The sequence below is a fragment of the Carex rostrata genome, chromosome 8 (genome assembly GCF_964058835.1).
Source record: "Carex rostrata chromosome 8, lpCarRost1.2, whole genome shotgun sequence".
Taxonomy (NCBI): Eukaryota; Viridiplantae; Streptophyta; class Magnoliopsida; order Poales; family Cyperaceae; genus Carex; species Carex rostrata.
In genome coordinates this window covers 4,406,686-4,478,774 of record NC_135925.1, presented here as the reverse complement: position 1 = coordinate 4,478,774, position 72,089 = coordinate 4,406,686, and the positions used below count along the sequence as shown (strand labels likewise).

At 32.3% G+C, this 72,089-nt stretch overlaps 5 protein-coding genes across 7 annotated transcripts; 1 reads left to right on the top strand and 4 right to left on the bottom strand.

Annotated features, from left to right (window-relative positions):
* The first annotated feature begins 6,197 nt into the window (after window positions 1-6,197).
* On the top strand, window positions 6,198-9,255 carry LOC144558378 (putative xyloglucan endotransglucosylase/hydrolase protein 30). Its single transcript, XM_078307217.1, has 4 exons — window positions 6,198-6,685; window positions 6,789-6,889; window positions 7,684-7,892; window positions 8,358-9,255. Exons 1-4 carry the CDS (start codon window positions 6,511-6,513, stop codon window positions 8,893-8,895), a joined length of 1,023 nt encoding a protein of 340 aa, XP_078163343.1. The 5' UTR covers window positions 6,198-6,510; the 3' UTR covers window positions 8,896-9,255.
* A 2,161-nt stretch (window positions 9,256-11,416) lies between these two features.
* LOC144557824 (oligopeptide transporter 4-like) lies at window positions 11,417-16,061 on the bottom strand. The gene is made up of 8 exons (XM_078306436.1): window positions 15,753-16,061; window positions 15,321-15,587; window positions 14,973-15,070; window positions 14,134-14,700; window positions 13,484-13,736; window positions 13,094-13,276; window positions 12,272-12,678; window positions 11,417-11,816 (listed from the first exon to the last, which is right to left on the bottom strand). Exons 1-8 carry the CDS (start codon window positions 15,993-15,995, stop codon window positions 11,609-11,611), a joined length of 2,226 nt encoding a protein of 741 aa, XP_078162562.1. The 5' UTR covers window positions 15,996-16,061; the 3' UTR covers window positions 11,417-11,608.
* Window positions 16,062-21,331: 5,270 nt separating this feature from the next.
* Window positions 21,332-29,334, bottom strand: LOC144557825 (oligopeptide transporter 4-like). Its single transcript, XM_078306437.1, has 8 exons — window positions 28,968-29,334; window positions 28,208-28,474; window positions 27,719-27,816; window positions 23,820-24,383; window positions 23,132-23,384; window positions 22,855-23,037; window positions 22,152-22,558; window positions 21,332-21,719 (listed from the first exon to the last, which is right to left on the bottom strand). Exons 1-8 carry the CDS (start codon window positions 29,208-29,210, stop codon window positions 21,512-21,514), a joined length of 2,223 nt encoding a protein of 740 aa, XP_078162563.1. The 5' UTR covers window positions 29,211-29,334; the 3' UTR covers window positions 21,332-21,511.
* Window positions 29,335-49,529: 20,195 nt separating this feature from the next.
* LOC144558783 (COMPLEX 1 LYR-like protein) lies at window positions 49,530-51,365 on the bottom strand. 3 transcript variants are annotated; one of them, XM_078307665.1, is made up of 2 exons: window positions 51,251-51,365; window positions 49,530-49,893 (listed from the first exon to the last, which is right to left on the bottom strand). In XM_078307665.1, exon 2 carries the CDS (start codon window positions 49,881-49,883, stop codon window positions 49,623-49,625), a length of 261 nt encoding a protein of 86 aa, XP_078163791.1. In that variant the 5' UTR covers window positions 49,884-49,893; window positions 51,251-51,365; the 3' UTR covers window positions 49,530-49,622. The 3 variants fall into 3 exon arrangements, with proteins under 3 accessions (XP_078163791.1, XP_078163792.1, XP_078163790.1); XM_078307666.1 differs by having other exon boundaries at window positions 51,210-51,326; XM_078307664.1 differs by lacking the exon at window positions 51,251-51,365 and adding an exon at window positions 50,303-50,438.
* A 4,766-nt stretch (window positions 51,366-56,131) lies between these two features.
* On the bottom strand, window positions 56,132-57,929 carry LOC144558796 (myb-related protein Zm1-like). The gene is made up of 3 exons (XM_078307678.1): window positions 57,722-57,929; window positions 57,434-57,563; window positions 56,132-57,071 (listed from the first exon to the last, which is right to left on the bottom strand). The coding sequence occupies exons 1-3, from the start codon at window positions 57,858-57,860 to the stop codon at window positions 56,402-56,404; spliced, it is 939 nt and encodes a 312-aa protein (XP_078163804.1). The 5' UTR covers window positions 57,861-57,929; the 3' UTR covers window positions 56,132-56,401.
* Between the last annotated feature and the right edge of the window lie 14,160 nt (window positions 57,930-72,089).

Here is a 72,089-nt window from a genome sequence, read left to right as displayed (position 1 = left end):
TAACTAACAAGTTGAGGTTACTTGCTCTCATAAGCTTCAATAATAGAGTAGTTGAAGAGAATGTCAAAGTTCTATCTACAATAACATATTTTACAAGGATGGATTATTTGAAAAAATTGATATTTTTTTGAACTAAAATTTCTCTTTATTTTGCTTGAGAAATCAACACAAAAAAATTGTGAAATCTCAAACAATCTTGAAAATTAATTTATATCATTAGTATAGTAAATAATATCCGTAAAATTCTTTTTAAACACTCTTGAATAACACACCATATTTCATATTATTCACAAAAGTAACATTTTTTTGTTTTGTTTTGTAAAAATGTCAGTATATTAATATGTTATTTATATTTTATAAGCAACAAACTATTTCCGAATTATACTTGTATTATCCTGAATTACAAACTTTATTATGTACTAAATAAAAACATTTAAATCATTAGTCCAAGTTAAAATTAACGTTCAATAAGACTTGTAAATGAATGCAATTATGTATTTATCATATTGGGACAAGCATTTTTGGCTGTGATATCTAATTATATATTAAGAGAAGGGTTTAAACGACACTATTCATTTTTTTTTCTCTTTTGGCTCCGATCAAGCTACTATAATTTTAAAATTTAATAAGAAGGTAACGTATAAAATTAGCATGCATTTTAAAATTATTTTTTATGCAAAACTACTTCCTGTGGGTATCCAATAGTTTGTTATTTTCTAGCATGCATTCAATTATTTTTTTCAAATTAATTTTTTAATAGTGATGAATGAAATATATATCCATTAGTTTGTTAAAGAGAAGTCTCGAAGTAGTGAGCTGTGCTTCCTGTGGATAAGAGCAGCGAACTAACAATGACAGATAAGTTAACGGTTAGCAAGACGCGCGTTTTATATAAACAGCAAAGAAGAGACTTTGCTTGTAATTTACACTTAAAAAACATAAAACTACCTTGACACATGCATAGAGAATTAATAATACACATTTGTATAACAACAGAGTAGACACTTTTCGCGAGAGAAAAAACGCATTTATAACGGTACTTCCTCGCGAAAAGTACCGTCGCGAAAAGAAAAGGCTGAACAATGACGGTACTCTGTCGTGAAAAGTCACTTTTTTATCTTCGCGAAAAGTGTCTCATTCTTGTTGTACGTAGGCCAAAATATTTTATTTATAAATTATTATGAAGAAATTGCATGGAGAGATTTTACTTTTTACAGTAACAACAATTCTATCTACGGGTGTTTATCGGTTCGGTTCTAGACAAATTAAAATTATAGCTCGGTTTCAAAAATAGAACCGAATCAAGCTGATTTAGCATTGCAACCGAACCGCATTAAAGTTTTTATTTCAATTTGTTCGGTTCAAACCGAAATATATTAATTATTTTTATTTAAAGCAATTGATTTATAATAAACCGAAGTATATTAAGAAATAAAGCGGGGTATTAAGAAATAAATTGGGATGTTAAGAAATAAATCTAAGTATTTAAAGCAATTGATTAAGCAATAAACAGGGGTGGTCCGAACCAAATTCATAATATATAAAAGTTCGGCCGGTTCGGTTATTTCGGTTTTGAAAATTTCCAAACCAAACCTAAACGAAGTTATAATTCAGTTTTTAAAAATAAACCGAACCGAACTATTAAACCGAAAACCGAACCATTCAGTACAAACTAATTCGGTTTGATTCAAAACTAACTAAACCGGACCCAATGAACACCCCTAATTCTATCTTCAATTACACGGAGAGATATTACAGAAATTGCTTTATTTTGTCATGTTCTTGATTCAGAGGTCAATTTTATATTAGTTGATGAGAGATGATAGTTTTGCTGCCTAATTATTAATTAAGTAGCTTCTCAAAGCGTGCACGCACCAAATCTGTCTAAGTCTAAGTAGCTTCCTAAATATCCTTTTCTGGTTTTAGAAAAGGATTTCTTATTCATGTACATTTCTTGTGATCTTTTTAATTTGGTCTCTATCAATTTTTCAAATATTGATATCATATTATCTGTTTATAAATATTTGATAAATATATAAATTTATTTTCTAAAAATATATATATATTCACAAGTTATAATAAACTCGTATTTTCTAATTATTAATTAAGTAGCATAATTTTTCAAGCTTTTGGAAAAAAAAAATCGTGTTAAACTTTAGATACCGTCTCAAACAAAAAATGCGGCCTTCAAAATTTACAAGGTAGTCCTTACCCGCAATAAAATTTTATCTAACCAAATATCCTTATTAATATCCAAAATTGCAAAGACTTGTTAATTTAAAAAAAAATGTTTTAGAAATTAAAATATTAATTTTCCGAAAATGAGATTAATAGGTTTATTTCGAGATAAATGAATGGAACTGAACCAATAGTTTAGTTTCATTGGAGAGAGGCCAATACGGTCCCACTAATTTTCACAATTTATCATGACAACGGCCACATAGTGTGGAAAATCAATATGACCACCAATGAGAGCTGAGGTGAAGAGAGAAAAGAAGGAGAGGAGGGGTGCGGTGAATTTGAGGAGATGACATATCCCCAATGGTTCAGTTCAGTATTTTTCAAATTTTTTTTGTAGCGAAGAGACGTTAGAACTTACAGAAACTAACGAGTAACAAGACCGAGTCATTAATTCAGTTCCAAAAATATCTCAATTGGACTGAATCTTTGATTTGGTTTCATGTCGGATGAAATTAATCCATTTTAAATTCAATAATTTGATTTTTTTTATTTCTAAAAATAAAAAATTAATCCATTGTAATTTGATTTTTTAATTTCTAAAATTAAAAAAATTGTAATTTGAAGCGGGAAGCTTTAGTCAGAAGCATCATTCGCATGTAGTTTTCTTTTTTTTCGAATCTTGTTGTTAACATGTCATTTTCTTGTGACCATTAGTGATTACATCCGAAGTAAATATATATTGCATTTGGCTTGAAAAAAAACACCTTTCTTAATTAATCAGCCCTTTCAAAGAGATTTTGATATATGAATGAAAAGGAAACAACATTTTCTTAATCTATGATTTTGATGATGTTAATTTTTTGGGTTTGTTATCTTTTAATTGCACGGTCAATGCTTAGATATGGGACACGGAAATGCTAACTACCTCCAGGCGGGGGTCACCTTCAAGTTGTTATTGTGTCATGTCTCAAGCCCTTAATTAACTTTAAAAAATTCAACTCATTGATGTCATGTGGTTATTTTGAAAAAGTAAATTAAGAAAAATTCAAGGCAAAATTGATGTAACCTACTTGAATTTTTTTAACATGAGTTAAGTGATTAATTAAGAATTTTCAAATTATATCTTATCTTATGATTTTAAATTCGCGACTTCTCACTGAAAGTAACATCTTAGTCACCAAACATTACATATTTTATATATACTGCTTGATTTTTGTTCGAAATCTTGTGTATTGCAAGTGTTTCACCGTATATTAAGTTGAAAGATAATTTGGGATTTATTGATAATGAGTTAACTCGATAACATTGATAATATTTTTTAAGTCAATTCAGACAAGAGGAGGGATCAAGTTACAACAATATTTGAGTTACAATAAGTTACCACAACCATTTTTTACATTTTTAAAGTCCAAATCGTCGATCCAAACTGTTAGATGTGATCTCTACAATAAAATGTGCTTGAAGACCAAATTTTACATTTTTTGAAATTTTTTTACTATTTATTAAGATGGGTACAAAATTCAATGGTCCAAAATTCAAAAATTGTTGTAACTTGATCCCTCCGAAGAAAATGGTTCTGTCACGTATGAATATAATCCTACCAATCTTGTGTTTTGTTGAATTTAGTTTAAAATTTAACACTAATTAAAATTTATTAACTAATAATTAAGATGATTATATGTTAATCGAGATTAAGTTGCATATCCGTGACCGTGAGACCGTGACCAGTTCAGATTGGATCCGGATCAAAAAGTTTCAGACTAGTACCGATTCAAACCCGACCCATTTTATTGACACATCTTCACCCAAGTCTTAAATAGAGCTGCAAATCTTTTATATCTTTTTTTTTTATAAAATAATTTAATAAAAAAATATAGAAACATAGAATAACAAAAGGGTGGTAATACTGTAGCCTATATCATTTTCTACAATGATGCAAAAGATAACGAACTTTCATTTTGTTTCAATGGAATTAAAAAGTTTGTAAAAAAAATAAAATGACACACCAAATGGACTTGATAATTGGCGCCTCCAAGCAGCACGCCTATATTTTCTTCTTTTAGTTTTTTTTTTTAGAGGCCTTTTTTTTCATAACACGAATCTTGACAAAACATTAATATCAAAGAAGTATTTACATGAACGGATTCATGTTTTTTTTGTGTGTGTGTGGGGGGGGGGGGGGGGGGGGGGGGGGGGGGGGGGTTAAGAAAATAACGAATCGGGTTTAAATCCATTAGCTAATCAGATTCTAATTTTCAATGTTTTAACTTCTAATTCTAATTACCAATGAGATTCAAAGAATTTATTCTAATTTTAACTCAAATTTGAAATCAGAATTTCAGAGGAAGGGAATAAAGTTTGTCCAAACCTATAAATTAAAAACTCAGAAGGGAGGCAATTACTCTGATTCTTACTGGGTTCACCCCTGAGTTTGTATCATTTATCCTGAATGATATGAATTCTAAAGAACACAAGTATTACTATGGGTCGCCCTTTTTTTTTATTGGGCGATTATTCCTTATAGAAATCTCGAAATTATAAATTATATATGTATTTCTATTTCTCAAATTTATAATATCATGTTTATTTTCTGAATTTATTATTGTTTTATCAAAAGTCAAAACTCATTTTTAAGTTTATAAAATTTTCATTTTATCATTTATTAAAAAAAATGTTCACTATTTTAATTAGTCAATTTGTGAGAAAAAAATAATTTATTTTTTACACTTGTACCATACGCACAAGAATTAAGTGTTCATACGAACTTGTATACATGAAGTTTCCCCTTTTTTTATTAGTTATTAGTTGTCTAATTGAAATTGGATGAATTGAGATTTGAATACCAACACTACTCTTCATAAATTAGTAGCAGAAACCAGCTGTGGAGAGGTAAATAATGAGGATTTAAAATATATATTTTTTCTCAATTAAAACAAAATATATAGCTTTATAAATATACATTAATTTTGAAAAAAAAACTGAAATAATTTTTTATGTCATAATTATAGTATTATATTTTTAAAACTTTAAAAATACAATTAGATTTTATAACTTTTTTATAAAAAATGAAAATGAAGCTACTTTTAAATATTTAATATACATAAAAAAAATTTATTCAGATTTTAAATTTACAACCACTTACGTAAAAAATATTATCTTTGTCACTATATCATATATGATTTTCTCTCCAGTGAAGTAACTAATTTTTGAATTTTAGATCAGGAGCATCCGATTTGAATCTGCGACAATTCATTCTGAAGTAAAGCGCACACATCCCGAGCGACAGATTTGAATTCCGAGACAATCCCTAGCGATAGATTCGAATCAGACAGTCCCGATCTAAAATCCAAAAATTGGGTTACTTTAGATCCGGACCCGTTTTGGAAAGCAAGTACGGTCACGGAAAATTAAACGACTGTACGCCGCCATAACCCGACAGCAGCTACCAGGAGGATGTCGTTTCATTTTATAATAACAAGAATGTCATCTTTTACCTGCCAGGGAGGAACAAGTCATAGTTGTCAAAAGAAAATTCTTCTACATCTTCTCAAGTCACATCAACTGGAGATGTCCATTGCAACGCAATAAAAGAAAATAAATTTTGTTTCTGGAAAAACGCTGGAAGCGAATATGTGTGTGTCATGTATACTTTACTTGAATGGTATTGTTTCCTATATACCTCCTTTTTTCTGTAGCAAATATATTCTTCGTTACTTTTTAATTGACGCGGCTAAGTTATTGGACATATTAAAGCAGGAGAAACACACACGGAAATAAAATGGAAGGATCGAAAATTCAAAATTCCAACCCAAACACGGTGTCAAGTGTACTGTGTAAGTTGCAACCACCGTGTACCAACTAACCGTTGGAACATTCACACCTAGTTCAAGACCAATTCATTATAGATTTGCACTGGATTAATCTGAATTCTAATCGGATGGTCCTGATTCAAACTCAAACCGTACGGTAATGCAGAGAATCCGAACTCCTTTATTGCACCGGAGCTAGCTAAGGTCATTCCAAGACACTTCCTTATCAAGCTAATGTCATTCTCATTCAAATTTGTACCCAAAAACACATGAATTATTACCCAAATAATTAATTCAAAGCCAGCCAAAATCCACCACCTCATACATCACCTATCCCCATCCACCATTTATATATATCTAGCTAGAAAAGTACCAACAAAGGAAGTACATATACTATCGATATATATATATATATATATATACACATCACAATCAATAAAGCACCTACTTGCACTCAGCAAAGAGATATATACACGAGAAACTAATTAAGAAGGTGTAAGGATAAGCAAACAAGTTAGCCATGGCTAGCGTTTTCTTCTTGTCTTTGATTCTACTGGCAATTTCAGTTTCAACCCAAGCCTTCCATGTAGAAACCATATCGTTCGATGAAGGCTATAAGCACCTTTTTGGTGAAGATAACATGGTGAAAACAGCCGATGGAAGGGGAGTTAACCTCGTCCTCAATCGATACACCGGTACATATGTTTTTCATGATAGAATTATATATGATCATCTAATAGTTTTGCAAGGTATTATATATAGTGCTTGTTTTTACCTTTTTATTTTTTGAATTTTTAGGTTCTGGGTTTATCTCATCAAACTACTACATGCATGGTTATTTTAGTGCATCCATAAAGCTTCCGAAAGAGAACACGGCCGGAGTTGTGGTGGCTTTCTATGTAAGTTCATTTTTCCATTTTTGCATTGAAAATATGGAACTGAATGATGGTTGAATGCAAAGGACCTGTGCTTTAATTTAATTATTATAATGCTTTATTAGGAGTTGGTTGAGTATATCAAGTGATAAGGTGCTTTTGAATTGAACGACTCTTCAAAATTCACAAGTCCAAATTGATTGGCGCTAGTTGAATAGAAAAGTAGAATTTGTAAACCTAAATCGTCTCTTCTTAATTAATAAAAAGATAATAAAATTATATAAACGCAACACTAATAATCAGTCAATTTTCTCATCTACACTTCAGCTATGTATCACTGTTAATTATATGACCAAGCTTAGTAGTTGATTCCGTCAAGAAAAGGTTCTCCTTGTTTAATTAATTAATAGTCCAATTTATTGTATACATGTTAATTTATATACTAATTGGACCCCATAATAGCATCTGGTGGCTCAAAATACTTTAAAAAAAAAAAAAAATTGGTAGAGACTGTGGCTCAAAATACTTAATTTCACTTATTGAGCATTAATTTTACTGAAAGCGCGCAGTTCCAAATTAACGACGACAAAGCTATTTATTAAGTACCAAGTTCATGCACCTAACAAATATTTATGAGCATGGAAAGTTTTATGTAATAAACATTGCTTCTAATTTGAAGTAAACAATTGGGAAACCTCACATGGTTTGCTTCAGAATTATGGCTGTATCAATTGGTAAACGAATAGAGTCAAAGCCCACGTGATTAGTTGTGAACTTGTGATGAATGTTTGTTTCCTTTTGGATTGGATTTGATACAGCTCTCCAATGGAGATGTCTTTGAGAAGGACCATGATGAGCTGGACTGGGAGTTCTTAGGGAACAAGAAAGGGAAAGAATGGAGGGTGCAGACAAACATCTACGGTAACGGCAGCACCATGCGCGGCCGCGAGGAGCGCTATTTGCTTCCTTTCGACCCGACAGAGAAGGCTCACCGCTACTCTATTCTCTGGACAGCAAATGTTATAATGTAGGTGACTCGAAATTTGTTTATCTATTTGTCTGTACTATGAATCAATATTTTAATTTTTAAAGTCCAAACCGTCGATATGAACCATTCAACATAATATGTGTACAAAAATGTACTTGTAGATAAAATTTTACATTTTTAAATTTTTTTTCACTATTTTATTAGAAATTTAGAAATTCATTTAATCTAAATATTTTAGATCAAATGATTTTCTATCTATTTAAAAATATAGTATATTTTTTTCAAAAATGTAAAATTTAGTGTGTAATTATTTTTTCATATTGAAATCACGTTCACTCAAAACAACTATTTGAACTTCAACAAAGAAAATTTTAATCTGTAGTACGGACCAATCTGCGCTATGCATAGTACCATAATTCTTTGTTTTTAAATTGCACATAATATAATGAGACAGTTAATCTTAATTGAATATTATGATAAACCTTTGTTATACTGTGAATTCAGGTTCTATGTAGACGACATTCCGATAAGGGAGGTAATTCGCAGCGAGGCAATGGGATCGGACTTCCCGTCTAAACCGATGGCAGTGTATGCAACCATCTGGGACGGCTCAGCCTGGGCAACAGATGGCGGCAAGGTGAAGATAAACTACAAGTACTCTCCGTTTGTTGCCGAATTCTCTGATTTGGTGCTCCAAGGCTGCCCCTCCAACCCAATCCAACAATCCAAGCCATCAGTAGACCTCGATCACTGCGCATCAACTGAGGTCCAGCTGATGACAGCTGATTTCGCCGTCATGACCCCGAAAATGAGGTCTGCTATGCGCCGACTCAGGGAGAAACAGATGACCTATACAGTTTGTTATGATTCAGTAAGGTATCAGAATGTGTTTCCAGACTGCGATAACACGCCGGAGGAGCAGGAGAAATTCTGGCAGTGGGGCGAATCTAAGTTTGTCAAGCCGCGAACTCGATCATCGAAGCGCCGAAGTCGGAGCCAACTTTCAGTTGGTTCTTTGTATAGTTCCCAGGCTGCAGACTAAATGATGCATGTCTTACTAAGTTGCTGCACTGTAAAAAATTTTAGGAAAAATAGGGACCTGATATTCACACTTTTACAAACGAATTTGATTGGAATTGATGAAATTATAAAACGCAATATTTGGTCCGGTCTCATAGTTAGGGGGTTTGTCTCATCATGGCCTTTTTTTTCCTTTATTTTTTCTTCAGGAAATTTTGTTTTTGTATAGCAATCATTAATTTTTTTAATTTTTTGGGAGCAATAATTTGGTTGGTGTAAAGGAAGTAGGAAGGATCCATTATATTCTGTATATTTCGTTATAAAATATATATCTTGTATCTGGTGTACCTGTTGTATAAATATAAAGAGGTTCTTTTTTTTTTCCAGCTATTTGTCTGTCATTTGTTAATTCTCTTGTTGTTTGCAAATGGTTGTTAGAAGTTGGATCATCTGCTTTTGAGTTGTTAATAATTTGTCTTAACCATGCAAATTATTTGGATTTTTCCTGCCTTTAATTTGGTCCCCATTTCTAAAGAGGGGAATCATTAAGGAGCATTAATTAATCACATGGAAGGAGAGTATGTACTGCTACTTGCGGCTTATTATTACTTAAAACCAGTGTCAGTAAATAACGGTATGCGGTTGTCGGACCGACATGGTACCATCAAGCAATTAATTGGAAATAATCGGGAATAATCAGTCATAATTGAAAATAATCAGCCGATTAATCGGAAAAATTTGTAACAGTTTGGTCACTGTCAACGACTAATTGGCCGATTAATCGGTCTAAACAGATGTTTTTTACAACACTGCTTAAAACTAAATCGTAATTAGAGCCCAAATCGTTTCTAAAATTATGTGACGAAACTATTATTAGGTGAGTGTGACTAGGGTGCCATTAGTAGCTAAAGGTACACTTAACGAAGAAATTAAAACAAAAATATGAAACAATATAAAATAATATGGAATTGTAAAAATTGAAAACGTATAATTGAGATTGAAAATTTACAGTCAATTTTTTTTTTTTTTTACAAGAATTTCCTCCTCTGTTCCCTCATAAGTCAAATTCTTTATTTTATGAATGATGGTGAAAAAGATGAATTGATGTTTTTTCAAGAGATGAAATTGACTCATTTATCAATACTTTTTACTCTTTCACAATTTCACCTTTTCACCATCAATAAAAAAAACAAGCAAAATAGTACAAAATTGAAGAGTAGATTTAGGTTTGTTGGTAAATTCATCAAGCTTCTTTATTAACTCAATTCTAAAACTTATCGGATTGGTTTTAAACGACAAATTCAAATCGTTGAAGTCCTTCAACCTCACGAGTGATGCATCTACATGTAAAAATCTTAAAGTTTCAAATTAATTTAGTATAAAGTCAAGTGGTCAAAATTAGAATGTTTATAAATTAATTTCAATGCATTCATTTTTTGAATGTCTTTTGACCACTTGATTCTATACAAAGTTGATTTAAAATTATATATATATTTTTTTACATGTAGACACATTACTCGTAAAATATAAGGATTTCAATAGTTTCAATTCATCGTTTGAAACCAATCCAATAAATTTTAAAGTTCAATTCACAAAAAAACTTGATGAACTTAGAGATACCCTTAGTTCTACTCCAAAATAGAAATCTAATTCAAATTTTACTTTTCCTATATTCTTTTGCTATTCTTTTAAGATCTTTTTTGAATATGAAAGAATGAACGGAGGAGAAAGAGGATGTAATACAATTAGTTAGAAAAAAGTCGTAGAGTTGTTATACCAAAAATCGAGAGTTCGATTCCCCCCTCACGATTCAAAAAAAGAAAGAATGAACAGAGAAGAGTGACAAAAAGGCCCAACACGGCTTGGCAAGCCCATTTTACTCAAATAACAAAATGAAGCTGGATAATTATATATCTTGTATATAAACTCATTTTCGAAATAATTTTCTTTTTAACTTTTCGTGCATCTTATAATATTCAATTAATTGTTACAGAATAATTGTCTGATTATTAAATAATACAAACTTCTTTTAATTTAGACCGACTACTAATAGTTGTCATGTCAAAATATATTTTTACAACTATTAACATTGTGTGAATTTTTTTAATTTAGATACTATTGTTAGTAATTGTCATGTAAAAATATATTCTACAACTTTCAACATTGTATGTGATTTTTTAAATTTAGATACTATTGTTAGCAATTGTCATTTTAAAATATATTTTAACAACTATCAACAATTACTTCAACCAAATATACAATTGACTATTATAAAATACACACTTAACTATTTATAAAATGAATACTTAGTCATCAACTTTCATAGAATGGAATCAAGCATGAAACAATTATGAACTAAGGTATTGTATTATTTTAGTTTTTAATATCACAAAAATTAAATCTTGTTGCCAACACTAATTGAAAATAGAGGGGTTCAATGTCTCTATTTTATGTGCCTTTCCTCTATTTTAAAATTGTAATAGCTTAAAATTTAAAATTTAATAATTAAAATAAAACTGAAAGATATGATCTAATATCAACTTCTCTATGTATGTGTAAAAGATACAACTGTTGGTAACTAAAGCATGCAAGAAACAAAATATACTGAATAACCTAAATCCATCAACCATCCTAAACCAAACAGCAGCAGAAACAAATTCCACCTTCTGACTAGATAAAATGAAATTAACTACAAAAGGAGGCCTTGAAAGTCCTAAACCCTGTTAGTTAGTAAATCAGAACACTGGACAGCCATCCACAACAATTCCTTTGGCAGTAGGGCATGAAGCAAGCGGGCAATGCTCCCCGGCAGTACCCCACCAATCGAGCTGGATGTTCTCCATGGACAAACAGAAGTATATAGCCACCCCCATAAATGCCACTCCGGCATCCAATGCGGCCGATAGAATGTAATTGTACCTCTCCCACCACCTCTTCCTGTACCTGTTTTGTTATACCAGAATCTCATGTGGTTATTCCTATGGGTAATTTGGTAATTTACCATTTTTTTTTTCTGAATATTTGTCTGGATCCATCAATTATACTGTTAGAATACAGTATTGTCTCTATAATTTTCTTTTATCAGCAATGGGGCAAATTTTGTTGCTTATCAATGATAAGATTGTCATTTAACAAAACTGTATCTCATTAAGGTCTCCTATTCAAATTTTTTGGGTAAAGATATTGACAGATCAGATTTTGTTTCATGCAACTCATGAACCATATGTATGCTATTTTGACTCTATTGTTCATGCGCTTTATGAAGTAAATTCTACTCTCAATATATTTACTCAATTTTTATGGATATTATGATATATTAATTTTTGAAGTATTTTGACTTGTCAAATTTCCCAAAATAACAGCTAAATGCTAATCATTATTTCAGGTCATAGAAGTACCTGAACACGAAGAAGTTGAACACTGTTCCTACGGCAACCCACATGTTGTAATTTAGCGATGTGGCCGGGGGCATACTGGCCGTGGCACCAATCAACACTGGTAGATTTATGAGTGGGATCCATGACTGGCTTGGAAAAGCTCTGTGGAGGAGCCATACAATGACTGGGCCAATGGCCCCACCAAGGAAGAACCAGTTAAGGGCCCCATAGTTTCCAAGTGGGCCAAAGATGCGCCGGGGACCCACCAGGCCCCAGATGACAGAGGCGTCGAAGAAGACTCGGTCACTAGGGCATGTCCAGGGGCTGTCAGCTGGTAATAAGTTGTCTTGACAGATGTTTGTCACTGATTCGAGAAGCCACCATGCAACACCTATATTGATTGTGCCCGCAACAATCGTTCCGACAAACTGGTAACAATTAAAAGTTTAGTAAATAGGAAAATGAGAAACATCTAATGGACTTTTCAAATATCAACTGTATCCTTCCTCTCTCTAATATATTAGAGTGCAATAGGAATTATGATGGGGTATATTTTGCATTATTTCAAGAAAATGGAAACATTGTCTTACTATTTTAGATTGGGGTATATTTTGCATTATTTCAAGAAAATGGGAACATTGTCTTACTATTTTAGATTATGAGTTCCCAGGTGAAGTTTTTAATTCTGCTTATTGGAAACAATCACCATCTCTTATATACATATTTTTTTGGTTTCCCTTAGATGAACTGAACTGTTGTAAAAATTTACCAATGGAATTTTGACTTGCTGCGCTATCATGTTCAGTTTGGAGAATATATACCAGTAGAGTTGGGAATAAGTACCTGTACGATGAACATGGACTTGGGAGGAATCTTCATATAATGGCCAAGCTTGAAATCAGCAAGGAAGGAGACGGCTTGTGACATGCTCATGTACCCATACACCTTGAAGCAAACATTTGCAATCGGTTTCCCCGGCATTATCAGACCCATAATATACTCTGTTATGACATTCAGTCCTGGGGTCTTTTTTTCATTTCATGAAAAAAAAAATAAAAGAGCAGCTTGTCAGAAGTTCTGTTATAAGAAATTTGCTTTTAATGTATTTTGAACCAAAAAAACACTTTGTTTTACTTTGTGCCCTTTAGACATAATTACAAGCTGAGATCAAGCAAAATCAATACATACAATCATCCTGGACATTATTCATTGTGAAATCTTGAGTAAAAATACCTGATTTGTAGTTGCGGTAATGATGCTGATAGGAAGGGTGAACACAAAGGCCATGGCACATGCAAATAGGAGGCCCCACCATGGAAGCTGAACCTGGTCTTTGAGAACAATGCAAAGAATTAGCGACACGATGATGCTCAGTACGAGCAGAATGTGAAACCACCAGGATGGTATGTCCTCGTATTTCTTCATCAGTTTGGTGTGTATATCAGGCTTCCCTTTGTATGAGGCGCGAAATCGATCATAGATCTCCCTGCCATGCCATTGCATAATATTTACATCATTATTTGATAGAAAAAACCGATTGGTAGCCACTACCAATCTCTCAAAAATAAAAATTATTTGATAGAAAAAACAGGTACAATAACTTCTCAGTTTGGTCCAAGTCCGGTAGGTACCAATCTGGTTTTGTACATTGGCTTGGTTTATGTATTGTATTAGCATTGATTTTTAAATACTTATTTGAAATTCCAAATAACAACACTCGGTTTCATTAATTTTTTGAATTTTTTCATATTTTGTCTGTGCATTCTTTCATTTTTGAACAGAGTTAAGGATGAAGTCTAGGATTAACCGAGACACACCTTAAATACGCCAATATAAGCAATCACAATTTACATATATTAAATTAGATATAACCCAAAAAGTACCTTCCGTAGAATAACGCAATGTGTGAAAGTGTAGCTGCGATTGTAGCAAAACTAAGCCCATATGTCAAAGCAAAGAATGTACTCAGATGAATCTTCCCTTGGTTCTCATAGGCTCCAATGTCAAGCTCAAACTTGTTATTCACAATTGAATTGATATCATATGCTGACCCATTCCCCCTAAACAGATGTGAGGAGAAAAGTGGGAACATCTTGGCATCGTACAAATTCATTCCCCAGTAGGACACTGGAATGATAACATACATGAAGAGTGCGAAACCGACAAAAATATTGGCGATGGCAAAGAAGGGGCTGATGAGAGGGCTGGAGAGAAACGAGGAAACTGCCGACCAGTCAAGGGTGAATGCACCAAGGCCAAGGCCTTCCATCCCGGACCCGAGCTGCTGAGCTGTCACTGAGCGGGAAAAGATCCAGCATATCCATGATATGCTGGTTAAGGTCGGGAAGAGAAAACCCGGGAAGAGGTACCATACGAAGCTGCATACTAGAACGATCAAGAAAAAATTGGCCCGTGACATATGCTGCGAGCCGTCCTTTTCGTGCAGTGCCCTGTAGAAATGTTCAAATGTGTCTTTAGATAATGGCGGATTACCAGTCTTTTTAGAGAATATTAGATGGAAATTTTGAATAAAAAAGATAATGTCTAATACAGATTTTTTTTTAATTTTATTTCATTTCATGTATAGTAAGTAGGTTACTCAGGATCTGAAAGTATGGATATCTGTATTTGCATTGAGGAATGTCTATTTTTCTGAAGCAACAAGGCAAATATTCAATCAAAAAAAAAAACAAGGCAAATACTATTAACAAAGAATGAATACCTGAAAAGAGAGACTTGGACGAGAGTACTGGGCCACCACATATGGGCCGGGTCCACAACATACTTTCTCATCAATCCAGCCCACCCATATCCAAGAACCTACAGATATTATTAAATAAATAACCTTAAAAAAAGAAAAATATAAACAAATTGTGGAATTATCCAGACATTTCATAATAGAGCATCATGCAACGTGCTTCTCTTTTTAAAGGTGGCATTTACATCTCCTGATCTTAGTACAGATACTATTTCCAAGTTTATAACTAGAACCTTATTAATCTGTGAAATTGAAAAATTACATAACCATGAATTCTCCAAATAGCAGAGCTGGAGAAAGAGCAAGGTTTACCTGAGTAGTAATTATGAGGAGCCAGCCCGCGACGAAGGAGATATTTCTCTTGTAAAATGCTTTTATGATGTTAACAATTGAAACTGCATAAGCAGATCCATTACCAAAAGCATAACCAGCATTTGCAAAGATGGATATCAGAACATGCTCCTTTATATTAAATGGACCAGGGTTGAGCGAGAAAAGCCGATCCCCAAATCCGGGTATGTGAAATTTCTTTTCAGGGAGAATTTTGGCAAGGAGATGACCAACTGGGAGGGATGCAATCTACATTAATTGAAACCTTATATCAGTAAAGAGCAAAAGAAATTTTGTTAATGCTCATTCAGTTTCAAGTTTTTGTCTTACTTTTTCTCATATTCTAATGCCTATCAAGTAAGATTTAAAAAAAAATACAATCTTTTATTTAAAAGACAAACAATCTGTTAGAACCTGAACAGTGATCTGGGTAATAATGAGGGGCTCCGTGCGGTATGCAAAGAACTGGTTGAGAAATGACATGAGAGCGCAAGAAAAAAGGCCGATGAACCACATTCGAAAGGTCCAAACCGGTAGAGACGAGTCATCGGTGGTTTGCACTGTCAGACGCACCTGCTCCACCGGAGAGTTCTCATCTTCATTGAACTCATCATCTATGCCTCGCTCATAATCGATCTCCATTGATGATCCACCCATTTCGAATTTTCGATGGTTTGTTCATGGAGTTGGCTTCTGTTTTTAAACTAATATGTTGTGCTATTTTGAAAGTACCTGCGTTCTATTTTGAGAGCATGGTTTCCTAAATAATGTTGTTGTGTATTATTTTCATCTAATGATGCCTTTCAATTATGTTTGATGGATTGAAAAAAAGCTAGATATTTTTGGCGTGTTCTCTCTATATATAGCAGCTTTTTCTCTCAAATAGCAATGTTGCAGAGAAGCTTTGTACTTATTTTTGTATATAGAAGCATTATTTAAAAAAAAAAAAGCATCACCCAAAAAAATAAAGATGCGACAAAAAATATAATGAAATAAGGAAAAGGTAAAACAGGTTCAAATAATTATGTTTACTCGTAAAAAAAAATAGAAGTAGGATCAGGCCCGGCCCTGGCCCAGGGTGATGGCCCCGGGCCTCAAAATCCAAAGGGGCCCAAAAAAAATTTAGTTGTGTATAAGGGCCCAAAATAGTATAACATCTATTGGCATATTAATTATCTGGTAGATAGTACACAGAATTGTCCTAGATCGCATCAGGCGCGTGAATCATAAATTAAATATGGCAGTTGTTGTATCCTTTTTGCCACGCGGGCTACCCTGACACAGTAGATTAATCAGTGGTGGTATTGCACCCGCCTCACCAATGGCTACTTTGTTCTTGTCCACAACCGACAAATTAAACAGAGTGGCCGCTGCATTTTCCCTTGCTTCCATGCTACCAAAATTCAGTACCTCTACAATCTTCACTATGGCACCAGAATCAACTATAATAATACCTGTATAGTTTTCAATTTCATGAATGGATAGAGAGTGAGTCTATGGTACTATGCATATTACGATTTGGCACCGTGCTACGGCTCTATATTTGAGTTTTCAAATTCTAACGGTCGATCCGAACCGTTCATCTTGCTCTCCATATTAATATGTGTTTGGAGACCAAATTTTACACTTTTTGAAATTTTTTTACTATTTTTTTAGATTTATTGAAAATCACTATTTTTGGATGGTCCAGAATTTTTAGATCAAGTGATTTTCTAAATATCTAAAAAAATAGTAAAAAAATTTCAAAAAATGTAAAATTTGGTCTCCAAACACATATTAATATGGAGAACAAGATGAACGGTTTGGATTGACCGTTAGGATTTGAAAACTCAAATATAGAGTCGTAACATGGTGCCAACCCGTGATATGCATAGTACCATAGACTCACTCATGGATAGATTCAACAAGGCTGTGACAGCGTGCTCCTGTGTACGCAAGTCAGGAATTTAAAATAAATCTAATCTATTCAAAATAAATCTAACATTTACAAAAATAAATCTGACATATTTAAAAATAAATCTAACATTTACAAAAATAAATCTAAAAAACATAAATTAAAAAACATAAATTAAAAAAACAAAATTAAAAAACAAAATTTAAAAAACAAAATTTAAAAAACAAAATTTAAAAACAGAATTTAAAAAACAGAATTTAAAAAACAGAAATTAAAAACAGAATTTAAAAAACAGAATTTAAAAAACAGAAATAAAAAACAGAAATAAAAAAACAGAATTTAAAAAACAGAATTTAAAAAACAGAAATTAAAAACAGAAATTAAAAAACAGAATTTAAAAAACATAAATTAAAAACATAAATTAAAAAACAGAATTAAAAAAAAAGAAACTAAAAAACAGAAATTAAAAAACAGAATTTAAAAAACAGAAATAAAAAAACAGAATTTAAAAAACAGAAATTAAAAACAGAAATTATCGGGAACGGGTCGGTCCGCATATCCATCTTGCGAACGGGTCCGTCCGCAGAACCATTTAGAGAACGGGTCAGTCGAGCGGGTCAGGTCGGGAACGGGCCATTACACGAACGGGTGGCGATCCGTCCGCAAATCCATTACGCGAACGTGGCGGAATCTTAAATTTAGTAATTCAGGTGGTATTCAGGCAAAAAACGGAGATCAAGGTAGCAAGGCTTATCAGGCAAAAATAAGACGACAAATTCCTCTTTCCTCTTAAAACTTTTCTCTAAACTTTTTGTCTACATGCTTTCAACCAAAAAAAAATCCGATATATTTTTATTTATTGAAAATATGACGCTCTTTCTATTTTTATACTACTGATTTTGATAATTTATATATATAAAAAAATAGTATCTGAATTATGAAAAAATATATGTTCCCACTTGCAACGTTTACTTAGTATGATGATGCAATATCATTGAAAAAGTGTTTTATTTTTCATATTCTGAATGTTAATAAAAAAATTTATTTAGAACTTGCCTAACTATTAGATTACAAATTTAATAATTTATTAGCATATTAATAAAAAAATTGTGCATTTAAGGGCTCAAATTTTTCTTTCTCTCCGGGCCTCAAAATCTTCAGGACCAGACGTGAGTAAGCTAAAACTGTCGTTTAGGATTTTTCTCATTATTTCAAATCGGCCTGATGATAAATCAGAGTCGTCTGATTTAATTACATCAAAATTTGCACTTACTACTTCAAAAATCCATATAAGTGTGCACAAATCTTAATACAGTCCACATATCTATTTTGCCGATTTCTCCAAGAAAAGATACGGGCTAATTTTACACAAGTATCCAACATTTTTTGGAATATGACAAATCTTACATAAATACCCATTAAACTTACAAAAATATCCTGAGTTTTAAATGCATTCTGTGCGCCTTTTAAAAGTCATCTAACATACAAAAAGTATAATGATTTGTGTGCTGAGAAAGGGCAAACAAGTATAATTTAAAATTTTAAAATCAGAAAAAGATTTAAGAACAAACCAACTTAATACCACAGTATATAATTAACGGTATCCTACTGTCTTAAAACGCATTACAACGTATGCACAAGTTTGACAAAATTATTAGTGTGGTGCAGCATCCGCTTAATTTATTCCAAAGAAATAATATCATTACAGAGAATTATTCCTCAATAGTAAAAACAAAAACGACAATTCATTGTTTAAAGTGAGGCTATGGCAATATGAATATTAGTGACTGATCCATACTATTAATTCATATTTTTATTTTTAAAGTTTAAATAGCCGATTCAAACTGTTTAACATATTTATATGAAAATATATTTGAAAACTAAATTTTACATTTTTTTTATATTTTTAAATTTTAGATAATTAGAATATCACTTAATTTATAAATTATCGACCATCACTTGATAATGCATGTCAAGGATTCTAAATTACTGTTTTTAGAGAAAATTTTCATTTTACCCATTCAAACTTTTAAACTTTCAAACTAATCATTTTTCTCATGAATATGTAATATTTAATATGAACGTAACTTTCTTTCTTCTATCTCCTTTAATTTATTTTGTCTTTTATTTAATTATTTTGAAAATTATATTGATTAATTTATTTTATTTATTGAAATGGAGGTTTCCATTAATTTCTAACTGTGACTGAGTAAGAGCTAAAACAGAAAACAACACTGATCTTTCTTCCTTTTGGTGATATTAGATATTTCATTTCCCTCTTTCCTTCTATTCGCTCTACCTCTCTCCTCCCCCAACAGTGATTGAGTACTTGTAATCAGTGTTGTAAAAAACATCCGTTTAAGTCAATTAATCGGCCGATTAGTCGTTGACGGTAATCAAACCGTCACAGATTTTCTCAATTATTTAGCTAATTACTTCTAATTATGATCAATTATTCTCAATTAATCACTTGATGGTACCCTGTACATCCGATAACCGCATATCATTATTTACGACACTGCTTGTAATGACATGGTATCCAGTTGTCTGGTTGGTTGTGTTTTTGGTGAAAAATAACTTTAGAATTGGATACTGGTCTGGAGAAGGACTTTTGCGCATTTTGCATATTGTGGATTGATCTAATAAACGAAGCAAAAAATAAATAAAGAAAATGAAGGTAATGTAACAAAAATAAGTTTCCATTTGAGGATCAATTAAATTATTATTAACTGAAAGAGCACCTAGTGCCATGTTTGACATTATCTCAGAGTGATTTTGAGTAGAACCAGTTGCATTGAAAGGAGGTGGAGCAAATAGAAGGAAAGAGGGCCATGAAATATTTGATGCGAATATCATCGGAAAGAAGGAAGATGAAGTGTTTCACTGTAAGAAATTTAATCGATACCTTCATTTTAATAAAAAAAAAAAGGTAAACTGTTCAACACAATTTTCAAAATAATAAATAAAGATAAAGGTTATTAAGGAAGTTTATAAAAAAAAAAAAAAAAAAGGTGATTAAGGGAGATGTACAACACCAAGGTGACAAGCAAGAATGGGATGCAATTTGGAAAGGAAATGTCCTGTTGCCAAAGCTCAGATTATTCCTATGGAGATGCTTTTGGGAAGCAACCCCAGTTCAAACAGTACTGGCAATCCAAATCATACACATGTCGATCGCCAATTTGCAAGGTGGGTGGGATGAATGATGAAACAATTATGCACGCAATTTTTAAATGTGATTTTGCCAGGGCGGCTTGGTTTGCCTCACCGATGGGAATAAGAACTGAGAATTTAACAGGTACCTTTAGGGAAACAGTGTTGGCAGTACGAAGCTCAGCAACCCAACAACAATTCTCAATTTCTGTGAGCATGGCATGGGCAATTTGGCAAGTTCGGAATATGTTGTTCATGAAAAAAGAAAGCCTAGCCTCCAGGTATATGTAGGGACTATTTTCAAAAAACAGAAGAAGCAATAGCATTACTCAGGTTATCTACATCAACCCCAGAAATGGAGTAAGCTACAGGAGGAGATCAACCCAAATTGCGCAATTAATAACATGATCGAGTTCAACTTACAATGGCTATGTAGATGGCAAGTGATCTTCTCCCCAACAAGCAGGTATTGGCATTCTATTATTAAAAGGGGGCAGGGGGGCATCCAAGCAATCAGTCCTTGTCAGGCAGAAGCAATAGCAGTACTAGAATGATTGAAAATATTGGGGAAGCACGGCCGGGAATCAGGAGTTGTTCTGACAGACTCGAAGGAAACAGTGGAAGATCACAAAAAAAAAAAAAAATTGTATGGACACACGAAAATTTTGCCTTTATAAAGCTATCATACTTTCCATGCAAATCCCTCTACACAGTATGTCCATGGAACTCCTCTCTCACTTCTCTCTTCTTTCGTTTTCAATTTTAGTGTTCGTCTTTCTCCATTTGATGTCATATTTGTTCATCACAATTCATAACTTCAATTTAGTACCCCGTTATCTTATTCATGCATTTGGGTGCAAAAGGCTTCATACCCTCAATGTCAACTGCTATGCACATACAAAAGCAAGTTACTTCACACACACACACAAACTGTACACCTCAAGCATTAGTGAAAGATGCATCTTCAAATCTTTATAAGTTAAAACAACTATTTATCACACAGCTTTTTGCTGAAACACAAACACACTTCTAAAAATTGAAAAAGAACAAATAACATACTATACTTGCAGACAACAAACTACTGAAATAGTACTCATGATTTCAAAGTGCAATTTTAGTAGGCATTTCAGAAGACAGGACAGCCGTCGACAACTATTCCTTTGGCAGTAGGACAGGTAGCAAGCGGGCAGTGCTCCCCGGCACTGCCCCACCAATTGAGATTCACGTTCTCTATGGATAAACAGAAGTATATTGCCACTGCCATAAATGCCACTCCTGCGTCAAGCGCTGCTGACAGAACGTAATTGTATCTCTTCCACCACATCTTCCTATACCTGTTGAACCAAAATGTTCAGTGCTTGTTCCAACTGCCAAGGGCCATTTTGATAATTTTATCTTGGTATACCATAAATATTAATTTGACTCCATAGATCATATGTAGCTTATAACATTTGTTCAATTTTGAGATACTTAGACTTCTTTGGTAACTTCTTAGAGCAATGGAAAATCAGTTGAGTACATCTAGTTGAATTTTAGGAAGGAAACTATAATTTTAATAAAATTACATGTTACAAGGTTAGGAATTTTTTAGAAAAACATGATTATGATACAATTCTGAAAATTGAAAAATGAATTTTTGGAGTGATTTGAGTAAATGTTTGCCCAATTTTAATCATTAAATGAGTGCCTACTCTAAAACAACTACTGACTTATAGTAAATTATCTTTTTAAATAACCAAGAATCAAATATGTTAATAAGACAGTACCTGTAAACGAAGAAATTGAACACTGTTCCCACTGCAATCCACATATTGTAATTCAATGCTGTTGCTGGGGGCATGTAGGCTGTAGCACCAATAAGAACTGGAAGATTTATCAGAGGGATCCATGACTGGCTTGGAAACGCTCTGTGGAATAGCCATACAATGACTGGGCCGATGGCTCCACCAATGAAGAACCAGTTGAGGGCTGAATAATTGCCTTGTGGGCCAAAAATGCGACGGGGACCCACAAGACCCCAGATGACAGAAGCATCAAAGAAGACTCGGTCACCAGGGCATGTCCATGGGCTGTCAGCTGGTAACAAGTTGTCTTGACAGATATTATGGATTGAGCCCAGAAGCCACCACGCCACGCTTATGTTGATTGTACCAGCAACTATGGTACCTACAAACTGATGGAAGAAGGAAATGTTCAACTAGGAAATTGTTTCATCGCATCATTCACAATATGTCATATAATAGCATAGCCTGCTCTTATGCCCTTTGAGCACATTAACACAAGGAATGCCTAAGCTACTCATATTCTTGCTCTCTCAATAATTAGAGAAGAACAGCAATCAATGAGGGGCACTCTGGGCATCTTATGAGAAAATTGGTCAGACACAACTCCGTTTACTTTGTCAGCACAGTCGGCTTCTATGTACAAGTTATTCCATTTAAAATGTCGACCAAAATAAGGCATATTTACCTGGACAAGGAACATGGATTTGGGAGGGATCTTCATGTAGTGGCCAAGCTTGAAATCAGACAAAAAGGCAACGGCTTGCGACATACTCATGTAGCCATACACCTTGAAGCATACATTTGCAATCGGCTTCCCCGGCAATATCAAACCCATCACATACTCTGTTATCACATTTAGTCCTGGTGTCTTTTTTTCATTTCGTTCAGTTTGTAGTAGTAGTCAGATTTTTGTTTAAAGGTGGAATTTTGTTTAAAAAATAAAACATAAATATACAGCGTACCTGATTTGTTGTTGCAGTAATGATGCTGATAGGAAGGGTGAACACAAAGGCAATGGCGCATGCAAAGAGGAGGCCCCACCATGGAAGCTGCACCTGGTCTTTAAGAATTGTGCAAAGAAGCAGAGACACAATAAGGCTCAATACCAGTAGAACGTGAAACCACCATGCTGGTATGTCATCATATTTCTTCATCAACTTTGTGTGTATATCAGGCTTTCCTTTGTATGAGACACGAAACCGTTCATAAATCTCCCTGCAACAGCCAGAAAACTCCATTTGTGACATCATTTGACGGAAACAAAACACTCCAGTTTCATGGCAGCCAGGTAAAACACTGCTAACTACCAGTTTGATTATTCTGATATAGATTTGAAGTGCCCTTAAATTAAATACCCTTCCATGGAATCATGATATTGAGCATTTTTTTTGTTTGTTTTCATAAAATGCACATATTTGAGTTTTGCACAGACCATAATGCGGGGTTAAGATACCATTTTGGTTGGCATGACAAAAATACAGACCAACTATGGTGATGTACACATTTGACCAGCTTTAGCCTTTCCAATTTTGTCGGTATTGTTTGCACTGCTTGGAGCTTCATTATACAATTTATAACAGACTGAGACTAAATCAATACCCAATTAGACAAAGAAGTAAGTACAAGCCACAAAAAGAGACAAGAAATAACCTTCCATAGAAGAAAGCAACATGCGTCAGCGTAGATGCAATCGTGGCAAAACTAAGCCCATATGATAAAGCAAAAAACGTGCTCAGGTTGATCTTTCCCTGCTTTTGATAAGCATCAATGTCGAGCTCAAATTTATTATTCACAATGGCTTCAATATCATACTTTGTGCCATTACTCGTAAACAGATGCGAAGAGAAAATTGGGAATGTCTTAGCGTTGTACAAATCCAAACCCCAGTAGGAGATGGGAATGACGACATACATAAACAGGGAAAAGCCAACAAAAATGTTAGCAATAGCGAAGAACGGGCAGACAAGGGGGCTGAAGAGGAAGGAGGAGACGGCTGACCAGTCAAGGGTGAAGGCACCAAGGCCAAGGCCTCTCATCCCTGAGCCGAGCTGCTGAGCCGTGACTGAGCGGGTGAAGATCCAGCATACCCAAGAGATGCTGGTTAAGGTCGGGAAAAGAAAACCTGGGAAAATGTACCATATGAAGCTGCATGAGAGTGCAATCACGAAGAATTTTGCACGCGACATACGCTTCTCCTCCTTTTCATGCAGTGCCCTGCATCAAGTGCAATGAATTAAAAGAGAAAAGGAAATATTTTTCGAAATTGGATAAAATTGGAAACTTCATCCACAATTTATTCAAAGAAAAACTGCTGCTTACGGGGTAAAGGATTATGGTCATTTTACTTTGTGAATTTGCATTGAAGTTCTTAATTCCATGGAATATATTTAACTCTTTTTTTTTCCCTAAACAATAGGATTGCAATGTATCAGATTTTGGAATTTCAGCTATCATTTTTTTTCTTAATTTTTCGCCAATTTATTCCGTTTCAAAAGTAAAGAACCTGCAGTCAATATCACTGGGAGCTCATGTATCAATTACAAGTAGGAATGAGCTTCTAGGAATTAAAGCAAATTTGTAATTAGAAGAAATAATATTGATAACTAAATACTTTAAGCTATAATTAAGTTTATAATATAAAAGAACAAAAATAAATACTAATATGATATTATCATATTTTGGCGGCAAACTATAGTATGCAGCTAATCATCCAGATACTGCAGGCAATAAATTGATATTAAATCTAGTCAACGATACTTATCACTCGTCTACATTTCAAATTCCTAGTTCAACGTCTGTACACAGGCTGGAAAAGATAGGAATATTAAAATAAAAGCAACATGTTGAGCATATGCTCTTTGCATGACCTCTAAGATACTTGCTTTAAATATATCAAGTGTGACAAAAGTAGGTAGATAGGCTTTGGCGTGACGTACTTTTGAATGAAAAAACTACGTAGAACTTAAAATAGCTGCTGAGAGTGGAAGATTATTGAAGGCAATTGATTTGTGAATTACAAGGTCAAAGTATTACTCCACTGGATGGGATCTATAATTCCTAAAGAGCCAAGAGGCTGCTATAGTAATCACTGGCCCATGAATTGATTTGAGGGCACCAAAAGTCAACAGTGACACAGAAGAGTACAAATTACATCTCAAATTGATAACGACGACTTCAGGTTTGACTAAAAAAGGATATGGTGACCAGGAAAACTTTCTACAGATTGGTTCCCAGTTCCCACCAGATAAATTGTAAATGAGGAGGGTTCAAATGCACTCAAATTTTTGTGCACCCAAATGCACTTTATTTTTCAAATCTTTTTTCTCCGTTTTCAAAGTCCGAATAGTCAATCCGAACCATTAGATGTGATCTATATATTAAGATGTGCTTAAAGACCAAATTTTACATTTTTTGAAATTTTTTTTTTACTATTTATTAAGCCACTTTGAAAATCACTGATTTTTCATTTTATGAACCATTGGATCAGCGATTTTCAAAGTGACTTAATAAATAGTAAAAAAAAAAATTTCAAAAAATGTAAAATTTGGTCCCCAAGCACCTTAATATATAGATCGCATCTAACGGTTCGGATTGACTATTCGGACTTTGAAAACGGAGAAAAAGAATTTGAAAGATAGGGTGCATTTGAAACCTCCTCACTTACAAATACCCAAGTTTTTCTCTGTTTTGATTGAAAAAACAATTGTTGTTGGAGGATGGATGGATGAACAACGGATGGCCTTATAGAAAAAATGAAACAGAACTCTCTCATTTAGGAACGGAACAGATAGGATTTTCATGCGACAGTATTATGGAAAATTTGGCCATTGAAGTTACAGGAAATGACTTCAAAGGAATTGAACCTAGAACAACCCATGTTATTCCAATTAAACATGCAAGAATTTAATTAATTACAGCGAAATCATAAGATGAGGAGCTCTTGAATATATAAATTTTAAGTGATTATTTTGTTCCAGTATAATTAGATGATTGTCATGTTCACATTTTCTAGACAAAAGGATAGTGACTAACAAACCAAATAAATGCATCTCAAAATATAATTGCTTGCCAGCTTTTAATGGGGGAAGGAATTCAGGATAAAAAAATTGAAATTTGTAGAAACAATTTTCGAGATAAAAATTTGTAACTTGTAGAAAGAAATTACAATCAAATTCGCATTTAATGATTTTTCCTTGGTTAGGGTCTGAGTGGAAGCACAAGATTAGATAGCGAATGCTTTGGAATGGCATGAATGACTGAATGAGAGTACATCAGGTTCTCCGTGGCATAGCATATGAAATGGGTTATAGTTTGCATAGTGATACCCGAATTATATCCGAATAATTCTTTTTTGAGTGATGCCGAACCGAACGCCGAATTATTCGGTGGACCAAACTTTGACCGAATTAAACCCGAATAATTCCCGAATTTTACGAACTTTTCCCGAATTTTTCCAGGAACAATTTTTTTTTTTGGTTTTTTTTTTTTTTTGCTCTCTTACAAGGCTGAGATTTCTGATCCGAATAATTCCGAATAATTCCCGAATTATACCATAATTATTTCCGAATCACGAATTTTTGATCTCGCCAAAATGAACCCAAATAATTCATTTGTCACTATGATGGTTTGTAGCTTCTTATTTAAGAAAACCACACAGATTTCCATACTTTGAATGCCACAGAAAAATAAACTATTCATTAACAAAGATAGATTGCACTTTGCACTTTACAGTGGCAGTGCTTTCTGAGGAGCGGAGCATGCGTGGTTTGACCAGTTGAATATGACTATAAATATATATTCTTTGAAAGAGATTGAGTGTGAATATACAAAACGACATTACTAATAATGACGACGATTTAGGTGCCACAGACAAATTCGCTTTGATTTTGATGAGGGTTCAATGCCTCATTTTTTTTATACCTCATACTTTATATTTTATATCTTTATTTTTTTCATATTCAAAGTCTAAATTGTCAATTCGAACCGTTCAACATAATATTCATACTAAAATATGGTTAGAAATGAAATTTTATAATTTTTGAAATTTTTTTACTATTTTTTAAAATGAGTAGAAAATCACTGTTTTTTGAACGGTTCAAAAACAGTAATTTTGTACCTATCTTAAAAAGTAGCAAAAAAATTCCAAAAAATATAAAATTTCACCTCCATGCATATTTTAATATAAATATTTTGTTGAACGGTTCGGATCGACAATTTGGATTTTGAAAACGAAAATATAAAATATGAAGTATAATGAGGTATAAAAAAAAATGAGGCATTGGAACCCTCCTCTTGATTTTATGTCAAAAACTATATATATTTTTTTTGTTTCACACTTCATAGGCCCCTAAATAAAGTACAAAAAAAATGATAACTTTAAATTATAATATTTCACTTCAAAATCCTTGATTGCTCTATGAACTTGTTTCTACTAAAAAAAATGAAAATTATTAAAAACGAAACCTTGCCAAAATATTGGTCTCCGAGCTGGTGCTAGAAAGAATAAAATATCTCAAAGATAACAGTATAAAAATAAATTGACAAAGTACCTGAAGAGGGATATTTGAACAAGTGTACCGGGCCACCACATATGGGCCGGCTCCACCACATATTTCCTCATCAATCCAGCCCATCCATATCCCAGCACCTAACACAAAAAATAACAAAATTAACAAAAGCAACCATGACGATAACAAAAATAAATAACAATAACAAAAGATTATTGTATACTTATTTGCGTTCTGTTTTATAATGAGTGTAAAGTGAGACTGATTAAAGAAAAGCCAGGTGCCCCTGGGCCCTGGCACATGTAAATATCTTTTAATTAGTACTCGTTAGAGGGCCCTACAAAAAAAAAAAAGTTTCTGGGGCCACCTTTAGGTAAGGATATTGACAGAGCTGATTTGACTTCATACATCATATTAGTTATATAATTTTTATTTTCTTTGTTAGTTTGTGCACTTCATGAAGCTAAACTAGCTCTACCAATATCTTTACACCCTCTTTTGAAAATAAAGCTGAGAGGTGAGAACAATTACTTGAGTGGTAATGATAAGAAGCCAACTAGCAAGAAAGGAGATATGCCTATGATAGAATGCTCTGATGATATCAATTATCATGACAGCATAAGCGCCTCCATTTCCGAACGCATAGCCGGCATTCGCAAAAATAGAAATAAGCACATGCTCCTTTATGGTAAATGGACCCGGGTTCAGAGAGAAAAGACGATCGCCGCACCCGGGAATGCGGAATTTCTTCTCCGGTAGAATTTTCGCAAGTAGACGCCCAATCGGAAGTGATGCAACCTGTAATATTCAAAATGTTACTTCGTTTGTACAAAATTATGACAAAAAATGCTAATTATTGCAATAATATAGGAAGATATTTGATTTATTAAAATAAATCATGTTCTGTCAGATATTCAATCATGCGAGAAAAATTCATGGTGAGCCAACGGGAGGTAAATATATGAAGACTTGTAGCAGAGCAGTGCTCACAAAGTGTTATCATGTTAATTAAAAAAAAATGTTGAAAGCTATTGTACAAGGCTGCTATGTGTCTCCGATTTAGTGGACCTTTTGTTAGAAACTTAGAATACAACAAGCACGAACACAAGCTGAAAGCTATTGTACAACAAGAGAAAGAAAAAAGAACATTCCAGCTAACTGCGATAATAGTGCCAAATAACAAATTTCTCTAAATTTCAGAAATTAACAACAAGCTTAAACACATGACCAAAACAGCGAGCAAGGAAGAGGAATCCAAAGTAACAAAAATTTGAAAAGTTTAAACAAGAACCTGAACAGTGATTTGAGTGATAATGAGAGGCTCAGTACGATACGCGAAGAACTGGTTGAGAAACGACATGAGAGCGCAAGAGAAGAGGCCAATCGACCACATTCGAAAGGTCCAAACGGGTTGAGACGGATCGTCGGTTGTCAGTACCGTCAGACGCACCTGCTCCACTGGAGAGTTCTCGTCTTCATCAAATTCATCACCTTTGGCACGCTCCGCGTCGATCTCCATTGTTGATTGTCCCATTGTGAAATTCTAAGCGCTTGAGAAGGGAATCTTGGAATGGTGAGAAGGGAGCAGGGTGATTTGATTCCTGTGAGGCGTATTTATGGAGGGGATGAAAAGGAATCTCGGCTGTCATGGAGGAATTCACATCCTCTCCAATACCTGAAAAGGGAATCTTTTACCATTACTAGATCTGGACCGTTATTTTTAACTTTGCACGAATCTCGAAGCCCAAAAATACTACCCAAACCGGTTGAGATTTAATCTCAAACCATAAAGTGAGGTGATCCTCTGCAATACCTGAGAGGTTACGGATTCGTCATGAGGCATGGAGCAGGATACAGTAGAGTAGTAGACTAAGACAGCTAGTATATGGTCATGATAAAATATTATTAATTTTTCTTTTTATTTGCATTGTTATTAAATATTTTAATATATAAACAGCTTTACTTAATCTTATAAAAAATGTTTATAAAATAATTTATAGGGTTTAAAAGTTAGGGTTATAAAATAAATTAATATTATGTTATATTCGTTGTTTGTAATTTGTCATACTTTTAAGATTTTAAAAATAATATGAAAATAATTATTTTATTATATCATGAAAATATATCAATTTATTTTATTCCGGCTACACAGTTTAATTGATTATGTACTTTAAAAAATAGATTATTTACAAATTATTAATTAAAATTTTATCCTAACTATTTTACTTAGAATAAACGAACCATAACTAAGATAAAAATAAATAAAAAATTCAAACAATACAAATGCGGCCATTTTTTTTAATACCCAAAAAAAAAAAATATATATAAAAATAACCTCTGTTTTGGGTTTTTTTCATATATGCCCTGACCGCTTGGAAACGGGGCGGGCCAAAACTTTAGCAAACCGCCCATGCATTGGGCGCTTCATGCCATTACCAAACCGCCCACATACTGGGCGGTCCACTTTTTCTTTTTCTTTTTTCTTTTTTTTTTAAGTTTTGTTTTTTTTTAAACATAAATTTTTTTTATTTTTTTTTATTTTTTGTATTGAAATATTAGAAATATTGAATATATTTCTTTAAAAATAGATGGAGTACAATATAATTTGATTTATTAGAAAGACTATAACAAATAACCCGGATCAATATTTTTCAGGCCGGATTTTTCGCGGCTGTAAGAAAAATTAATATATTTCTTTATGTGTTATTGGATAAAAATAAAAATGCTTAGATTCCGAGTTATTGATCCCGGTTCAAAAGTCACTTCTATGTAATCTAAAAAATATTATAATCCTTCTAGGACATTTAATTTATAAAAAGTTGTATCTATTTTGAGAATTCTTTTTGAATAACAATTATTAAATAACTTAAAGTTTTTATTTTTTTTCAAAAATAGATACAACTTTTTATAAATTAAATGTCCTAGAAGGATCATAATATTTTCTAGATTACATAGAAGTGACTTTTGAACCGGGATCAATAACTCCGAATCTAAGCATTTTTATTTTTGTCCAATAACACATAAAGAAATATATTAATTTTTCTTACAGCCGCGAAAAATCCGGCCTGAAAAATATTGATCCGGGTTATTTGTTGTAGTCTTTATAATAAATCAAATTATATTGTATTCCATCTATTTTTAAAGAAATATATTCAACATTTCTAATATTTCACTACAAAAAAAAAAAAAAAAAAAAAATTTCTGTTTAAAAAAAAATAAACTTTCAAAAAAAAAATAATAAAAAATGAAGCGCCCCTGGCTTGGGCGGTTTGGGGTTCCACTTTTTTTTTTTTTTTTTTTAAGTTTTGTTTTTTTTTAAATAGAAATTTTTTTTTTTTTGTATTGAAATATTAGAAATGTTGAATATATTTCTTTAAAAATAGATGGAATACAATATAATTTGATTTATTAGAAAGACTACAACAAATAACCCGGATCAATATTTTTCAGGCTGGATTTTTCGCGACTGTAAGAAAAATTAATATATTTCTTTATGTGTTATTGGACAAAAATAAAAATGCTTAGATTCCGAGTTATTGATCCCGGTTCAAAAGTCACTTCTATGTAATCTAGAAAATATTATGATCCTTCTAGGACATTTAATTTATAAAAAGTTGTATCTATTTTTGAAAAAAAAAAACTTTAAGTTATTTAATAAATGTTATTCAAAAAGAATTCTCAAAATAGATACAACTTTTTATAAATTAAATGTCCTAGAAGGATTATAATATTTTCTAGATTACATAAAAGTGACTTTTGAACCGGGATCAATAACTCAGAATCTAAGCATTTTTATTTTTATCCAATAACACATAAAGAAATATATTAATTTTTCTTACAGCCGCGAAAAATCCGGCCTGAAAAATATTGATCCGGGTTATTTGTTGTAGTCTTTCTAATAAATCAAATTATATTGTATTCCATCTATTTTTAAAGAAATATATTCAATATTTCTAATATTTCAATACAAAAAATAAAAAAAATAAAAAAATTTCTGTTTAAAAAAAACAAAACTTAAAAAAAAAAAGAAAAAAAAAAGAAAAAGTGGACCGCCCAGTATATGGGCGGTTTGGTAATGGCATGAAGCGCCCATTGCATGGGCGGTTTGCTAAAGTTTTGGCCCGCCCCGTTTCCAAGCGGTCAGGGCATATATGAAAAAAATCCAAAACAGAGGTTATTTTTATATTTTTCTTTTTTTTTTGGGGTATTAAAAAAAATGGCCGATACAAATGAGTTGAACATATTACATAGTAAAGTGTTTATTATATTATCTAATTTTTCTTTAATTGTATCACTTTTTGAATTTAGAAAAATAAAAAGAAAAATACATACCTTGATTTATGTAATCTAATTGATATATTCAAGTTAATTAAACAATATAACAATATTATTATCAATCCACTAGCGTGGGTAATAAATTTTGCTTCTCTTAGGGGGCATTGACAATTTGACATCGACTTAATTTGTTACGGTATGGATACATTTAGTACGTAAACGTGTTGCGTTGTTTAATTGGCGGTGTGAACATGAGATTACGTAAATTAAATGGGATGTATCATTCGGTGAATTAAATGAGGTATATCATTCGGTGAATTAAATATATTTGCTTGATTTCACGTTGCCCTTACCACACCAATTTTTGTTTGGGGGATGGGCGTCAAGGGAGCATTTGCATCTAGAGTGAAAAAAATGGTACGGCAGAGTCGACTCTATTACGGAACGGTCCGGAATTCATATCAGTTAAGTGTCGTGATTCACATGTTCCGTGCTATGATTATTTGTATGTTGTGATTTTTTTTTTAATTTGACACGTCACGTCACGCAAAATATTTAGTCACGACACATGATCAGGTTAGTCACGTGCAATTATGACTGTTAGATCTTGATCAAACGATGAATCTTAAATAAACTAATTTAAATTATGATAAAATGGTTCCGCAAGTTATGTTTAGTTACGACATGTTTGGACATGGCGTGACTCACATGACGTGATCATTTGCATGCCGTAACCACCCTTTGATATTTTGATCATGGTATGGCATGGTACGACACAGTATGGTACTGTACAGCTCAGCACAAAACTAAAATTTTAGCGTGTTAATCACAACACTCCATGGCACAACACGTTTTTCTACTCTATTTGCACTATGAATTATAAATACAAAGTTTACAAACATGTTGACAAGTTGAGCAAGAAGAAACAAAAAAAAAAAAAAAATAGAACTTGCATGGGGTTCATTTTTCTTTAAAAAAAAATGTGGCAAATATTTTTTTCAGATCCTTGTTGATGCCCAACATGTTTATAAACATGATATCATCTGATCATCTCTGTTAATTTTAAGAAAGTTGGTTACATCCCCTTTGATATTTTATAATCAAATTAAAAAAAAAGGCGCAAACAAAGTGGAAATGTGCAAAGAGAGAGCATCTAAATCATTAATAGATTATTTCCTTCTGTAGCTAGATCAGATTATCCTCAGCCCATTTCAAATCTCTATTTCTATATAACAAAAAATGTACACAAATCTTATAAGGATGAATATTGACCAAATCGTATCTAGATTCGTTTAAATTTTTCATATACAGATTCCGAGAGAAATAGTCTCAAAAATAAATATAATTTATATATTAAATTAAAACTATCGCATGATAAAAAATATACAAATTATATGTATGTTGACAAGATCAACGACACAATGTTTCTAAACCAAATTAGTAGTTAAAAATTATATATTAATACAGCAATAAAATCAATAATTATTATTGTATTATTTTTATTGATAATAATACTACAACTATATGTTAATATATTTAAGGTACTAAAAAAATAGAAATAAAAGTAGCAATAAGCGGCGATTTTTATTAATATCCCTAAAACAAATCAAAATTTAAAAAATGCCCCTGTCTCCAAATTTTTATCAAATCTGCCCTGACCGCCTGGGCTTCGGGCGGCCCAAAAAAGCCCGTGAGGCACCCCCCCATCTGGCGCCCCATACCACAAGTGAGGCAACCCCCCATCTGGCGCCCCACTGCCCATCTAATAAACCCTAAACCCGTGAGCCCCTCCCCCTCCTCTCTGCCTCTTCTCCCCCTCCTCTCTGCCGAAAAAAACAGAAAAAAAAGAGAAAAAAGAAGAAGAAAGAAGCCCTGCCGAGTCGACCCCTCTCTGCCTCGCACCACGCTCGTCACTGCCTCGCGCCTCGATTCGCTTCTCTCTCGATCGAACAAGTGAGTTTTCTTCTTTTTGATTCGATTAGGGTTTAGGGTTTCGGTTAAATGTGATTAAATGATGTAATGTGATTCGGTTTGGTTTGATTCGATGTTTAGGGTTAAATGTGAGTAATTAGTTGAATTGATTGAATTGGTCGAATTAGTTCGATTGGATTCTTGAATTAGATGGTTGAATTGCTTGATTGCTTAAATTAGATGCTTCAATTGCTTGAATTGGTTCAATTACTCGAATTGAGGATTATGATTTATGGTAAAATTGCTTGAATGTCATATGGTTCAATTTATGGTTTATAGTTGTCAATTGTGAATTTATGGTAAAATTTAGGGTAAAATTTAGGGTTTATAGTTAAATTTAGGGTTTATGTTTGTCAATTTAGGGTTGAAATTTATGGTTCAAATGGTTGAACGGTTTAAGAATTTATTTTTTGGGTTTATGATTTAAAAATATGCATATTTATTTTTTGAAAATTATTTTTGTGATAGTTCATGAAAAATATGTATATATCAATACAAAATAATTTGAAGTAAAAGTAATTTTGTTTAAAAATGACATATATATATTTTTTATTGTAAGTAAATTGCATGTATATCTCATTTTTTTATTTTTAAAATTTAGGTCTGCAAAAATTTTGTGCGGTTTAAAATTTCAAAGAATTGCATGTATATCAAAATTGTGGACCATGCAAAAACAGTGATTTTCAATAAATCTAAAAAAAGTAAACCCAAAATAATTGCATGTAAATAAATTGCATGTGCATGTATATGCATTTTTTTTGTTTAAAAATTAATTTTGTTTTTTGTAAATTTTTTTTTTTTACAAAAAAAATGCATATACATGCAAAATTAATTTTGTAAAAAAATTGCATATACACCCAAAAAGTAAACCCAGAGTTGTATATGCATTTTTTTTTGTAAAGTTTATTTATTTTCAACAAAATTATTTTTTTTAAATCATATACATGCAATTATTTTGGGATTATATACATTCAATTCTTATTAAAAAAAATTTATATAAATTGTATGTTTTGATTAATATTTTTTGGCAAATGTAGTATGCCTAGAGTTAGACGGTGGGGAGTACGAGCTGAGCCTGCAGAGGGTGCAGATCTTGTGGATCCGAGTGGAGCTGGCACGTCCTCGGTGGATCCGACTGGAGAGGGCCCGTCGTCGTATGATGATACGACTGGTAGGGGTTTTGAGGATCCGACTGGAGCGGATCCGTCGTCTCATGCCGATTTTCCAGATGGTGTGCATGATCCTGACACATTTAGTCCTCTTCTATGGACCCATCATGTTAAGCACCGCGTCTCATTGGCATCTCTTGAGGTATGTGATTTTCATACTTAAAAAAATGACATTCTGTTGAGTTACTAAAAAAATGCACGATTTGAGTCTGACAAATTGATAATAAATACAGGATGATGTCATGCTTACGGTGAGGCACCGCAGGTCTGAGATTCCGTACGTCCCCCATAAAGAAATGCAGCGATACATCTTGAACCTCGGCTTGTATCAGCTTGCCACCATGCCGCAGAGTAGGATCGATGTGTCTCTGATGCAGGGTCTAGCGGAGAGATGGCGACCTGAGACTCATACATTTCATCTCCCGGTCGGGGAGATGACAGTCACCCTTGGTGATGTGAGCGCCTTATGGGGTTTACGTATCGATGGCGACCCCATAGGTGGCATCTCAGACCATCCAGAGCTGCAGAGGATGATACCGGAGTTGTTAGGGTGTGATCCGAAGACTCTGCAGAAGAAATATAAGAAGAAGAAGGAGGAGGAGGAGGAGTTTCGTTATTCCGGGTACTGCATTTCTCTAAAGGCACTCCGGTCTCACTTCTTCCAGAATCAGATAGATGTTGATACTGATGACATTGAGGCGGTCAGGAGGTACTATTACACTCTTTAAATTAACTTAGTAGTTGCTCAACAGTCTCAATTATTTACATTGATTATTTTATATTGCAGGTATACTAGAGCATATGTGCTGGATTTGTGCGGTGCTGTAATGTTCGAGGATTCCAGCGGTGATGCGGTTCCGATGATGTACCTCTCCCTGCTGAGGGACCTGGAGAAAGAATCGAGATGGAACTGGGGTGGAGCTGTCCTCGCCCACTTATACAGAGGCCTCTGTCATGCTTGTCTGGTAAGTCTGTATTAATATACGTTGTTATTGAAGGATGGATAAGAAGCACCCGGATTTAATTGTAAGTTAAATTTTCAGGTCAAGAATAAACAGCTCTTTGGACCACTGCTTCTGCTTCAGCATTGGTCGTGGTCACATCTGCCCATAAACCGGCCAGTCGTACCATTGCCGCATCCCGATTGGGGAGGCCCTGAGCCAGCCAGATGCCCCGCATACGCCGCCATATGGGGCAGTCATCACGATCATGAAGAGAGGGGCAGGGGGATTTCTTATGTCCGGGGTCAGCTCCAGATGCTCCGAGATGGGAATATCGATTGGTTTCCGTATCGTGCATGGTATCAGCGCAGATGGCTGAGCCCGCTGACATTAGAGCAGACACATCTATGGTATTATCGGGGACCGGTCGTCTGTTTCTGGATAGTGGAGTACCATTACCCCGATCGGGTATCCCGACAGTTTGGCTTGGATGCTTTCATCCCGGAGCACCCGTTGATGGGCAAGGATGCTACCGACAAGTTCCACAAGTAAGTACCATCTACTTAATTAATTTTTAACTTTAATATATCCACTGTTTCTCTACTTTCTAATTAATTGCACTTGCAGAACGGCGCACACTAAGGCTAAAGTCGACTGGAGCCAGCATTTCGTCATGCAGTACAACTGGGCTCGACATCCGGAGCAGCACTTATGGAGCCCGCCAGATACTACATCGTTGGGTGCTGGTCCCGGGGATCTGAGATATGCCGTATGGTACCAGAGATGGGGCATGCCGTCAGTCTACCTGACAGGCCATTATGGCGAGACCCTACGACGTAGGCTGATGGATTCATCCAGCAATTATATGCCCTGGGGTCCGATCAATGCTCGCGCGGTAAGTAAAACCGAAACATACTTTAATTTTAAATTGCAAATCCAGATTACTTACTGTAGGCATAATCATGTTGTGTGCAGCTGTTGACCGCTATGAGAGGAGTTGGACACAGCTTGGCGTGCATGGCGAATGATGCTTGGCGATATATAGGATGCCAGATGCTCGAGCACACTGCACCAATCGTGGAGACAGGCGGTTTTGAAGGCCGCCTCGTTGGCATGCTGCGCGATGCTGGGGAGAACATCAATTGGCAGGAGATACAGTCTGCACCGTGAAATCCAGATTATCAACGAGTCCCTGTCTACGGCGATGAGATGCCGCAAGCTCCTGCAGGTAATTACAAGTTAATATTAAAAGTACGACACACACAATATTCGTATTTTCGTTGAATTGTTCGTTCTAACTCAGTTAACTTCCAATTATGCAGCTGATGACTCAGGTTGGGCGTTCCATGACTGGGTGCTGAATACCCAAGGATGGGATGCTTATAAAAATAAATACGGAGTTGCAGTAGAGCTTGGCACGGTCAGTCGCCAATTATACCATTATTTGTTGCAGAGTTCTTTGTATGTAGCAAAACTAACATTATTTTAATCTAGGATGGAGCACCTCGTTGGAATGCCGATCCCATATTTAGCATAAATGAGCTGGACCCGGCAGATACAGATGCAGAGGCGTATGGCTCCCACAGATCACGATATGGAGTGGAGATGGAGCATGACTTTGAGGCTGGTGGGAGTTCATCTCAGACTGCAGATGGCTTTGTCTCTGCATTATTTGGCGCACCACCTCCTTCCACGTATTCTGCAAGCTGGGAGCAAGATCCATGGGAGCTGCGTACACAGCCCGCCAATGCAGAGTCAGCTGCTGGATTTGATCCATGGGCAGCCAGGACAGGTACGCAGCACATGTATACGGGGGACAAGGATGAGGATATGGGGGACCATGAGGAGGATTTGGGAGAGGATTCGTTCTAATACAGATTTACATTCTGATATGAATTTTTTAGATACAATTTAATGAAGATGTAGAAATGTTTCAAACATAAATACATACGTACGAACGTACATGATTTTAATTTTTTCAAGCAAATTTGAATATATGTTTAGCAAAATATGTCTGTGTTACAACTAACAACCTTTTTATTGAAAAAAAACTATGATATGTACATTTGTTTATAGATGTTAGTTTAGAAAAGTCAGTTCATAATAAATTTCATGCATTAAACATTATACGAGTTATGTAATTTTTTGCTTATAAAAGAATTGAGTTTTGTTTGTATTCATATTTGCATTTATTTAATATTTAATTTCCACAATATATAATCCGTGTTTACATATTAAAGAGCGGCTTGTGATATGAACTCATATTTTTGTTCATAGCGTATGGATAATCAATCTGAATCGTTCAACTTGATCTTCGTATAAAAATATACTTACAAGTTACAATGCAAGTTTTATCATTTTTATAATACTTTTTCTATATTTTAATATTGATAAAAGTCACTTGATTTAAACATTCTGGACCAACGGAATGTAGTGATCTTTTACTTACCTAAAAATAATTAAAAATATTAAAAATATAAAATTCGGTTTAACAGTTTGAATCCATTATTTGAACTTTAAATTTATAAATATGCCGTAATAATATATATATATATATATTGGTCTCCAAGCACATTTCAAAAATGAACACGAGCAAAACAGTTTGAATCCACTATTTGAACTTTAAATTTATAAATATGCCGTAATAATAATATATATATATATATATATATATACTATTCACAGCAAAACAACAATTTTTAAAAATGCTTAATAAATAGTAAAAAATGTAAAATTTGGTCTCCAAGCACATTTCAATATGGATTAAACATCTAACAGTTCGGATCGGTCGTTTGAACTTTTAAAATAAAAATACGGCGTGAAGTAAAAACGCGTTTTACTTCGCAACTCACCGTAGCCCGTCTCTATATATATATAATCATACCCTCATTAATGAATCCTATGTAAAAATAAATATAATGATATTACCACTGTCCAATCCTGTGAGAAAACAAGTGCGGCTCATAAATTTCTCTGTTTTAATTAAACCCATAAATTGTGATAATTGAAATATCCTCTGGCTCTGATATAAGGAAACTAAGAAGCTGCAGACAAATTAGGGGTGATTAATGAGCGAGCATGAGAGAGTTAGAGTATGCTCATGCTCGCTCATTAAGTAAATGAGTGAGTTTAAATGAGCGGATAAATAAGCGAGTTGTAAATGAGCGAGTTATGACTTATGACTCATAACAAAATTATATAGTGTGTCCACGCATAACAAAATTTGTTAAAAGTCATCATAACAAAATCCAACAAATTGTCATAATTCATTTAAATGAGCGAGTTGTTATGACTATTACTTGTTTTGGGCTCTAGGCGGAGGTTTTGATTCTGCCGATTTACAAAAAAAAAATGAATATGAAACTATGAATATTAGTATATTACACAGGATTAAATGTTATATTGTGCTCACTATATTACACAGGATTAAATATGAAACTATGCTCACTATCTATCAATCTTAATGAGGCAAGGTTGATGTTACGCAGAATTACATAGGATTAAATGTGGCAGGGATTAGATGTGGCAAATTCTTAATGAGCGAGTTGGGTCATGCTCATGCTCGCTCATTAAGTAAATGAGTGAGTTTAAATGAGTGGATAAATAAGCGAGTTTAGACGAACTTTTAATGAGCGAGTTATGAGCGGCTCACGACAAATAGACAATCATGCATATGCTTAAAATGAGCTGTCAGACACTGTTGACTGTGCGGCCTCGTTATTTTGTTGTATTGCGTGTGAACGGAAGACTAGATAGAGTGAACCGCGCCCTTGGATTGGATTGGATTGTTCATTCTTGGAATTACGACCGTTTTGGTTGACTCAAAAGTCTACCCATTCTAGAAGCAGGGCTACATCCTTGTCGCGCGCCGTGAGCTGCGACTGTCCGTATGTCTGTGACCGTGGAACTAGAGGTGATTAATAAGCGAATATGAGTGAGCGAGCATGAGTGAGTTAAAATATATTTATGCTCATTTATTTATTAAATGAGCGAGTTATGAGCGACTCACGAGTTATTACTTATGAGTACTAAAATTTAACAAAATGTAAAAATTCACCAAAAATTAATAACTTGCTCATTCAGTAATATTACACAGAATTTAATGCCGATATACAAAAAAAAATGAATATATGAAACTATGAATATTACACAGGATTTAATGAGGCAAGGCTGATGTTACACATGATTACACAGGATTGAATGTGACAGAGATTAGATGTGGCAAATTCTTAATGAGCGAGTTGGACCATGCTCATGCTCGCTCATTAAGTAAATGAGCGAGTTTAAGCGAGTTATGAGCGGCTCACGAGTTATGAGCAATTTACTCACCCCTACGTGGAACAGTTGGCTATTGTTTAGCATAGATAGTGTCAGATAATTATTCGAGTTCGGTTCGGCTAGATTAAAAATTCGTAATTCGAAAATAATTCGTGTATAGTTCACAAATAATTCGAGTATAATTCATAAATGATTCGAAATTATTCTGATCAGATATCTCAGTTCTGCAATGAAGTAAAAAAAAATTGGAAAAATTCGCAAATAATTCGTAAAATTCGCGAATAATTCGGTCAAAGTTCGGTCAACCAAATAATTCAGCGTTAATTCACGAATCTTGTGACTATGTTGTTTAGTGTAGCTAGCACAGTGACAAACGAATAGTTCGGGTTCGGTTGCAGAGTCAACAATTCGTTATTCGGGTATAATTCGAGAATGATTCGGTACAACAAAGAAGCAAAAACAAAAAACAAAAAAAAAAATCCGCATTTTTTCCGTGTTTATTCTTGCGAATAATTCGTGATTCGCATTTTATTCATGAATAAAACGTATTATATGTTTTTTTGCGTTTTTCGGAAACGTCAAGGAAACTAATAAAATGTGAATTATTAGTGAATTTATTATGTATATTGTTAAGGACAAATAAGAGTTCAATCTACGGATTATCATAGAAAAATATTATAAAAAACCGTTTATATTTAGTGCAGTTAGTAGTGACTAGTGAGAATAATCTATGAACTACGAAAAATAATATTTGAAAAAACCGTGTCATGTCTACTTATTTAATTCAGATCATTTTGCGGCTCATATGAGTAAGCCAGCGAACCATCACGAGTGGAATTTGAGTCTCAAAGTAACTCAAATTTTGATTTTGAATTGTACCGTTCAATTAGAATGCGCACGAATTTTAAAAAAATTACGTAAAATTTAAATTGGACTGAACTGATCTAAATTCTCATTAAACGGTCCAAATTCAAACTCAAAATTTGAGTTAGAGGATCCAAAGCCTCTCAGAAGTCCCTCTTTCTCAAGTTGCATAATCAAGATTCCATATCCAATATAAAGTTTGGATGCAATTTCATGAATATTATTTAGGGATCGACTAACAGTCCCCTATCTGTCCCCCGCACTAAAAGACAAAAAAAATAGTTAAAACGTGCTAACTACCACCAAAGAGTAAGATTAATGCTATTTTATTAATAGTCAAAACGTATAGTATTCATACTTACGAATTTATAGTATTCATACTTATTATCAGAACCATTCGTCATATGTAAACACAAGCTGGAGGGGACCAGTAACGACCAGGGGGACCGCTGACGTCTTGTGACAGCCTGGATTGGGGACCGCAATCGTCTGAAAGCGACATTTGCCAAGATTGGGGACCACTACAGCGAATCTATATATTATTCATATCTAAAAAAAGAAGTATTCATATCTAAACAAATGAAGTATTCATACTAACGATTACGAAGTATTCATACATGTTTGAAATAATTTATACAATTCAAAATTCAAAGTCAGATTCATCTCTCTCACCCCACCTCTTCCAAGAAGTATTCATACATGTTCGAAATAATTTATACAATTCAAAATTCATTGTCAAATTCATCTCTCTCACCCACCTCTTCCAAGAAGTATTCATATATAACATGAAGTATGCATATCTAACAAATGAAGTATTCATATCTAACTAATGAAGTACTCAATATCTAACAAATGAAATATTATTATATATAACTATTCATATCTAACTAATGAAGTATTCATATCTAACTAATAAAGTATTCATATGTTGCACTGTGACAACCTTCGCTGGGCTAGCATGGACCCCCTCCAATGGTGCACCACGCTCTCCTCGCCAAATCTCGACGGTGCACCACTCTCTCCTCGCCGGATCTCGACCGTGAACCAGGCTCTCCTCGTCGAATCTCGACGGTGCACCACGCTCTCCTCGCCGGATCTCGACGGTGCACCACGCTCTACTCGCCGAATCTCGACGGTGCATCACGCTCCCCTCGTCGGATCTCGACTGCCATCACAACCATCGGCGTGGGTAGCTGGTGGCGAGCAGTAGAGGAGACGAACAGAGTGGGTTTTGAGTTGTGTTGAATTTTTTTTTTTTTTTTTTTTTTAAGAGAAGATTGAAGAGGGTGAATTTTGACCACGTGGGGGAACAAAAAAGAAAAGTTGTTAGGGGGACAGATAGGGGACAGATTCAAGGGGACAACATCTTTACTCTATTATTTATGTTTTTGCCAGCTAAGTACAAAGTTAGGTTCTGTTCGGCTGCCGTTGTGCCTATGGAAAATAAAATTCACTCAGAGTGAATTTTTTTTTCCACGCGCACAGTGTTTCGGCCATTCAAATTGAATCTGAACTCAAGTACATTTTCATTCTCGTATGGCAACCGAACATACCCTTAAAATATTCAGTAAGATGAGATAAATTTCTAGAATAAGATATAATTTTATAATTTGTAAATTTCAAATATATTTTATGAAAACATGAAAAATAAAATATATTTTTAAAATTATCTTGAGTCAGGAGATAACAATCTAGCTTGGTTGAAATTTTAATTCCCAAGATTCTTGATCCCGAAATATAATTGGTTATTTGAGAAACAATTTTTGGGTCAACTTGTGTAGCGAATCGTAGTTCCGGGTGTGCGGGGGGAGGGGAAGAATGGCCTTTTTTTATATGATGTTTTTTTTTTTACGTAGAGGTTGGGGTTTGCGTGGGTAGTCTGCATGACACTCAAGGCATCCCAATAAATGTATGATGTAACCTATCTCCCCTTTTATTTCAATATCAAAATCTGGCAGCCTCTGCCCGATCTTTTAAAAAAAAACTTGTGTAGCGAATCAGTTACAATTGATGAACAAATTAATACACAAATGAAATTATCGAAAATGCTTCAGAAAAAAACTTCAAAATATTTGAGCAAACCGTTCGAGCGCCGGATTCCTTAGAAACTTAGTTGCATCTAGATTTGGAAAAACGTACCATGCTCTGTGGTGAGTCAGTCGGTGACGTGATTAACACACTGTGACTAATATATTGTAATTTAGGACTCGTATCGTATGGTGATCAAATGATTTTTTTTTACCTGTCGTATCGTGCCGTGACTAAAATATCAAGAGGTGATTACAGCACACGAATAGTCACGTCATGTAAGTCACACCGTGTCTAAACATGACTCGCGTGATCATTTTATCATAATTTATGTTAGTTTATTCAAAATTCATCATTTGATCAAAATTTAACAGTCCAAATTACACTTGACTCGCGTGATCACGTGCCGTGTCGTAATTAGATCTTTCATATGACGTGCCATGTCAAATTTTCTAAAAATGATCATAGTACGCGAATGGTCACGGAACAGAACACACGAGTCACAACACATAGCCGACATACATGTTGTACCATTCTGTGTCGTAATTGTACCGTTCCGTGACAGTGACAGAGCGGGCTCCACCGTGTCATTTTTTCCACTCTAGTTGCATCTTGAAAATCAAAATAGTAGGAAAAATACCCCATTATGACCTATGGGCTATGGTAGTTTGGTACGAAAGAAACTTGACAGGAAATTAATGCGAATTTGACTAAATTGCTTGGTTGATGGAACTTTTGTACGTAACTAATTTTAGTTATTATCTATGTTTACGTAAATAATTGCAGTTATTATCTTAAGTTTTCGTAGAAATATACTCGTGAAAATAAAATTTCAACTCTGAAATTGTGAGGAACAAAGTATAAATATTTAATATTTTCGTTCTTAGTTTAAAATCCAAACAAAAATATTTAGAGCAAAGCAAAATACAATTTCAATTATGAACACTAAACGTGCAAGTATAAACACTTATTGGATTCATTCATAATTAGTACCGATAGTTTCATATTTTAACACAGAAAGTTTAGAAAAAATTAGAACTCAGATTCCCAATGCTATGCAAGTTGAAGTTTAAACATTTACATAGTAGATACAGATTTGGATGCTAGGTTTGAGTGCGGGAACCGAATCTCCTGTTTACAAGCAGGGATCGACAGTTACATTCAACTAATGGGGTCAATTGATTTTTAATTATTTTTAGAATTTTTTTTATTTATGTACGATTTTTTATATAGTTTAGAGTAAATGATACGAATACTGTAAAATAAATTCTATTCGTAACATGAAAATTTTATATGAATGATTTCTCTTTCATTCATATTTAATCCCATAACTTAAAAGTCTAATTCTGCTCCTGCCACTGAATCCATCCGTTCAACCCATTCATTTTTACTTTGATTTACAGTCATAATAGAAGTATGGATCGGGACACGAGCAAGATATATTGCTGTACTTTTTTGTTCATCTTAGAATACAAACAGACCGTTTAATAAAATACTTGTATTCTTAATTAACTTACTCAACTACCGTTAATTAATTTATCATAATAGAGATAGTCAACCCCCGGTCATGATAAAGAAGATTCCATTAATTAGAGAATTTAATTGTGAATTGTTTATTAATATTTAATACCTATCAAGTTGTTTTAACCCGTTGCTCTAACTAATTATGTTATAAATTTTTGGATTCGTTTCCTATGAAGTATGAACGGTGAAGCATGATAAAAAAAGGAAGATAATATAATCTATGCATCATCTTGAACCTTATAATCAGAGGAAAAATTAGAACACGACGAAAAGAAGGAATTTATGTAAAATATTTGTATATTACCAAGGAATCTCTTTTGTCTTTTTCTATAGTGACAAGCTAACATGTCCTCTTAAATTAAGCAAAAAAGAAATTAAATTCGCACACAGTTGAAATTTTAGAATAATTATATATTTTGCACGTCAAAATATGCTTACTGCGTTAGAATTCGGACCAATCTTAAACGCTGAAACCCTGATTATAAAAACATATATATATTTTTTTCAAATAAATTCAGTCAAAAGACATGAATAGTCATAAATTTAAATGGACCCCACGTCCCAACCGCTCCAACTAGAATAAAATCAACCTGATAATATTGCTCCATAATAGAAAACAGTACAAGTGGTGGTGGTCATAAATTAATGGTTCAACTTCATATAACTAAATTGGAATGCAATTAGTATGTACATAAAATAGAGGTACACATTTGGTTAAGTTTGGAGCCAATGGAATGTATTTTATGATATTTTGATCTTTTAAGTAACACCATGCCACACTTACGTGCAAGCTATATATCTATATTTTTGTTTGTGGGCATACACTTATTATTTTTAGAAGAGAGATTTACTTACATTCTTTTTTGTTGACACTGAATTACACCTTACATTTTCAAATTTTCAAAGTCCAAACAGTCGATCCAAACTGTTTAACATGATGAATATATTAAAATATACTTGTAGATCAAATTTTACATTTTTTTGAATTTGTTTACTATTCATTAAGTATTTTACAAAATTACAGATTTCAAACCATTGAATTTTTGTATCCATCTTAATAAATAAAAAATAAAAAATGTAAAATTTGATATGCAAACATATTTTAAAATATCTATCATGTTAAACAGTTTGGATCAACTGTTTAGACATTAAAAATATAAGATGTAATTTGGTGTTACAAAAAAAGTGTAAATAGATCCCTACTCTTATTTCTAATTTAATAGTAACTTTTTAATACTCACTAGGGCTAGTTGGTACATTGAGCCCTTGATGAGCAGCCCTATTATCATGGTTTCATTTTATCATAGCATGATCTCTAGTCAAGATTTGAACTCTATAAGCTATCAGGACGGATCTATAGCTAAATCAAAGGATGCTTAATCATCTCAAAATTATTTTTTTTAGTTATACATATTGAAATTTGAGAAAATTTCCAGTGTGCCCATCTAAAACTTTGAAATAGCCAATTTCTTCATCAAAACATCAAAACATCTAATATTTCCATCTAAATCTAGTTTTATTTCTTCTGTCCCCTTTTAACTATTTAACATTTTATTTAATTATGTTAAAAATTAAATTGACCAATATACCCTCTAATTTTAATGGACATGTCCATTATTTTTTAATGTCCTCTCCCTCTCTTCTTCCATAGAATCCATCTCTCCTCCTCACCATCTTCACGCTACGTTTCTCTTCTTGTTCCATGTTAATATCACCTCTCCCAATTCTACTGATCTACTACTAAAGGTAGATAATTTCACATGCTACCAAATATGTTAAAGAAATACCAATATTAGTTTGTTCCTCTTTGCTCATATACTAAGTCGTTACAATTTCAATACTAACAAGACACTAATTTCTATATAGTTTCAACTTTTTGGTCTCTTATTACGTATAGATGAATTCATTTTGTAAAAAAACGAATAGGAAACATAGAATTCAACTATTTTGATGAATTCATTTTGGATATCGGTAGAATTGGAAGAAAATGTGATATTAACATGAAATAAGAAGAGAAACATAGTATAGAGATGAATTCTATATGGAGGGAGGAAGACGACATTAAAAAATAATGGACATGTCCATTAAAATTAGAGAATATATTGGTCATTTTAATTTTTAAAATAATTAAATAAAATGTTAAATAGTTAAAAGGGGATAGAAGAAATAAAACTAGATTTGGATGGGGATATTAGATATTTTGGAGTTTTGATGGGGAAATTGGCTATTTCAAATTTTTAAATGGGCACACTGGAAATTTTCCCTTGAAATTTAATTAAATTTTCTATTTTTTATATTATTATATATAGTTCAGCCTTCTTTGATGCTAAATGCGTGCTTGTAACTTAGTGGTTAGAATTTCAATTTTGTAGCTGTGAAAATTTAAGTTTAAATATTAGAAGCCACACATTATGCAAATTACGTTTTCTCATTTCCAATCAAAATTTTCTAGTTAATTTCGTCAATATATACTGTGATGTAATCAGAATATATCATAGATAACTATATTAGTTTTGTATTAATATAATATTTTTCAAGTAAACATTAGTTTTGTATTAATCTAAAAAAGTTTTCATATAAAAAAGTTTTGTATTAATCTAAGAGTATTCTCTAAATATTATATTTTTCTGCATTATTTCATCAACAGCAAGAAATTTAATTTAGAATCCATACATCTAGACGGAAATTTTTAAACATTTTTTTCCATATCATGTGATTAAATATCCCATGACAGATTATAGAACAGCAAGGTATCATTTAATTAGAAGAAAATGTTCTTTGAGACCATGAAATAAGACTTCTAGATCGTGACAAAAATAAAGGCAACCGGGTGACTTTCAGTTTCTTTCACGGAACTATTTTTTTATTGACATTTAGTTGTGAATCAAACATCATACCAATGTTATTGAAGTAAATTTTCTGTTGAGAATAATTCGCGTTTATTTGTTTTTTTTTTTTTTGATATTTTTGAACCGAACTCTGAATAAAATGCAAAAAAATGTACAATACATTTTATTCGTGAATAAAACGCGAGTCACGAATTATTTACGAGAAAAATACAAAAAAAAAGCTCCAATTTTTTTTGGAAGTTATTTTTTAATTTTGCTTCTTTATTGTATCAAATCATTCTCAAATTATATCTAAATTATATCTGAATTACAAATTTTTTTACTCCAAATTGAACTCAAACTAACCGAATTCAAACTATTCATTTCTCACTGTAGTAGATATAATATAGAATTTACAAACAAAGTGGAAGTATACATCGAAGAAAGCACCGGATCCAAGATTTAAGGCGTAATGACGCCTCTACAGAATTTCGTGAAGCGGATGGATTTTAAACTGTTATCAGTAGTTGACACACATGCCGTACAGAATATGTCATAGGAAATCGCTGCCGCAAAAAGCTTCGACACTTTTTTATTGGGTTTCAGATTTCGTGGGAAACATTCCTACCACATTTTTTTAGTGCTAATACTAGTTGCTTTTAGAAAATTAAAAACATATTTGACTATTTTATATTGATCCCACAATCCAAATTGTACAAATTTTATGTTCAAAATAGGATTTAACTATTTTGATGCTTGTCGGCCCAATAGAAGTTATACAACATAGGAAGTTCATGTGGCTTCATATTTTAATAATATCTTTCTGAAGTTTTCTCCACGCTAGGTCGATTGATTCGCATGAATATTCCAAAACAACTTAGCTATAAACAAAGTTTAAAAAAAAAAAAACAATTTACAAATATGGTATGTTTGTTGCTGATAGAATAATCTTTTGATCGGTAAATCCATATAGTTGTACTTTTTTAAGCAAGTTTTACAGAATTTTAAAATGAGTGGAGAATTTTAGTTGCTTAATATTAGTTACCTTTTTAAGCAAGTTTTTTAAAGAACCGTGAACTTAGTGCACTGGCACGAACCCGCATATTCAATTTTTGAAAATAGTATCTAAAAAGATGCTGAAATGAACCGAGTAAAAAAAAAGAGTAAAATTTTATATGGTCGTCTGATACTGACCGAATAATTGAACGATTGATTAGATCTGATAACGAAACAAAAGTACAAGTTGATTTTTTTTAACCATATAACTTCCATATAATCACCAAACACAGACACAAGTATCACAAGAAAGAAAATTCTTTTGTCAGAACTACAAGTTGATTTTTTTTTTAAAAACACACAATAAATATGGTTATATTTCCAATGACAATATGTTTAAAGAAAATAATTTAGTGTTAAAATAACTAAGTATTTATGAGTACAACATATCAATTACCAAAAACTAACTACTGAACTTCCAAGAATGAATATTTAAAAGGTGGACTTAAATAGTTTCCTTCCATTATTATCATCATCATCATCTAAGAGAAGGATTATGGGCCTCAGGTCCAACTAGCTGAGATATTTAAGGCCCAATGGTGCTGTGAAAATTTGCTTATACATTAACAGATCTGAAATTAAAGCAACAAATCAACTAAACAGTTCTAGCTTTTGTAATTAAAGTGTAACTTCAACATACTATACTAACAAGAGAAGCTGCAATGAAAATTTAACAGTGAAAAAAAAGAAACATACAATAGAAAACTAAAAGAAAATATGTTAAAATCAAGTATATGGACGTCAGCTCTGAGAATTAATGGTTTCAGATACAACTGATGCCTCGATTACCATGATTGATGCCTCAATTTTCAGATGCTTAACTTGTTAATTAACATTACTAATTCATGACCATTTTGTTTGCTTTTTCTTGTGTTAAATTGCACCGGATATCATGTCCTAATCCAAAGTGAGACAGTAGTGAGCTCAGAATAAATATAATTTTTTTGTATTGACCCGGCATTTTTAAGAAAAGAATAGATAAACTTACACGCAAACAAGCTAACTTAATTTATTAAGGGAGGCGCCCCTGCTTTAATACAGACAAGGAATGTTTAGCTGCATCAATCAAATCGGCTATGTTGTGCACTGACCTCTCCTCGGACCCAAACAAGAACATAGTTCTTACTTCAGCCTTCTTCGCAAGGTGGGCAGCATATGTCAGTGGCAGTTCGGAAGAGTTGAGGGATCTGAGTATCTGACGGTATACTGACAGTACAACTGGTCGAGTTTTTGCAAGGTCTTCTGTGGTAGCCCAAATCAGCCCCTTTGCCATAATACAGTTCCTACAAGATAAACAATAACGAAAAAATTTAGTGCATGCTGTGCATAAAATATATCGAACGAGCAGCATCTAAAAAAAAAGACAAAAGGAATGGAAATAAATTAACCACTAATAATTTCTCACAAATATCAGGTTTAACCAATACATACAAAAACAATCATATATTACCCCCAAATTGAAATGTTGCCTTTAGTGCCTTTGGGTGGGAATCAAAATTTACACCATAGTTATGCTTTATTATGCCCACAAACTAAGCATGGACTTTAAATGAGAAAAACATGTGAGAAGATATAAAAGTAAAATCAAATTATTGGGATTAGATCACCAGGCATCTGGTGCAGATTGCCAGTTAACACAAACTTTATTTTCGTCTACCCTTTCAAGATATTTCAAAGTGTACTGGGCCTAACCTTAGCAAACCTAACTGGTACCTGTACTTGGTTAGATCGGTATCGACTTTTCTTGATTTTAACTATAGCTATGTAAGCCCAATTAGGCCTGATATAAACAATTAAACAGAAACAATCCCCACAAAATTAGGATAAAAAGACACAACATGCATAAATAACAGCTCGAAAAAACAGATAGCTAGGCAAACTCATTTAGGTTGTTTATTAGTGTCACTGAGAGAGAAAAAAAAGATGACACAAGTCACAGTGTTAAATTTCATTTCTTTTAATTCAATGAACATCATTTAAAACTGGAAGTTTTGATAGCATAGACAAGCCCATTCTTTTATAGTACATCAGATGAGCTGAACCAAGATTAGTATCAGAATAGCGACGGGGCGGCCAGCAGCAGCCAAGGCCCTCTTATTCTAATACTCGTTAAAAACCCGAGAACTAGCCTTTGGTCTAGTGGCAAAGGCAATGCCCTCTGTGTGGAAGGTCACAGGTTCGAACCCTGGATGGGAATCCATTGTGGATATTAAACTAGTTGGGTGGCTTGATCCCCAACTTTACTAAAAAAAAAAAAAATACTCGGTTAAAAAACAAATCTTAACCGGCATTAGTGTAAAATAGTAAATTTTATGTAGTTTATTATCAAGTGAAGTATTTCAGACCGAAGAAAAGTAACAGAGGTGGTGTTTCACCTGTACAGATCATAGTCTGGTTTTATCCTAGAAAAGTACTAACAGTAAAATGACGTTTACTGTAACCATAATTTCTGAAAGTAATGAATTTGCATCTTTAACCCTAATTGTTCATCACAAATAAATCATCAGAGAATTCCCTTAATATTGTGAATAAACTGAGCAAATTATTGTAACCAGGCCCTAATTTACAGTGCAGAGAATCATGTAAAACCCTAATTCACCTCAGTACAGAGAGATCGGGAGACGAATGGAGACGACGTACCAGTACCGTAAAGAGGTAATAAGGGCAGAGAATTCCAGCCGAGGTTGGGCAATTTCGCGTTACAAGGAAGATGCGGAGAGTCAGGGAAGCATAGAGCTTCAATTGAAGATGGAAGAGTGTTGGGTTTTATGGGCTTTCATAAAGTTTAATGGGCTTATACATTTAATTATTGTTGGGCTGTATTTAGTAATTGAGAGTTTGTTATCTCTAAAGGTTAATTCCAGGACTGATGCTGAATACATTTCACCTGAGGTAACTTAATTTTTAGTATAAATGCCTTTGGACTTTTTACAAAAAATAAAAAATAAAATGAGTAATCCGGACCGTCCGATCTGTTCTGACACGAATATTAAAGCAGTTTGTGCGTTCCACTTCATACTGAATTGACCACTTTCCTTTGTTTACATGCCTCCAAAAAGTTTGATGTTGTATGGAGTGTTGTGTTCTACAATTGAACCTCATGTACCACTCATGTCGACAAGTATATATACTTCATGATGATCACATGTAAACAAAATATAACATACCCTATATTTAATAACCGATTAATTTTAAAAAATATCACATGTAAAATAAGATCATACTAGAATTTTACTATATTTTCTAAGAATTATCTTTGGTTATTTAGTTTTGAAATTTCAAAATGTACATCCGAAGACACTAGTTTCATGTCCTATTATTTATGCATCTGCATATTGCGTTATGTAGTGGCTAATCCACACACATTGAAAACCATATTTTTAAAATATTGATTAGATATAAGAGATGGTCTTGTGATGATTTTGATGAAGAAAAAAGTTGTCATTGTTATGCTAAAAATCTATGTTTGTAGTTTTTTTTTTAAATTATTCAAAATTATATAAAATGTACCAAAAAAAAAAAATTATCACATGTCACAACACAAAAGTGGAGGAAAAGGTCAAGGAAGGCCAGGCCCCTATGAAAAAAAAAACATTTTTTTTATAGAAAATCCGAAGTGGATTCAGAATCAAATGCATTTTTTTAGATTTAATATCAATTTCGTAGGTTCTCTCTGGCAATAAAAAAGATAATGTCAAAGAACAATAATTAGTTTCTCAAGGGAAAAAACAATGAACGGTTTAGACTTGAGACAAATTTCATTCCTACTTCTTGCTTATTGGTAGTTTTATGAGGGCTGTCAAAAAAGCTCGCCGCTCGTGGCTCGCCTCTAGCTCGCTCGCTAACAGCTTGCTCGGTAGTGGACCGAGCTGTTAACGAGCCAGTTCGGCCCAGGCTCGGGCCAAAATAAACGAGCTGAGCCAGGGGTCAGCTCGGATCGGGCCAACTCGGCTCGTTAAGCTACAGTGGATTTAGGGTTTAGTCCCGTATAATTTTAAGTCCAGTCCCATTTTCAAAGGCGCAATTATGCAAAATTGATGTATTTTCGGTTTGGGAAGAAAGGATATGGGTTTTAGTTGCTTGAAGATGTGCTTGTTGGACGATTTCTTAAATTTTTTGAATGTGCTTTCTTATTTTTTATTTTTGAATTTGTATAATAGCAGCCCAATAAATCTCAGCGAGCCAGCTCGGGCTGGCTTGTCACAAGCTGGGCCAAGACTTTTGGCTCGGGACCCCTAAGTCCAGCTCGCTCAGTTCAGGCTCGGGCCAGAATTAACAAGCTGAGCCAAGGCCCAGCTCAGCCCGAACCAGCTCGTTTACAGCTCTAGTTTCATATATGTAACTGTCTAATAAATACTTGTATATTGTGGTATTAGGCGGTAGAAATCAATTTTTCTTGTATAGAACCACATGTGTAATGTTTTAAGAGAAAAGGTAATATTTAAGTCTTTTTTTCGGAAAATTTCTGAATTGATTTCTCACGCACTTTTTTTATTAACAGTGGTTCCTCACGTGGTCCTCCAATACTGATTCTCAAATATCTCCTAAACCAACTGTAACTACTTAAAAAGTGTCTGTAAATTTCTTCTCATAATTCTGTAAAATTCAATACTCAATTTTGTAAACTCATTTACTGAATTATGCAAAAACTATCAACTTTGTATTATAGTGTGGTCCCAATAAATTCCCTAATTTAATTGCTTTGATCATGATCACTTGGACCACTTGTAGTACTTTGACCAGGACCACTGAAATCGCTTGTAGAAGTTCTCTAACAACTTTTAAAACTAAAAACTAAACCAGGACCACTTTAAACTCTGAAAACTGATTCTTTGAATCTTGTGAACCGATCTTTGAATCTTGTAAACATAACAAACATTAAATTTACAGAGTTATGTGATAAGATTACAGAATTAAAAAAAATTGAAAAAAAAACATCTAGATGCATAATTAATTTTGTTTTTTTGAAAACTAAAATAAAAATTTGAAAAAAAATAAAATTTGAATCTTTTTTACTGATTTACAGTATTAAAAAAAATATCTACAGAGTTATGTGATAATATTTACATAATTGAAATTAATTGAAAAATGCAACTAGATGCAGATCTCATAAGGCTTGGGTGCTATGGATAGCATAAGGTCATCCGTGCTACGGCCTCAAAAATATATCGTATAAACTTCAAACTTCGATTTAAGTAGTTCAATAAATTAGTTATATAATAAACTTGTAGAATACTAATTTTTACTATTTTGAGAATTTTTTTACTATTTCTTATGATTTATGAAATATGGCCAATAATGGCTAATCTGAAGACCGTTAGCAAGCAGCTTCCATATTTTTAATTTAATAGGTAGCCACATTTACACAGAGTTTTAATTTCTGCAATTTAAAGTTTTTTTTTTTGAAGAAAAAGATAACAAAAAGTCGAGATTGGCTGCACATGCTTTCAACCAAAAACAGGGTCTTAATTATGTCATGCGAATAGAATAAAGGTAATAAAAGGTCTCAATTGGCATATATAAGTGCATTTATTGTTACAATAGATTGTAAATTCTGTTGAATGGTCTTTTCGAATCACAAATTTATTAGTACAAAATAGCTTCTTCATCATTTTTGTTGTTGTCCAGAAACAGTGTAAAACAGTGTCTTTTCGAATCACAAATTTACTAGAAGCGTGCATGCACAGTGAATTGGGCAAAGGTGTCATTTGTTATATAAAGAGAAATCACATAAACAGTGTCTTTTGATTAAATTCTCTGTTACAGTGTAATGCGCCTACGGACTTTGAATGACAAAAAAAAAAAAAAAAATCACATAAACAGTGAACTGAAAAATGATTCTAGAACTGTGCCAAAAAAAATAAAGGAAATCTGAACAATATTTAGTAGGCTGTGCAAAAAAATAAAAATAATATGCATTCAGTAGTATATGGGCCGATATGCATACGGTTTAAATTTGAAATTTCAAAATTCAAAAAATCGATCTGAACCGTTCATCTTGTTCTCCATATTAATATGTGCTTGGAGACCAAATTTTACATTTTTCTGAATTTTTTTACTATTTATTAAGCCACTTTGAAAATTGCTAATCCAACGGTGGCGGCTGATTTTACTGTTTTGTTAAGCCACCGTTGGATCAACAATTTTCAAAGTGGCTTAATCAATAGTAAAAAAAATTCAGAAAAATATAAAATTTGGTCTCCAAGCACATATTAATATGGAGAACAAGATGAACGGTTCAGATTGACTTTTTGAATTTTAAAATTTCAAATTTGAACCGTATGCATATTGACCCATATGCTACATTAGTTACTCTCTCTCCCTCTCTGTATGTATCTATCTATCTTCCCTTTCTAGCTTACGTGGAAAGAAAAAATTAAAATACCGGTAGGAGACCAATCAAGGGACCATATAAATGCTTATATTTGACTAGTAATCATACGCTCTTGTTTCTATATACTTTGCCGTGTTCATTCTCAGCCGTTGCTATTTATACAACGACACAACAGGTAGGGTTCAAGGACATCGTGCCCCACACTTATCAATCTTTGACATTGATGCACGACATCAGGTTACACGTTGACCATGATGTCTTTTTCATGGAGAGAAAATGGTATGTAGTATGTACCGCAAGATATTAAGTTGCAATTAATTCGGAGAATTATATAATACGTTGACATGACTATAAAAGATATTGGTACTATAGGTAGTGATCTCTATACCTAGTTTATCAAAAAAAAAAATATATATATTGAAGTTATGAGAATTAATTAAATATTTTGTGGTGACTGAGGCTATGTTCATAGCACATATATATATTAGTTTGTACTGTAAATTAATATTTTTATTTTTAAAGTTTAAACAATAAATCTAAACAATTCAACATAATCTCCATATAAAAATATACTTACAAAAAATATTATATTTTCTAAATTTTTAGATAAGTAGAAAACCACAAATTTTCTACCTAGCTATTAAAAAATATTTTAAAATAGATATATTAATCCTAGTGTGAACCAATATGCGCTAGCGGCTAGCCTCACTCAAATGTACTTTTGCATAAAGATGTGGTAGACCTTTTTTTATTTATAAAAAAGAGGGAGAAGGATCGCCTGTCCTTTATTCAAATAAACAATATATACATGCTAATTAAATAAACAATTAATTGCAGATTTAAATCGATCAATTAATTTTTACTGAGTACAGAAAATTATTATTTTTTGTTTTGTATAAAAAAGGGAAAGAAAATTGTAGATCTGTGCCCAAATCAATAAATTGTTTTTTTTTTTGTAAATTGAGAATTACGTTATGCTCAGTTGCAGAACTAATACCTTTTATGTCAGATAAACAAATTATGAACCGACAAGATAAATTTAATTGAAATTTTAAAACTGACCATGAGCTCTTTTCTTTAATTTAAGAAATTATTATTTGAAATTAGAAAAAAAAAATCTGTCTCATGATATTTGTGAGCATCAATCAACACCCTAGGTCAGATGTTAAAAAGAAAAATATCTATTAATGAAGCAATAAATTGAAATCAACATAATAGCTTGTCAGGTTGTATATATATACTTATCAAGTTATATCATAAAGTACAAGGATCACAGCCATTTCTCACTTGAGTATATATATAGTATATACTATATGTTATTCAGCCATCAGTTATTTTGAAGACCAAATTTGGTCATTTTGTCCACACTAACCTAACTTTCAAACCCTAAAACATTGTATGAAGACACCACTAGTATATAGACTATCAAATCATATTCTAAGCTTGAGAAGAAGAGGCTAATTTTCAAAATAGGTGGAAATTGGATCTCCTTCTACCCCAAGAAAGGGGCCCATTACCCCTTGGGGCTCTTCAATTGTCTCCCAAAGACCTAGTTCTCTCTCCAACTTCTCTAACCAATCACCTCTTTTGTTTAATTCTCTCTCTGTCTCTGGATTCAACACATCTTGATCTATGTTACATGACTGATCACCACCACTGCTTAGATGCTCAAGCATGTCCCAAATTTCTGGTTCCACCGTAAATTCCGGTATCTCTAATGTTTGTATCACTTCAGAAGAAGAAGAACAATTAGGAGATAATATCATAGGTATTGTATCCATGTTCATTTCCCATATGCTATTTTTCACTGCCATATTGGGTTCAATGGGAGGAGGTACACTGGTCAAGTCTGAGATAGGTTCAGAAGGATTATCGTTTTTTCCGGAGGAAGAATCACTTGTGTATTTGCTCGAGTGATCATCAGATTGCTCATCCTCATTCTTCGACATCTGGTTGTCAGAGATGTAGTCGGTTATAGTTGACGAAGATGGTTTCTGGGTTTCTCCGGGCTTATTTTTGGTTTCGTTTGCATCCATCTTTTCTAATTTCTTCTTCAAATGTGTGTTCCATACATTCTTGATCTCATTATCTGTTCTACCAGGTAGGCAGGATGCAATCTTCGACCATCTTTTATCAAATAAAACATGAATAAGAAAAAATTTCAATGACACTTAATAAAGAAAATCAAGTCGATAATGACGGTGAACAAGAGTTGCCAACTAATAGTGAAAACACTGCTAGCAATTACTATATATAACCCACATCAAATTATGGTTTTCTGGTAACAATGATGTTTAACAATATTTGATCCACAAGTGTTATATCAATGACAAAGGATTACATTTGCATGCTTCAACAAGGTGTAACAAAAAGTATAAGTTTGGAGGCATCTTTCTGATTCTTTTAGTTTCATAATTGGTTGGTCTGAAACGTCCCCTTCAAATGAAACTACCAAAAGAGAAGTGTTAATTTTGGATTTAGATTTTTACTTGTTTCCGAGTAACTTGTGTAGTCTTATAACCGTCTCCTCTTCTTCATTGGTGAAATTGCCGCGCTTTATGTCAGGATGTAGGTAGTTGATCCATCTCAGTCTACAACTCTTCCCGCATCGAAGCAAACCTTCAAAGAAATTCTCAAAATTTCTCACTATGCAATTACATTTCTCTATTGCATTGCCTACTTGTTATGAACACTTTACAACCATTACTGATTATATATTCTGTGCTAGTGGAAGTTGGAGAGGGAGAGAAAGAGAGATCAGTATTAGAGAGAGAAACCTGCTTGTTTAGGCAGAGCGCGCCAGTTAGCATGACCGTAGTTCTGGATGTAAGCTATGAGGCGCAAATCCTCCTCCGGTGTCCATGATCCCCTGTTTAAGCCGACCTTTGCGCAGCACGGCGCTCTCCCTCTCCCCATTTGTTGCAAATCTTCTTTCTTCCTTTCTGTCAAAATATGTTTGGAATAATAAGCATCATGTAGCTAATTAATAGGAAGAGTAAATAGAGGACATGCGTTTATATATAGGTGATAATAGGTGATAAGGAGAGTCTTAATTGAGGTGACATATTTGATAGTAGCTCTTTCACCAACTAATTATTAGCGTCTAACTTTTACGGTGTGTTTTGTGTTAGACTCGCTCATGCGCTGTTCCTCTCTCTTGAAAATTATGTCTTACTTGCACCAAATTACCGGCCTATTAAACAAGGACGACTGAACTACGAGACATTGCAACTCTTCTACGGTTAGATTAACAGTATTTTTAAGATTTGGTTGAAGAGATTAGAGATCCATAGACGGGGGTAAATATTTTCACAGAGCAGTTGTCAATTTTTTGACTTTATTGTATTTTGTATTATGTGGACAAATTTGTTCTTACCGAACTTTTTCTAGATGGTATATATTCTACGTGAACCGTGTATATATGATTCTGGTGAATCTAGAACTGTGTACAATTTATTGACACTTTTGCAAATTATGCGTTAGCTCTTACACGTGCGGTTGTAAGAGCTAATAGTGTATCCTTGTTACTGGAGGTAATTAATGATGGATAAAAATATTAACAATATTATTGTAACTTTATGTAGTACACGAGTCATATATATTTTTCAGAATATCAATGAAAATATATATATATTCCTTCCTTCCTGTGTACAAGAATTGAATTTACTTACAACATACATAATTTAGTAATTTTTTTCATATTAATTTCAGAGTGTTTTTGTTCCTGCTATTTCACACTGAGGTATCAAAAATAATTAATTTTTAGGATAGATAAATTTGTGATTGCTAACAATATTTATTCCTGAAATTAATGTACTTGTAAAGTCTGATGTGAGACTTTTTAGACAAAGTACTAATATATTAGCAATTATTTCAAATTTTACAATTGAAATTGCAATTTTGCAAGGTTCTAAATAGTGATTATCGCGTCATTGCGGAAAGACTAAAATGCTATAGCGTCGAAAATGACTGTTATAACTTTTAAGGTCTGAAAAATCTACATGTATAGTCTATTTAGAACCCTGCAATTTTTGTATATTTTTTTTTGCAAGTGGGATGTAAATGCTCTTATATTATGACACAAAGGCATGATAACATAATTTGTGAATTGGTTATAAAAACTTAAACTAACAATACATTTAAAATATTTGAAAGTCCATTTTAATCTAGCAAATGGAATACTAGTAGTAGTTCCTGATATAAACACAGAATGACATAATCAGAGCACATTAATTATGTCATTCTGTATTTTTCTATATATATACTAATAAATTTAATATTTACATTCATATCTTTAAAATTGTGATATAGACTTGACACTTCAGTTTATATTTAGCAATATAAGATTTGCTAATAATTAATATGCTCGCTCTAGATAATGAATAATAATAAGAAAACGAAATTATTCAAGATGATCAGCAAAATTGTCCTTTCCATGCATGTAGCAATTCAACAAATTTTCAGCAGAAATAACTCTTTTGTTTCTCTAAATCGAAATATATCTACAATCAGAAATGAGAAGCGTTCTTGAGTTTCTACAAAAAAAGTGAAAAACTTAAAAAAAAGAAGTTTGAACAGAACACATTTCATGTCCCTTTAGAAAACAATTACCTGCAAAATAAGAAATTAATTATATATGCGTTTCTTGTCTGTGATTAGGAAGTATATATAACTAAAACCGTATCCGCGAGGATAAAAAAAAAATTATTTCTGAAGTTACATTAACAAAAACATATTATTTCTGAGTGTATCAGTATTATCGACATAACTATCTGTAACAATACTGTCGGCAAAAATCACTTTTACCTTTGCAGATACTGTCCTATAATATATATATATATATATATATATATATATATATATATATATAGAGAGAGAGAGAGAGAGAGAGAGAGAGAGAGAGATGGGCTACGGTGAGTTGCGAAGTAAAGCGACTATTTTACTTCACGCTCATATTTTGCGATTTTTAAGTTCAAAACGTCGATCCGAACCGTTCATCTTGTTCTCCATATTGAAATGTGCTTGGAGACCAAATTTTACATTTTTTGGAATTTTTTTACTATTTATTAAGCAATTTTGAAAGTCGCTGATCTGATGGTCCAGAAAATTTTATTGTTTTTTACTGTTCACAGCAAAACAGCAATTTTAAAAAATGCTTAATAAATAGTAAAAAAAATTCCAAAAAATGTAAAATTTGGTCTCCAAGCACATTTCAATATGGATTAAACATCTAACGGTTCGGATCGGTTGTTTGGACTTTCAAAATAAAAATACGGCGTGAAGTAGAAACGCGTTTTACTTCGCAACTCACCGTAGCCCACCTCTATATATATATATATATATATTCTAGCTTGTAGTATGGAGCATGCACACTTAGCACCAATCATTTTGGATTACCACAACTAATTAATGATGGTACGGTGGTAAGGATATTATGGTGCTGTCAGTAATAATATGGGTTTTAATTAATTAGTACTAACCAACATTAGCCAGTCAGAAATAGGGCAAGGTCCTGATGAGTCACTTGACATAAACTACAACCTAATTAGTGTTGTCAAAATGAATACATGTATTTAAAAGTTTTATTCAGTTCGAAAGCACACCAAATAATTATTTTTAAATAAGAAGAGGAATATGTGACACCAAAGCATGAAGTTTGATTGAACGGATAAAAAAACGCAATGATATGGTATGACTAATTAAAGTCTTAATATGTTTGGATGCACTGAGAATAGCGCTATTTTTAGAATAGTAGTGCTATTCTATTCTAAAGTCCATCCAAACAACATCAAACACTATTCTGAACAGCCAGAACAGCCTTGTTCCGTTAACCCAACAAATACTTGAAATAGCGTTAATAGGCTCTTCAATAGTAGCTATTCTCAGTTGCTATTCTAAAGAGTGCATCCAAACAACTTTTTAGCTATTCCGAATAACTTTGAGTTAGCACCATTCTCAAATAGTAGCTATTCTAGCTATTCTCATATAGTAACTATTCTAGCTATTCTATTATAGAGTGCATCCAAACGTACTTTTAACTCTGTTTAGACAAAATTTCGACACATTTTTTTTTAATGTTAATGATTTGTATAATGCAAAAAAATATGACAAGTTGTACAAAAGTTCCTGAATAAATAAATAAAACAATTAATAAGATGTTGTGCTTTTAAAAAATATTAAATAGATATATTTTTTTCGAATTATTAACAAAATGTCTACGTAAAATCTAAAATTTTCTCTTCTTCCTGCTACTTCGAGATCTCTCACATGATGAGAATGTAATATTCAAAAGTTAATATAAAAAAAAAGAATATGTTTTTTTAATTAGTGAACATAAATGCATACTAACAATTTTATTGATAAAAATATAATTACAACAATTCAAATGACTCTCATTTCAAAAATCTACTTCTTTATTCTCATTAAATCCTCTAAACTACTGATCTATTACTCTAATTATACTTATCTATACTATTAATTACTCTATTACCTTATTTTTCATCTCTTTCGGTGATCAGATCTGCTATCGTCCGACAATTGCTACGCTCTGACAATCGGGTCTGCTCACCGTCGCACTCCAATCGAAATGAGAGTAAAGATTCTTTAAGTTTTGAGCTCCAATGATATTACGCTCTCGACTCCGGTATACTTTGCTCACTCCCCTCTCTCTCATTCTCCTTTTTGCTCGAGATAGAACCGAGCGAGAGAAAAGATGTTGTTATGTTAGAAGTGAGACTTAGAAGAAGCGAGAAGAGAAGAATTTGAAGGGTGAGACGGAGGGAGGGAGCTGGAATCGGATCACTTACCTTCTGTGGGCAGGAAATTTTTGTCCCTAAAGTCGCTGACACGTGAATTTGGAGTGAATTTTGCCACTTAAATATTGGATATAGTTTTGCCTCAAAATCCACCATGGATCCACGTGTTAGTGACTTTAGAGGCAAAATTTATTGCCCACATGGAGATAAGAGATTCGGTTTTGAGAGAACTCAAGTGTTTACGAATCAATTTTTAAATCACCTCAACAAAAGAACAAAAACCGAGAACTCTCCTCCACCGTGAAGGTTATGTCAATCCAAAAGAAACGAAATGAAAAATAAAGGATAAATTTTGCTGGAGGCCACTAAACTTTTGTTATTTCTTACGAATTGGTCACTCAAGTTTGATTTGTCTCTTTTTAGTCACTCAACTTTGTTATTTGTCTCAATTAAGTCTATCTATACTTTTCCATCCAAAATCTTAACGGAATATACTTATTTCATCCAAAATATTAATATAATGAGTATATTCCATCAAAAATACTAAAGGAATAGGCATATTTCGTTAAGATTTTGGATGGAAAAGTATAGAGGAACTTAATTGAAACAAATAACAAAGTTGAGTGACTAAAAATGGACAAATCAAACTTGAGTGACCAATTCGTGACAAATAACAAAGTTTAGTGACCTATGACGAAATTTACCCAAAAATAAAACTCCTCATTCTTTTATCCGGAAAATCCATTTATTATTTTATCTGAAAATATAATTTTGAATTCAGCTTTTATTAAATAATAAAAAGCTACAGGGCTCATTTGCTTAACTGGTGGCCGGTTCGCCGCATACGCCGTAAATGGTCCTTCACACGACCACCATAATTTAAGATTTAAGAACATAACAATCTATATATTTTGTGTACATGTTTAAACAATCTAAATAATTTGGTAATATAGAAGATAACAATATTTTTTGTGTAATCAAATATGGATATGACATTATGACCACTACTTTTATTAAAAAAAAAAAATTTCACTTCTAAACTACTCACATCTAATAAAACAAGAAAAACAGTAATTAATATTGTACATCTTTTTTTTATTAATAATATGTGATAATAACGTGTTGTTCATATTTTATACTAATAGGTGTTGAAACATAGTAACATATATATAGTGAAAATATCATTGGATAATTTTATTATTTGGTTGTTTCTTGTTAATTAAGTTAAGCTATTTTTACATTTTTTTTCTTAATTACTAATTAGTAAAAAAAATATATAGAATGCTATAAAGACACTGCCACAGAAAACCAATGGCAACTGTTCCGAAAGAGAAAAAGCGAAAAGATAGGTAGCTCCAATGTCGTCCACATTTATAGGTACCACATAATTAAAAAAGAGTCAAGGTTTGGAGTCTCAAAGTCATAGGCCATAGCATAGTCATAACAATTAACGGAGTTGGCTACGGTGCTACGCGTAGCATAGAGGGCCTCTATGTAACGGCTCTATATTTGAGTTTTCAAAATCTTAACGGTTGATCCGAACCGTTCAACATGTTCTTCATATGAATATGTACTTGCAAACCAAATTTTACATTTTTTAGAATTTTTTTACTATTTTTTTTAGATATGTAGAAAATCACTTGATCTGAATGGTGCAGAATTTTCAGATCAAGTGATTTTCTACCTATCTAAAAAAATAGTAAAAATATTCTAAAAAATGTAAAATTTGGTAAGTACATATTCATATGGAGATTATGTTGAACGGTTCAGATTGACCGTTAGAATTTTAAAAACTCAAATATTGAGCCATTGCACAGAGATTCTCTATGCTACGCATAGCATATTAACATTTTCCACAATTAACAATTCAGATTGTGGCCTATGTGAACATGAAAGTCATATATAGACAACAACATACAAAAAAATTGATTTATTGGTCATTAAAAGTGACATGTCAAAAGTTAGGTAGAATGAGGTTAAAATGCATTAATTCCAAATTAGTGGATATCGCAGCCAATTCCGAAATTTTTATTTATATCATATTAAAAAAAAATTCCAAAACACCTCAAATTATGGAGATTTCAAAAAATATCAGGGCTTCCAAGCCAATCTGTGGTTTCATTCTTGGAGGGCCGCATATTGGCTTGGAGACCCTCAAAAATCTAAATATATTTAATATTATAGTGCATTTTTGAGTTTTTGAGGGACCGTCAAACCAATATGTAGACCTCAAGAATGGGACCGCAGATTGGCTTGGAGACCCTGGTATTTTCCGAAATTCTTCCAAAACATGGTTGTTGTTTTTTTTTTTTAATATGGTATAAATAAAATTTCGGCAACCAATGACTTTAAATGTGCAAAATTTTAGCTTGGTATATACAAAGAGGCTGGCGGTATCCATTTGTTTATCAAAACGAACCGGGAGAAATAATTAAAGATGCGAAAAAGGGAAAATAATGTCTAGGAATTTTCTCGAATTAGTAAGTATATCAAGATGAAGTACTTTTGTATTAATCAACTTCTTAATTTTTAATGGAGAAATTTCAAATATTATTATAGTTTTGGGAGGGGACAGAGCCTGATTTGGCTTCATGTAGCGCATCAGTTATATATTTTTCATTTTTCTACTAGTCATGTGTTGCGTGTAATCAAAATAGGTTTGTCAATATCGTTACACTTGTTTGAGTTGGCTAAAATGGTAGTTTTAATTTCAAATTTAATCAGATGAGTTCTAAATTAAATTTATATCGGTGCAAGTAATATGTTTTACGAACAATACATTTATGTGTGAAAATTTTAAATATTCAAATTCATTTAGTTTAAAGTTACGTGGTACTGAAATGAAGATTTGAATTTTTTTAATATATATTTATATTTTTTATTATTATTTGGTATCGTTTGATTTTATACTAAATAAATTTAAAAAATTATAAATTTGACAAGTAAAAATATCACTTATGATAATCGATTTGGATTCGTTTTGATAGTCTCTATGTAGTATATATGATGCTAAATTATTCCTAATCATTAAAATAAGAAATTGGGTTTTCAATAGTCTCTGGTTCAATTATCAACTGCAACTTTGTTGTAATTTTCAATGGAATTTGACATTGCAATTTTCAAACTTTACCTTTCCATAATTTAAATTGACTTTAATTTGGTGACTTGGTCAAACTTAACTGAAAGTGATTCCAACTTCGAGGGGACAGAATTATTTTTCATATCCGCATTTTTAAAAGACAAATAATCTTAATATTTTATATTCCAAAATAATGATAAAAATATGTTATTTTTTTAACACATGCAATCAATAGTCTTAATTAATTGACTGCAAGCATCTAGCTAGAATGAGAGATTTTTTTTTTTTTTTTTTTTTTCAAAATATGAAATAAAGAAGCAGACCAGAAAGTACATATCCAAACTTTTTTTTTTTACAAATAATATTGTCAATTTTTTAAAATTAAAATTTTATGTCATTCTTTTGAAAATACATAACAGACAAATGAAAAATAATTCTCATATGAATATATGGAAAAAAACTCCAGCAACATGCACAATTTCCATGCAATTTTCTTTGTAAACGTATCTGACACGGATACGTACTTACGTGTCTTACATAGACATGATACATCTCCCATTGTGATCTTGTTACTGTTACATAGAACTTGGAATTTCTAATCTGATGTGGTAGTGTCTAAACCAGTTTTAGGGATGCAGATGGGTTTCTTATTTAGCAACTTTGCTCCAAAGTTTCTTAATAAGAAATCGTTTATAAACTCTGACGTGGCCAAATAATTTGCTGAAATTCTTTTCTCCTGTAATTTATTTGCTGATGTGGTAATTTAGAAACTCTAATTTTAGTTTCAGGGATGTGGGGGTTAGAAACTTTCAGAGACAAAATTTCTAAATAATTAGTTAACAGTTATTTAGAAACTCCAAGAGTTTCATGGATGTAGATGCTCTTAGGACACGTCTACTGGAAAAGAAAAGTAAAGCAGTTATATTTTAAATTTTTAGTAAAAGTGATGTTGATTCTAATAAAAAGAAAAGAAAGAAAAAGTATAAATAATCAAGTGACTTAGGTAGAAGAGGAGAATTTACTGACTAATTTTCAAGCTAATTAAGTCGTCTTAGAATAGTACAAATAATAGTAAAAAAATTTGTACCTATCTTAAAAAATAATTTTGAACCATCTAAAAACAATAATTTTATATCTATCTTAAAAAACAATAATTTTAGTCTCTAATCACATTTTAACGTGGATATCATATTGAGCGGTTCATATCGCCTGTTTAAACTTTAAAATTGAAAATAAAGATGTTGAAATACCATTGGAGCATGAAACAATGAGTCATTTGAGCCTTCCTAATATCAATTAATAAATTTTGTACTGTACTTTCAAGATAATTTCAATGTAGCTTGTACTTTTTCTCTGAACTCAACAATATAATTTTAATGTAGCTTGTACTTTTTCTCTGAACTCAACAATATAATATGAAATTTGTAAAAACAACCTAATACATAGTCAATAAAAATAATAAAAAATCAAGATAATTTCAATGTAGCTTGTACTTTTTCTCTGAACTCAACAATATAATATGAAATTTGTAAAAACAATTTAACACATAGTCAATAAAAGTAATAAAAAATCAAGATAATTTCAATGTAGCTTGTACTTTTTCTCTGAACTCAACAATATAATATGAAATTTGTAAAAAACAACCTAATACATAGTCAATAAAAGGAATTAAAAAGAAAATAAAATGACATATAATTAATGTAATAAGACATTTAAATAAACACAGAATAATAGATACTTCAATAATATTACAAATACAAAAAATTATATTTACAATGTAAACAATATTAACAACAATAGATACTCAAAAAATATTATACATAAATATTAAACAACATACATAAACAACACAATATACTGAAATATACACTTAATTCTCATTGCAAATTTTAGATATTTATAAAACTAATGACAATAATTGAACTGCTATATATTAGAGTTGTTCATTAGGTCTGGTTTAATCGATTTTGAATCAAATCGAAGAGAGTTCACATTAAACAATTCGATTTTTTCAGTTAAATGGGATGCTTTGGTTTTTATTTTTTAAAACCGATTTAATTGTTCAGTCCAATTTGGTTCAGAATTTTGAAAACCAGTTTGACCGACAGGAATCTTTAAATCTATTCCCGTTTGAAGCAAACCTTTAAAAAAAAAAAAAATTATGACATAATGTATATTGTTTAGTTCGGTTTTAAACTGGTTGACCGAGCCAAACAAAAATTTAAAATCCATCTTAAAAATAAATCAAAATATTAAAAAAAAAAAATTTATTATTTTGATTAATCTTCTTATTTTGGTTCAACAAAATTTAATTTGCTTTGTTCAATTTTAATTCGGTTGATAAATTTCTTTCGATCAATTTGATTGTATTTTTAGAAGCTGAATAATATTTTAGTTTACTTATTTTACTTCGTTTTTAACTGAATCGATAAACACTCCTATCTTCTATTAATAATTATTGCATTTTTTTTTTGTTTTTTATTTATTGCTGAATTGTAGTTGGCAAAAAGTTATAATATCAACAGTTGCCCCCAAAAATGAGACTCAAATTGTAGCACAGTTGACCAAATGTTGACATATCATAAAAAGGAAGAGAAAAAATGTCAATATGTTGTAAAGAGGAGTACAACTAGGGTGTTATTAAGTTCATCAAGTTTTTTGGTGAACTCAAGTCTAAAACTCATCAAATCTACATTAAATGACGAATTCAAACCGTTGAAATCCATCTGCCTTACGAGTGATGTGTCCACATGTGCAAATTTTAAACATTTGAATTAATTTAGTATAAAGTCAAGCGGTCAAAATTAGAAGGTTATTAAATTAATTTTAATGCATTCATTTTTTTGAATGTTTTTTGACAACTTGACTCTATGCAAAATTAATTTTAAAATTAAATTTTTTTACATGTAGACGCATCACTCGTAAGGTAGACGAGTTTCAACGGTTCGAATTCATCATTAGAAGCAGATTCGATGGGTTTTAGACTTGAGTTCACCAATGAATTTGGTGGACTTAAGAACACCCTAGTTCTACTCATAGAAAGAGTATTCTAAATTTTTTTAGATGAAATTTATAATTTACTAAAAGTAGTGTTTGATATTACCTTTCACAAAAATGATTTTAAGAGGACAACTCCTATAAGGCAAGCAATGAAAATATTCCAGAGGATTATTATTTTTATTTATGTCACTTTCCTAATTTCCCTATTTTCTGAAACTTTATACATAAATGTAAATAAAGTGTGACAATACAATTTAAATTTTGTCAGTAATTTGTTGCAAAATTATCTAAATTTGGTCTTTAAAATACTCGTTGCAACCATTTATAAAGCTGTACTATTTCTCATTGAAATCACAGAGGCTTTTTAAAGCAAGATACCATATTTCTGGTATCAAGACTTAAGTGTCTAAATTCAAAACAGTACAATATTCTTCACACAATCAAAGAAAATATTACAAACCTTACACTAATTAGCAGAAGCCACAAAATACAAGTTTTTAGAAAGCTAACAAAAACAGTTCACATTTTGCCAGTAAAAAAGTTAAACTGAAAATATAAGTTATCCCCTCTACTCTTATACCAAAAAGATTGTCAATGCAATTATATTAGCAGCAATAGTTATATATATGCTTACAATAAAATCTGTTAAAACTTAATCTATTTCTTTCAATCCAAATCACACTGACCCACAGTATTCCTCCCTCATTAATTCTACCATTGACTTATCCTTAAGAGGGATGTATGCATCTAACACCCAGAGATCTTGAATAGATATACAACCAAAACTAAATTCATTAAATTGAGCAATCCAATTCCAAATTTGAATAATAAAAAGTCAAATCACAATTACGTGGTTTACTATATATATATATATATCTTCACTATTACAAAAAGGATATTTATGTTCACCTGCTAACCTCATTTTATAAGATTTTTTAGCTAAAATTATGTTTTGTCTAACAAGCCACAAATTTTTTTTAATCTTAATGGGTAATTTTGTTTTCCATAAGTAATGAAATTCCTTATTAGCTACACCTCAATGTTCAAGTTATAATTATTCATAAAATAAATAAAAGAAATGCATAGAGAAAATACCATTACTAGATAATTACCTCCATATCACTACTTTTTCAGAATTATTTAGATGAAAATTCTGAAATTTAGATACAAAAGGATTTTCGATAACTAGCCTAGCTTTGATCTAGTGACAAAGACAATGCTCTCCGTGTAGAAGGTTGCAGGTTCAAAATCCGGAAGAAACAATCATTTTTGAATATTAGATAGTTGGATGACTTGAGCTCCAACCTTTACTCAAACAAAATATATATACAAAATGATTTCATTCAATCAAGTAATATTCAAATTGGTAAATAAGAACACCTCTGCTAGCTACTGTTATGTTGGATTATTCATTTGCTTTCAAATGGTGTTTTATTTTTTATTTATCCTATAATTAAAAAAAAACTGTAACACAAATTAATTAAAGTTTAGAAGTCTGGAAACACAAAGCCTAATTGTATACTACTTATATTTTGGAATATTTGAGTAGATCCTTTTTTATGATACGAATCTTTATGTAACACAAATTTCGCTAAAATATCACTCGTTAATCCGCATTATTGAAACTTTTTTGGAACTGAAAGAAACAAAATCATTTTAAGGGGACAGAGTCTTAACAAGTCCAGAATTATCCAATTTATTTAAAAAAAAATAGAAATTGAAGATGATTCTCCATTACTAAATGTGTACACTTTAGAGCCATTTAGCAAATTATGAAATAATATTGGAATAGTACAGTGAAAGAGTATTAAAACTGTGACACTTTGAATTTTGTTATTTCTTCAGTTAGTCACATTTGTCAATCTATTGTTGGAATGGTGGTTGAAAAAAGTATCCTTTTCCTTGGTGCAACTTTTCTATCTTGTAACATTTTTATTGTATGACCAATTCGCCCCTCATCTTAATTTACATTCATCTTTTGTTAGAAAATAATTTCCATGGAGACTAAATTACTTAGTTATAGTAGCAGCCTAGTAAAAAAGAAAGTATATTAATATATTATCCAATTACATTTTCAATATATATATATATATATATATATATATATATATATATATATATATATATGAGTAAGGCTTGGGTGCTATATATATATATATATATTCATTAAATTTCCATGTTTTTTCAATCTTCAATATATTCATTAAATTTCTTCAAATAAAAGTTCTTTTATGTGTATTTTTACTTTTATTCATGATAATATATTATAATGAGGGATTCAATTACACTTTTATGGTGACACATCTTGACACTATATTTTTATAAGTTATTTTTGCGATTTCAAAGACTAAACAGTCGATCCAAACCGTTCAACATGATCTCTATATTAAAATGTGCTTGGAGACCAACTTTTATATTTTTTTTTGGAATACTAAAATGTGTACAAAATTATTATTTTCAGACAATTTTAGACCATTAAACGGTTCAGATCAACTGTTTGAATTTTGAAATCGAAAAGATATCTTAAAAAATTATTAAAAAATTATAGTGTCAAGATATATCACCATCTTAAAATAGAGTTGTTGAATCCCTCTTCATATATTATTGGCGCCACTCATCCATCAAGATACTTTAAAACAACAAATATGACGACAATGGTACTATTACTTTGTTTTCTGAAGTCCATAAGGTCCTGTTCGGCCTCCAATTGGGAATGGACATGAACACAGGAATTGAATTGAAAAGTACTGTTTTCGTGAAAAAAAAAATTAATTGGAACAGTAACACGGCCGAACATGACTTAAGAGAGAGAATCCAAGTTACAGTATCTTAATTTCTTCTCCTGGATAGATAAGAAAGAGACCGGTTCGGTCCTCTATCTGAACCACTTAATCTTAAATGTACGGTCCAGATGAGCTCTGATCAATAGATTTTGCAAAGGTAGACAGACCAAATCATAGGTTTCCAATGCCGAATTGCTGATTTGTTTATTTCTAGCATTAATAAATAAATAAATATGTAACATTGTATTTACTATTTACCAAGTGGACTATCATGCTTTAGAAAATAATTAAAGTCCATGTTTTACTTTTTGTTTGTATCTTTATTTTTAAAATTTAAATAGTCAATTCAAATCGCTCAATATAATTTTTATATTAAAATGTGTTCAGAGACCAAACTTTACATTTTTTTAGAATATTTTAAAATCACTGTTTTATATAATAAAAAAATAATCTAAAGAACGACGATTTTAAAAAAATTCTAAAAGAATAGTAAAAAAGTTTCAAAAAAGAATGTAAATTTAATCTCCCCAATACATTTTAATATGAAAATTATATTGAAAGGTTTGAATCGACTGTTAACTTTGAGCAGAAAATAAATATAGTACATTCAAATTGTAAATATTCCATATATTTTCGAAAAAAATTGATATCAAACTTTTTTTCAAAATAGATACAGTATTTCAAAATTTGAATGTACAAGACCACAATATATTTTTTATTTACTTAGAAGTAACTTTTGAACCGGGATCAATAACTCAGATCCAAAACAATTTGTTTTTGTTTTTTTGCAATAACACACAAATAAATATTTTAATTATTCTTACAACCATAAAAAATCCTGACTGAAAAATGTTGATCCGAGTTACTTGTCGCAGTTTTTCTAATAAATTCAATTATATATTATTCTATCTATTTTCAAAGAAATATAAAAAATATTTCTAATATTTTAATACAAAAATAAATAAATCATAATATTTTTCATTTTAATTAAAAAAGAAAAAAAAAGAAAAACACAAATTGGGAGAATTATTTTTCGGAAAGAGATTTTTGAATTCACAGAATAAATTTCCGGAAAGAAGGCCTGGATCCGAATAATTATTCTTTAAATTGGGTAGATTTTAGACTTTTCCGAATTTGAATACATAATATTAAATTTTATATTTTTTAAAATATTAAAAAAAATTCCGGTAATTTTGCTCTTTATTTATGAGCTGTTATGTTAGAACTGAACTGCAACAAATACGAGTCACAATAAATTATGAGAAAAGGTAACATCTCCCGAGCTACAGTTCTTCGAAAATCTCTGTGTATAAAAGTTTTCCCTTTTTAGCTTAGTTCTGACGTGCTTTCAACTGCCACAACTGCCATAATTTAAAGTACAATATGTATATTTACAGGATAATATGTGTATGTTTATAGGATAATGTGTGTATGTTTACAGGATAATATGTGTATATTTACAGGATATTATGTGGATGTTCATAGAAGGTGGTCCCCAATAGCTGTTACGCATTTTCAACAGCTTTCA

Excerpts from the sequence above, each read along its gene's own strand:
- LOC144557825 (XM_078306437.1), bottom strand. The coding sequence starts at position 29,210 with ATGGGACAATCAACAATGGAGATCGACGCGGAGCGTGCCAAAGGTGAT. Across the intron at positions 27,817-28,207 it reads TTCTTATCATTACCACTCAA|GTGCTGGGATATGGATGGGC; the intron begins GTAATTGTTCTC and ends TTTTTGTGTTAG. Across the intron at positions 22,559-22,854 it reads AATCCATGTTCCTTGTCCAG|TTTGTAGGTACCATAGTTGC; the intron begins GTAAATATGCCT and ends TTCTTCCATCAG.
- LOC144557824 (XM_078306436.1), bottom strand. The coding sequence starts at position 15,995 with ATGGGTGGATCATCAATGGAGATCGATTATGAGCGAGGCATAGATGAT. Across the intron at positions 14,701-14,972 it reads GTCCAAGTCTCTCTTTTCAG|GGCACTGCACGAAAAGGACG; the intron begins GTATTCATTCTT and ends ACATTTCTACAG. Across the intron at positions 13,277-13,483 it reads TTACCGCAACTACAAATCAG|ACCCCAGGACTGAATGTCAT; the intron begins GTATTTTTACTC and ends AATGAAAAAAAG.
- LOC144558796 (XM_078307678.1), bottom strand. The coding sequence starts at position 57,860 with ATGGGGAGAGGGAGAGCGCCGTGCTGCGCAAAGGTCGGCTTAAACAGG. Across the intron at positions 57,564-57,721 it reads CGCTCTGCCTAAACAAGCAG|GTTTGCTTCGATGCGGGAAG; the intron begins GTTTCTCTCTCT and ends ATTTCTTTGAAG. Across the intron at positions 57,072-57,433 it reads CACAAGTTACTCGGAAACAA|ATGGTCGAAGATTGCATCCT; the intron begins GTAAAAATCTAA and ends ATTTGATAAAAG.
- LOC144558378 (XM_078307217.1), top strand. The coding sequence starts at position 6,511 with ATGGCTAGCGTTTTCTTCTTGTCTTTGATTCTACTGGCAATTTCAGTT. Across the intron at positions 6,890-7,683 it reads GAGTTGTGGTGGCTTTCTAT|CTCTCCAATGGAGATGTCTT; the intron begins GTAAGTTCATTT and ends GATTTGATACAG. Across the intron at positions 7,893-8,357 it reads TGGACAGCAAATGTTATAAT|GTTCTATGTAGACGACATTC; the intron begins GTAGGTGACTCG and ends CTGTGAATTCAG.
- LOC144558783 (XM_078307665.1), bottom strand. The coding sequence starts at position 49,883 with ATGGCAAAGGGGCTGATTTGGGCTACCACAGAAGACCTTGCAAAAACT.